This window comes from Alosa sapidissima, chromosome 5 (genome assembly GCF_018492685.1).
Source record: "Alosa sapidissima isolate fAloSap1 chromosome 5, fAloSap1.pri, whole genome shotgun sequence".
Taxonomy (NCBI): domain Eukaryota; kingdom Metazoa; phylum Chordata; class Actinopteri; order Clupeiformes; family Clupeidae; genus Alosa; species Alosa sapidissima.
In genome coordinates, this window is record NC_055961.1 from 18,032,521 (window position 1) to 18,093,216 (window position 60,696).

The window sequence follows — 60,696 nt, forward strand, 5'->3', positions numbered from 1 at the left end:
TTCTTAACCAGTCCAAACATGAATAGATAAACACTTTGTTTTATGTCCTTTCACACGGCCCTGAAAAAAAAAACATACTAAGAATGGAATGAATGGAAAGATCATAAATATGTACTTGTATGTTTTTACATGTGAAGCAAAATTTAAGTTGTTAAAAAGTAGTAATTAAATATGAAATAAATAGGAAAGCTGACAGATATAAGTAAGCAATGTTATATAAAAAAAAAAACAGATATGTCAAATATTACTGTTATTAAAAACAGATCAAAACTACACTGCATGACAAAAAATATCACAGCATTACTTGTCAGCTAAATTTAGTAGCTCAAAAAATGCAAACAGATCCCTGTGTCCGCGGTGAACCACTTTCTACACAGTTTGTTCCAGCAGCAGTGTGTATGCATGCTTTTGTGCATGTGTTATGCTCCGCATCAGATAGATTGGAAGTCAGAATTCAGCAGCATTTAGTCGCAATTTATAAAAATGTAATTAATAAGATAAAACCAAAGTTTGTTATTATTATTATTATTTTAGTTGTTATTACTTGCTTATACTTATACTTACTATACTTATTATTATTGTCAATGTCGTTGTTGTTGTTGTTGTTGTTGTTGTTATTTTCCTCCTCTCCCACTCAACAGGCAGACTACTTGGTCTATAGTGTGCAACCAGGGTTCTCTGAGCACACAAACCTATAGCACCTCACAAAGGCCATGATAAGAACTGCATCTGTTGACACTTGTATAGTCCCAAAGTGCAAAGAGCATAAATCTTAGCCATTCTTTCAGTTACAGTGCCGTACAGAAAGAAACTATAATGTTACATTTTTATTGGTCTTTATTTATTTGTTGGATTTAATGCAATAAGGGTCAGCCGAGCAATACGAAAGAAGAAAGAAGAAAGCAATGGAACCGCTGGTGAAAAATCTCAAAAGACAAAGGAAAACAAAACAAATAAACATAAACTCCTATCATATGTCTGTGATTTGCCTTTGGCTGTGAAAAAAAAGGTCTGAAATGAGTCACTGGTGAAATGTGTGTGCGTGTGTGTGTGTGTGTGTGTGTGTGTGTGTGTGTGTGTGTGTGTGTGTGCTGGAGAGAGAGCAAGCGAGTATCTGTGTGTGTGTGTATGTGTGTGGAAGAGAGAGAGTTAGAGAGAGAGTATCTGTGTGTGTGTGTGTGTGTGTGTGTGTGTGTGTGTGTGTGTGTGCGCGTGTGTGCGTGTGTGCATGCATGTGTGTGTGTAGTGTGTTTGGCTCCCATCTAGCAGAAGAAGGGGAGAGAATGAAACCCAGCTCTTTGGCTCCGGGGCTCTGTCCTGTGCATGTGATTTCAGTAAGCATCAGCCATCACATTTATCTGCTAGCCACCAGGCCTGCCCTGCCTGTCGCACGCAACGTACACAGGCTCACCAGGACCCAGACAGGTTAGAGGACCAGGGCGAGAGGTCAGCACAACACCCATTTGCAATCATGTCATAATACATCACAGATTATTCTCAAATACATTTGGTGCTTTAGACCAGGCAAGGAGAACATGGAACATTACTAGCATTATTATTCTAAAAGAATGGAAAGCTTACAGAAAATATAATGTTTAATATAAATATAACATGATTAACTATTCTTAGTTGGAAAAGGTACACAAACATGTTTGTGTCAGTGTGTAATAGTGTTCATTTAAATACATAGATGTGTTCAAGTTTTCGGCGAGATCCACATTCCCATGTTTAGATACTATATAAAAAAAACTACTTTAGCTTTCTATAACTCACCTTAAGTATGACAAATAAAACAACTTTAGGATACTCTGTGTTTATGCAAATGCCATTTGATTCAAACCATTTGGCAACTTCTGGGTTTGTAAGAGCTTCAGACTTGTCAATTGGGGGGACATTTGAAACTTAAACCACCTCTTTTGTGTTGGAACCTCTGAACAGACACTCACGCAAAGACTCACATTCTGGCAAGTGATTTGTGGGAAGTGTCAGGTTTTATTTTGGAAAGTAATGAATAAATAAACACGAACACATCGTGTTTGAATTATCCAGCCATTACATCCTCTCCGAGAGGATGGTGTGTGTGGTTTCTCTTCTCATTCCGTCCCAAAACGAGACCATATATCTATACATGTGCTACTTATAAAATGTAGCTGAAATGCTATTTTTATACTTATAAGTAGAAGCACTGGCCTCGTGAATTGTGTGAGAAAATAGGAAATGTGTGTGGTGACTGTTCTCTCTTAAGGCATAACCCATGCTATACTGTTTCCCCTTTAAAGGATTTGTAAATGAAACATTTAAGTTTGCGAGTAATACTGTCAATTTGCATTACAACCACATAGACAGATATCATCACATGTCCCCCAAAATGCCCCAAACCCAATTTTTCATCTCACTTGTTAACAGTGCAGCTGCAAGAAGAGACTAACTAACATTAAAAAAGAAGGGTTTGGGTAATGTGAACTGAGTATCAAACTGCTGTTATACAATGATGATTTTGATGGGAAAGTTATCATCTAGTATTTAAGGTCTCCTCTGCACTGTAGCTTGACAGTTATTCTCTTTCTGTAAGTTGCTTTGGACAAAAGCGTCTGCTAAATTAATACATGTAAGATTGCTTTCTCAAAGGGTAAATGCTGCAGAGAGATTTACTATTCAAATGCTATATGTTCTATTGCTGTGATCTCTTTTGTGGATAATGAAGACATGTGTGTGTGTGTGTGTGTGTGTGTATGTGTGTGTATGTGTGTGTGTGTGTGTGTGTGTGTGTGTGTGTGTGTGTGTGTGTGTGTGTGTACTGATTTCTCATTCTCAATGGACATTATTACTTTTCAATTACTTCTTTAAACATGCATGCCAATGCCAGAGTGAATGACAAGAGGAGAACGCAAGCGTTAACTGATACCCCACCATTGTCTAACTATAACAGATTAATATTATTCCCTCGTTATTTTCACATAAAACACACAAAAGGGTCAGCCTGGGGGCTTTGACGTTTAGGTTCTCAGTGGCACTGACAGGCCAGTATTTTGGCTCACTCTACCTGTCAGAGTGAGCCAAAGACAGCACATCTCAACACTCCGTGCCAAGGCGCTCTTGAGACAGTGCTGCTTCTTCTCCGGCCGCTAAAGCACCCGAGATAAAAATCAGCCCAGAAATGTCAGCCATGCAGCTCAGACAAAGGGGAGACACAGGGGGAGGCGGTCAGGGAGGGGGGCCTGGTGGGTGTAGTGGGGGGGGGGGGGGGTCATTATTGTCCCAATTTCAGACGATGCACCGTAAAAAGGCATGCACGTCTTAGTCTCCTGGGACTGTCTTTCCTGCACTGATCACTTTGGTGTGTCACGCTGCCCCAGACCTGCTGGCCTCGCACCGGTCAGACGCTCCCAGGCGTCATGAGTAGCGGCACTGTTCGTCCACGTTCCAGACTGGGGACTTGAAGAAATAATTGGCCGGCCAATGACAGCTAATGGCTCTGCCTCCGACCCTTGACTGTCACATTCCACCCTGACTGTTACTCGGTTTTCTGAGGCACTTGCACACGTCTTTGATTAAAGTGAAAGGTATGCGCGAGGGGCTCTTATAAAGAGGACGCCAACAAAGACCTCATACACACTTATCCAGCAAGTCCGGCGAGGTCTGAGAATGAATGCCATTAGTGACTCAGTACTTTTAGAACAGTGAAGCATGCACACAAACACATACACACACACACACACACACACACACACACACACACACACACACACATACACACTCACTCACAGATACACACAAGCACATAATATGTGTATGTTTGTGCTTGTGTGTATCTGTATCATATTATGCACACATTCTATCTATCTCTCTGTCACACACAATATTCACACAACACAGACCTGCAAAAACATGCACATACAATCTTTCTCTTTCCCTCTGTCACTGTCACACACACACACACACACACACACACACACAAACACACAGAAATACCAACTGCCCACCCACCTCCTCAAAAGTCAGACATGCAACATCTCCAAAGTAAACAAGCGCGGCGTGTAGCCAGCAGGCTCTGCTTACCTGTATAAGGGGTCAGTGCCTGCGGCCTCAAACAAGAGGCAGAACAAGCAGAGTCAGGCTGCCGGCGGAGATAAGGCCGCTTGCTCGGCCTCGCTATCAGCTCGGCAGCTTGCAGCAGCACAGATAACCCTGCTTCCCTCTCGCCCTCCCCTGCCGCTACAGGTCACCTCTCCCACTGTTTGCCGAGCAACATCAAAGGCTGCTGCACTACCAGCTTGTGAAAGAAAGATGGAGAGCAAATGAGAGAGAGAGAGAGAAAGAGAGAGAGAGATGAGGAAAAAACAACTTTCCAGCATTCTTGTGACTGAAAAATGACACAGATCCCATCAAGCAACTAGTCCATAGCTGTTGCCTCGATAGGTGGCCTGTGTGGGCTTGTAACAAGTCCAGCTCGCCTCGCATCGTGCCTGTAGGTGTTTTACGGAGTAATTACTCCTGGCTAACGACAGGGCAACACTTGGGTGAGGTTGTAAACAGCAGGGGGGTCGTAAAGGACATGTGTCCACTGGAAGTGTGAGCTTAGTGGTGCGGCTTGGCAGCACTGCCACCCACAAGGCCAGCCATCTCTCTCTCTCTCTCTCTCTTTCCATCTCTCTTTCTCTCTCTGTGTTTCCCTTTTTCTGTGCTGCTGTCTCTCTACCTCTCTCAAACATCCTCATATATACACACATGCACACATATACCACCCAAACACATTCACTCCTGCCATATCTGTCTTTCACTCACACACACACGTGCGCATACAGACAAACACACACACACAGGACTGGTGCCGACAGGCTGTAGTCTCTCTCATGTGAACCTCTGGCACAGATGCAGGTCAAGTGAAGTTACATGTCGGGGGTACATGATTTTGTGGTGTAAAATGAAGTGACTTCTGTAAAAAACATCCTCTAGCTTTAAAATGCTAAATGTGTTGATGCATGTGTACTTATGGATGTGTGTGTGTGTGTGTGTGTGTGTGTGCATCAGTGTTCGTCAGAATGTGTGTTTGTCAGAATTTGTGTGTGCGTGTGTGTGTGCGTGTGTGTGCATGTGTGTGTGCGCACGCACGAGTGTGTTTGTGTGTGAATGTAGTGGGAGTACATATGCAGTCATAGGGTGGAAAGTAACATCGACAAGACCCCAGTCAGTCACGTCTACTTCACCTTCAATATAAATATTTGGATGAGGCTTGAACAGTCTAAATCTCATGAATACTTTATTCCTTGTATCTTCATGCTGTGGCACCTTCAAATGAACACAGAGACTCCCCTTCTGAGTGTCAATTGTTCCTCGCACAATGACAACGGCCATCTGTTATTGTAGAAGCTTCCTAGAGAGAAATGGTCACCTATTTACTTTGAGCATAAATATTTCTACAGTGGTGAATGCCGCAGAGATAAAAATAGATAAATATCACAATCTGCAGAGTAATGTGTTTATTTTGGAATCGGGACAAGGATATAATATCCTTCCTGGCTCTCCAGACTCTTCAAGCCCTTGAATGAAATGCATCACGCTTTTGCATGCAAACATTGCTGAACCTAAAACAGATGATTGTTGTAACGTTTTGCATTTTTTTCCCTGTTTGAAGTTCTTCTGACAGTACATACCATTTAACATCATGCCTCATCAATCTCCATTTGAAGCTGACTAACTGTTAATCACAACCCAAAAAGATTCCCAAGCGCATGTGTGACTGCACTGTGTATGTAAGACTGTGTACGCTGGTGTCAAGCTGTTTATCCGTGTGGCCCGTCATGTGTTTGTACTCTTGTATGTGTTCCTGGGAGCAGTCTAGACCCAGGACCCAGAGTGGCATACCAGTCCCTGACTCAGACACTTAGCAGACCTTAGCGTGGACAGCACTGCCCCCATGCCCTAGTCCCAGCTACTGTTCGATCTCATCAAAACTAAGGTTATAATGGTGGTGAGAGCAAATCTCCAGTTTACCGGATGTTACGGAAGGCTTTATAAACAAAAAAAATGTATGTGAAATAAAGGAAATAAGATGGGCCGATGTGGTAGACTGATGATTCTATTACAATGAGCCTATTGCAGAACACATTGAAACTGCACTGTACAGATTGAATTGGTACTTAGTTAGCAATATGCTATAAATTGCATTCACCAGTTAGCAGGGTTAAACACAATTTTATATTAGAATTTCTGACATTATATGATTTAATGAAGTGGAGGAGAAATTTCTTTTATTATTTTTTCTTCTGTTTTGGCTCTGCCCCACCAGCCTTTTCAACTGTCCTAGAGAAGCTACTGTCTTTCCAACGAGAGAGTCAATTTAACGTGTTTTCAGCACAAACCTCATAGCTTATTCAGTTAAAAGTAAAACCACGACCCCATAATTTGTTATCACATTTTCATCTGTCCACTGCAGTATAGAGGGATCCTTTAGTCTTTATGAAAAGAGTCATTTGACCATTCATTTCCTCCTCACTTTGATCACACAACTCCCATCTTTAGAAACATGAATGGAAAATAATTTGCAACTGTACAGCTGTAGATACTTTACCCCCAACAGCCTTCCGGGAAAAGTGTCCGGTTTCTAATTCATGACTCAGTCTCTCACAAATCAATTAAACTTAGAAAAATAAATGTGGGAAGAAGGAAATCCCCAGAATGACTTCTCTCCCATGTTCAAGTTGCTCACCCAATGTGAAATATGTAGAACACCATTGAAACTCAGTCCAATAAGTGACTAAAAATCTCCTCATGAAAACCCAGGGATCTTCCATTGTGTGTTGGGCCAGTCACTTTTCTTGACAGTGTTTACAATACACAGAGGGAGACAGAGAGTGTGTGGATGAAAGGCCTTTTTGGAGAATGATGATTTTCAGTTATCGTTTAGCAGTCACAGTAAACAACGGAGTGCCGGGTGGCCCCACAAAACCAAAACAAGACCAGAAGACTTGCATTTGCTCAAGACCTGTTATGAAACATGGATGCCACCAAGAGGAAAATTCAGCGGTGTGTTACAGAAATCATAATTAATACAAAGATCTTCTGGAAATGTTGTGATCTTTCCAGTTTATGCAATTCGGCTCTTTCCTTTGAAGTTGTCTGATGTTATGTTGCTGTAGTATATAAATTGCATTTATAATCTGAAACCCGGAATGTTCCTAGCCTGCTTGTGAACACTATATTGCTACAGATCAGACACACAAGGCTTTCAATCACAAATAAGTTATGCCATATTTGCAGATGCAGTACACTGGGCTAAAACTGTTTAGGATAGGTAATTTCTGATGGTGAACTGGATTTACTGATCATGAGTATGTTACGTCTGTGAAAGTTACCTATTTTGACCTTGCGAAAAATACATGAATTATAAATGTATGATATCAAAGTGTTATACAGGTGTTATAACAGACTTTTAGAGCACTGATATATTCAGCAGATGTGGCACATGTTGATGTGAAAAGAGTCTTATGTGCAGCACCTCACCTGCATATGTAAACAGTCTTTTGTTTTTTAAAACAGTTTTAAAGTGCCTGAGAGTTGGTGTAATTCTTCATTTGGCCTCATTTGGACCAACCACACACAAGCTCAGTGACTCACACAGAAACTCCAGACGGATGACTCAGCCTGCAAAAATAATTATCTGTCCTGTCTGAGCGGTTCCTGTGAGTAACCCAAGCAGCTCTCCCCCACAAACACATGCCAACTAGCGGTGGGTAGACTCAGGGTGGCACTAACAGGCACCCGGAGCCAGCTGGAAACCCTGTGCAGCATTTTGCGGCAGTCAATGGTGTGTGAAGTGGAATACTACTTTCAAAGCATTGTCACTCACTGTTTTTAGGAGTACACCACATCCTGATATGGTTCAACTCAAAACAGATCGGATTGAATTGAATTGATGTGCACATAGTGTAGTTTCACTGGGAGGAGTGGTAGCTAAAGCGGAAAGTGGCTGTTGTCTAAAACTGGTGCACATGCACGTACGTCCATTATTTTCATGTAGTATATTCTAGATTTGGAGTGACAGAGTTTGAAAGGAGCAGGACAAAGGAAAAACCGCAAAGTCATTTGAAATCAAATCTTACCCTATTTGTTTCTGTTTTCGGAAAAAGTGCCCCGTCATAACCACAGCTGAATAAGTCTCAGCTGTGACACGATGTGAGCTTTTGGCCCAGTGCTATACTCACCTCTCAACACTCTTTTTTTACCAAAGTTGTGGCTCTGATGGGGAGGATATCTGTAGGGTCTTTGTACGTTGCAATTTGTTTATTTGTATGAAAATGTTTTCAGTACATCCAATAAACAGGGCCTGGCCAGGGGAGTAGACGCCAAACGTGTTGAATCAACAGATCGGAGTCCTGGTGCCACCCTGAGGAAACGCTGTTGTCAAAGATGAAACCCTAGACAAAATACTCCCGCTCCTCCCACACAAACAACTCCAGCACAAGTCGTGCTATTGCTTACTCCGGGGAAAAATCTCTCCCTGTCACATAAGGTCAGTAACAATGGAGCTTCCAGCTTTGTGAGGTTTTCCTGAAGAACTGAGTTTCACTAACGTTCACTAACGGAAAGAGATGAGACAAAGTCCATTAAAAGCAGCTAAAAGTCTGTGGGGTTCCTGACAATGCTTAATCAATAATAAGGAGTTAAGGGCTTAAGTTGAACTGAAACTATTTCACTTGCTATCCCTGCAGCCAGAGCTCCTCAGTAAACCCCTGGGAGCCACGTAAGAGAAATTCCTGAGTTTTTATCAGATAAAAGCTGGTGAGGAATGATGATGTCAAAGCCATATGGCGTTGAAAGGTAGCCCACTGCAAACAACACATCCTCAATACACAACTTCACATAGAGGTATGGATTTGTAAAATTTGCTTAGAGTATAACATTGATAAGAGGCATGGACAGTAAGCAGATGAACGGAAATTACAACAGATACTTCTAATAGTATAATTAAACTATTAACAAATACATATAACTGATATAATTGATATTCAAATGATTACAACTCCATATGTATAAGGTATGTAAAAATGAGACCAACAATTTAAGAAATTATCAGCCTGAGATTTTATCCTGATGTACAATGTACATTCATTGGTTGTTGCTATGTAATCAATATCATATAAACATATTTGAGGCATTATATTATATTATATTATATTATATTATATTATATTATATTATATTATATTATATTAAGGATAACCTACTGTTATCCCTGCCACTTTTAAGCCTCCATTTTTTTCTCCTTACATAGAGGGTAAACCTTAATGCACATGGTAGGTGTGCCACCAACCACTTTACTGAAGAATGTCAAAGAGATTTGCATCTTGGCCCATTAAATCATCCAGAGCAGGTAATGCCGCCGTCTGGTTTCTCCTCATCTCCTTTTGTTCCTCTGGTGCCAAACAATTTCATAACTCACAACAATTATCATGGAGGCTTTTAGAATTACGTTGAAACAAATGAGGTGATAACAGCGCTTGTCTCATTATTTCTGATGGGATCTGACGCAGAGAGGGGGGCTCGGAGCGTTTGAAGTGGCCCGCGCCCCAGTCGTTATCTGAAACTAGCCGCACTTGCAGACTGCTCACCATGGGGCAGCGGGGGATGGCGGCAGCAGGCTCAGTCCAGGCTTCTGAAGACCATTCCCAGAGATTAACAGAGTTATGATCCAGCAAAGCAAAACAAAACAATGAGCACATGTGTCTCGTTGAAAGTGGAGTTAGAAATTAGTATTTTGTGAAATAAGTATGATTGCAGAAAATAAACATTTCTATTTACTATTTTTACTGAAAACTTTGTATTTTCAATGTCTATTGGATTGTAGGAACTTATTTTCGTTGTCATAATGGATGCACAAATTCAAGCTATTTGGAGGAAGAACTGTACAAAGTAACTAAACTAAAGTGAGTTTGAGAATACTGGATTTGTGAAACACAAGGCTATACTGCCCCCCAGAGACTCTTGTTGAGTTGTAGCCTCTCGATTCGTCCACTCACTGCTGTTCAAGATATTTACTCTCTGTGTCCTCATCAAAATGATCACCCCATTATATTTAAACATTTAGTAAACATTTTCCATCAGGCAGTAAACATTTTCCATCAGGCAGAATAATATTATGATACTGTGAGATTTGTTATTTTTTTTGCCACCGGCTACTCAGATGTGTATTTTATGCGAAACTGTAAAATTCCGAGCATAAACTATTTATAATATTTATCTGTGGGAAAAATAATGGATATGTATATATGCACAGTATGCTGCTCTTATGTCTGTGTGTAGGGGCAGGAGAAGAATAGAAAGAGAGTGAGAGAGAGAGAGAGAGAGAGGGAGAGAGGGAACTGAAAGAGAGAGGGAGACTGAAATACAAGGAAGTGATTGACACAAGTACATTCTTGAATATCTAATGATGAACCAATTTGTATTTCAAAAGTGCTCGCACAATTTGACTGCATTCGAGGATTCGGAAGGATGTCCTCCTCACGGAGCAGACGCACTCTGATGGTTTCCCCCCTCGACCACTCCAGCAAGCAAACCAGCTCGATGAATACAATGCTACTTTGTCCTGCGCGAGCAATGTGTCAAAACACACAGAGAGAGCAAAGAGACACACACACGGAGACTGTGTGTATATCAAAGCAGTCACTAGGAAGATGGAGCCTGAGGTCAGACAGTTGCTACAGAGGGGCCATTGCTTGGGAGGAACAAACAACACAAAGTGCATTCACGGCCCTGATAGCCCTTTGTGAAAGATGAGCTGAGAGAACAACAGTGCTCTGCTGTTGTGTGTAAACAAGTATCCCATAAAGAACCCTCCGAACCACACGCAGTTCAGGGGTTCCACATTTGTTGGAGAGCTACCACAAGTGAGGATATATGCCAAAATGCAGCATGTGGTTCGGGTGTTGGTAAAGAGTTGGTTCTTATGGGTGATCCAGTTTTAAAGTAGCGTGGAGGCTGGCCAAAGAAGAGTGTCGAGATAGTGGTGAATTATACGGCCAGATAGTGGAGAGCACGGGGGTAAAGCGAGGCTGAAAACATGGTTCATCATGAGCCATGACATCAGTGGTCCTGCAGAGTCTGGTTCTTAAGAGATACCATCATTCTGGAAACACGTCATAAATCCAGAGAGGTTTGGACATGCAGACGTGAAGCTCTTTTAAGACCGTTCAGACTGGCATTACTGCAAGAGTTACTCTGGGAAACAGTTATTTGGCTAACTTGGATTTCAAATGCAATTTATAATTTTGACTCCCTCATTGTCAATACTAGTGCACAAACAGGTGTTTTAAACATAACATTTGCACTGAACAACCTGTTGTATAAGGAAGTTGATGCAAGGGGAAATGGACAGGGATGGATTCATTGTTGATATTTTATGGCTCCAGTGGAGAACTACATAAACAAACATGTGCGTTCCAAAGGCATTTCCGGTGGCATATAAAACAACGTTGAGCTAATGGTAACTTGGGGGCAAAAAAGTTTTAAAGTCGAGCATTATGCTCAAGTCTGATTCATTTTCATTTAAAGTATCTGTGTTGGTTTTGAATGTTTCAATCAAAAACCCCTTTAGAAACAGATTGAAAGGGTCTACATAAATGAGAGTTTCTTTCTCAGTACCATGGAATCAAGATTATGCAAAATAATCTGAACCCAAGTGGATTCTTACTTGGTACAGTTAGTCTCTCAGTCAATCAATCAGATCAATATCTTTTTTTTCTACAAAGACAATTTAGGGAAATGCAAAAGCACCAAAGTCATTAGACTAAAACCCTTTCCCCCACACAGATAGTGTGTGTGTGTGTGTGTGTGTGTGTGTGTGTGTGTGTAGGTCTCCGTTATACACACTCTGACATGTTGCACCTGCAGCATTGTCGCCTTCACTGCACCTCTTACTATCACAATACTCTCTCTCTCTCGTTCCTTTTTTCTGTCTCCTTATCCTTCTTTCCCTCTCTTGCTCTCTTGCTCTCTTGTTTTTTTGCATAATGGTCCCAGCTATCTAACCATAGCCCCTGATTCCCCTCACCTCCAGCCAAACCACCCCCCCCCCCCCCCCCCCCCCCCCCCCCCACACGCACAGACACACGCTACTTTGAGGATGACCCCACACATCACAGGGGTCATGTAGATAACCCCCCTGCTCTGCACACACACACACACACACACACACACACACACACACGCACAGACACACACACACGCCCTGGGATAGGTCTGGGCGTGGACAGAGGAGCCAGTGCTGTCTGTTCCTAATGGTTTCACGTCTGACCGCCACCCCCCTCGCATGGCATCTGCACACACTGTGGCCGTCGCCTCCTGCCTGTCCAGGAGGCGCAGCTGAGGGGAGTGAGAGGTGCACTCAGAGTTTAAGTGTGCCCAAGAGCACGCCGTCTGACAGGAAGTCCAACGAAAGAGGGGGAAAAGGAGATAGATAGATAGAGACAGACAGACAGACAGATAGACAGAAAGACAGACAGGCAGGCATAAAGACAGACACAGGCAGGCAGTTAGACAGACAGAAAGACAGACTGGCAGACAGGCAGGCATAAAGACAGACACAGGCAGGCAGTTAGACAGACAGAAAGACAGACTGGCAGACAGGCAGGCATAAAGACAGACACAGGCAGGCAGTTAGATAGACAGAAAGACAGACTGGCAGGCATAAAGACAGACACAGAACGCGGCGGATGATCCAGAACGCGGCGGCGCGCCTGGTCTACAACCAACCCAAAAGGGCACATGTTACCCCGCTGCTCATCCAGCTACACTGGCTACCTATGCCGGCCCGCATCAAATTCAAGTCTCTAACGCTTGCCTACAAAGTAGTCTCCGGTTCTGCTCCCACCTACTTGAATGCCCTCATACAGACTTACACTACCTCCAGACCGCTGCGCTCCTCTGACGAACGACGTCTAGCTCTACCACCGGTACGCTCAAGCCAATCCAAACTTTTCTCATCTGTTGTTCCTCGTTGGTGGAACACACTGCCAGTTCCTACAAGGGCAGGGACATCCTTTTCCACTTTCAAAAAACTCCTGAAGACCCAGCTCTTTAGAGAACATCTACTCTCATAGCAACACTTACAACAAGTCTTACTGATCCTAGCACTCACCAGCCGTTTTAAACTGACAAGTAACTGTTAAAAACAGCACTCACCGACGCACTTATTCTTACTGTACTCTAATGTTTTTTTTAAACTGTCCTAAAATTGTGAGAATTGTTCTAAAAACTTACTGTTTACCATGTTGTTAGTCGCTTTGGTTAAAAAGCGTCAGCCAAATGTAATGTAATGTAATGTAATGTAAATGTAAAAGACACAGGCAGGCAGGCAGACAGACAGAAAGACAGACAGGCAGACATATACAGAGAGTGAAACGGGTGTCAACATAGGCAAAGTGCTATGATTTATGTAAAATGTTGCAACAAAATATATACAGACAGCCAGATTATTACCCAATTATCCATTTGGTTTATTCACCCACAATGCCATGGTAAAGTGCTGTGAAGACTTTATGGGCAACTATATATAACTGATCCAAGCAGTGATGTCAACAGTAATAACAAAACTCTGTTTTTTAGAGTGAGGAAAATGTATCAAAGTTCAATTTTAGATTTCTATGATAATCCCTTTGCAAATAAAATCTACAGATGAAAGGCCAATATTAAATACTCAAGCCGAAGTCTTGATATGATGCATTATTGCTCCAAAACGTTTGCGAAATAAAATCCAGACCCCCACATGGACAAAACAATTACAGAAAATTGCTGCAATTTCTTAAGACAGGGACAGTTATATTAGTTACAAAAAAAGTAATTGAAACAAACCAGATCCTTTTATTACGGTTTGTCGAGACAATGTTGTCCTGTCGTGAATGCTGTCGTTCCCTTTGAAAAGGAATTAGTGTTGAACCACGTCTAAGGACTAATCCTATTACACTGGAGACTGGGGTCTTGCCATCCACAGGCAGGGGTCAAACTACCAATGCCTCCTTCCTCACTGTGACAATGAGGCAGGGAATAACCTAACCAGGCAGGCAGTGTCACATGTCATGCTCTCCAGGTCATTATTGTGGCTATGCCCTTCGCCCCCATTCCTACAGTGAGAGGGGATTCATGTTGAATTATTGTGTATGTTTGTCAGGGAGAGGGGTGTGGTTCTAGTGGTTTTAAGATAGCAGGATAATTCTAGTAACTAATGACTTGAATGAATGAGATTGGTAATGCTACTGCTGCCATTCTGTACTATTCTCTTCTCTGAGAGTTGAACTGCGAAGCAAATATCAGAAAACAAAATACAAGAGCTTAGATGATTGTAAGATTACAATATGTGGTTCTGTTGTCCTGTATAGACATTATTCAGAGTAGGGTGGATTTTAAGATGGAATTCAAATTATGGTAAATTATGTTGAGCAAGTCAATGTAAAAGTACAAAAAACACCATGCTCTCCCTCTTTTATGCAGTGGGTGCAATTTCTAAGTGTAATATCTCAAAATCAAAACTCCCTGTTGCTACTCAAGTAAATATTTAAAAAAGAAAAAAAAAAGTTTTGGAACAAAACCTTTTGGATTTTGAAATTATTTGGGAAATAATATAATAATAACAAGAAATATTCATATGGCTAAAATTTGAATATTTTGAATATTTTTGAAAATTCCAACCTCACAGACTGTGTAGAGGAGGACAGCTTTTGCATGGGAAAAGATCACAGCCCCACGGATCCCGAGTCAGACTCCTACGCCAGCTCAAGCTACAGTCCCGACTCCGGCTCCAGTCCTGACTCCGACTCCGGCTCCAGTCACGACACCGGCTCCGGTCGCAAGTTTGACTCCGGCTCCGGTCGCGAGTTCGACTCCGGCTCCAGCTCCGGATCTGGCTCCAGCTCCCGCTCCGGATCTGGCTCCTGCTCCGGATCTGGCTCGGGCTCCTGATTCAGCTCCGACTCGGGCTCCTGATCCAGCTCCGACTCAGGCTTCTCCTCTGACCGGTTGTCCATCGGGCCGTCCGCCTGACCCGCCGTCTCTGACCGGCCGTCCACCTGACCGGCCGTCCACCTGACCCTCCGTCTCTGATCAGCCGTCCACCCGGCCGCCCACCTGACCCTCCAGCCTTTTGGCCCCTCCGCCCTCTCCCTGTTTGGACCTTTTTTTTATTTGGGCCGTCTGGAATCCGGCCCTTTGAGGGGGGGGGGGTAATGTAAGGGTCCAGTGCCATGTGCTCCTTTTGTTTGTTTTGCCATGTGTTTAGTTTTGCCTGTTCCCCATGTGCTTTGTGTTTACCTGCCTGTCACCTGTCTTTGTCTCCGCCCCATCTCCTTGGTCTGTGCTTCCTGTCTTGTTAGTTTTCCCACCGTTTCTGTTTCCACACCTGTTCCCCGTTATTGTCTTGTTGGTCTCGTCCAGTCCTCTGTCTTTCTGTTAATTAGTCTGTTAGTTTAATTATGATTTCCACCTGTCTCTTGTTTTACCTTGATCATTGTCCACCTATGCCCTGTGTATGTAAACCCTCTGTCTCCTCTCAGTCTTTGTCAGTTATTAGTCTATGTGGGTTGTGTTACACACAGTTTGTTGAGTTTAGAATAAAGATTCTTGCATTCCCTTGCCTTGCTGTACTTTGCCCTGTGTTTGGGTCAAGCTCTCCACGTGCAACTGTGACACTAAACTAATCCATCCATCAAAAAATGCTGAAACATGAAATTAAATTTAAAGGTATTGTGACAGCCTTGTCTGGCTCCTCCTCCTGGTGTGCTGCGTCTGTCTCCTACAGGTGAGCTGGGTGCAGGTGTATGGAGTCGCTGGGTTGACCACCACTGCCGCTCCATCTCTCCCACAACGTTTTGGATTTTGTTTTGCTTATTTACTGCACCACATTATACTGATTGCTTACGTTTTTATTTTCCAAATCCAACTGCACTAGTGACTTTACTTAACCCATTCTTTATTCATTTAATAGATCTAATACATATATTGCTACTCCGCGTGTGGCCTTTCCCTACTCGGTTACTTTGCTCTGAGCCAGGCTTGTAACCGTATCCAATGCAGTTTCGGGTTGTAGGACTCCCCCCTAGTCGCGGAGTATTTACGTTTTACCTTGCCGTTGTATATACTTCTGACGGCTTGGGCCCTTCTCCCCTGGACACCAGCACCTATGCATTTTATTCGGAGCCAAAGGAATAGCAACAGGTGAAGACAGTCTCTAAAGAGCCATGTCTGCTGACCAGGTAATGTTTCACGATTGCTGCGAGATGTCACCAGGACACCGAGAGCCAAAATGCAAGGCTGGCTCTCCGCCTACAGAGCACTGCCAGCTACATAGTGCCAACTCTCACGCATTGGCCGTGAGACACACACATTTGATTAGTTTCACACACTCACACGCCACACCCCCGATTTCTCACGCTGTTGTGTCAACCCGGTCGGTCAGATGCCTGAAAAATGAGTTTAGCCTATATATAGATCTACCTGTTGAGCCACGCTTATGCTTTCAGAGACGGCGAGAGGGTTCAAGAGCACCCCCTGTCTGTGGAATTTTCTAAATGTTCTCTCATTTACGATGCTACTTCAGAAGCCTTCCCAGGCGCATTCCCCCCGCATTTCCCCGGCTTCAGGTATGCTTTGAGTATTATTGAGTATTTTTCACGCTGAAGTGTCAACCTGGTAGGTCAAATACCTGGCAGATGAGGTTCAACTAAACTAAACCTATACATATGATATCACACATCAGGTGAACGTGCGGAATCTAAGCTTTCCAATGATATTAGCGCCAAGTTGCTGTGATGAATGGTTCGAAAATTAACATTGAACCGACGTGCAATTTAGGCTAATCATATTTGCATTTTGCACACAGTGCACACCCATTACTCTCGGTTTAATATTTCACTAACCCTTCACACAACACGTGGCAAACCCAATACCACAATAAACAGCAAACCGTACCGAATACGAGGATATAAAGCATGCCTCTGTGCAATAAGTGGTTCCTGAGTAATCCGGTTTTGAAATTGCAACACATTTCTACATAGCCTCATTGGGGCGAAATTATAATGTATTCTAATGTAAACTATTTGTCAGTAGGCCTACATACATTTTTGTAAATTGCTCAGCCATAGATTATCCCACTATTATGGTTCTTATATTGTCAGGTTCCAGCCAATCCCATTACAGATAAATGAATATATTTATATTGGCATGCTTCCTAGTGACATTAATGCAAAATATGAAGAAAATCAAATAACGAGACACAAATATTGATATAAAGCCTGACATAAGCCATATGCAAACATTCACATCATGCAGATATGGGTACATCCTGAAAAAGGAATAGCATGTAGGCTATAGGCTATGGCCATTACAATGACCAATATATTATCTTAAATAAAGTAGCACAATAACACAGGTGACCACTTCATAATTTCATGGAGTGCTGAAATGTACACACATTTTTGAACATTTCTGAACTGTGAAATGTAGCATATGTTTTTGTGGTTGTGAACTTATTGCAATATCACCATAACTATTCCACCTGTGTGTGCATGGTTATAATTCTGAAGTGCAAAATAGCTTAGGCTACAGCACAAATATTTCCATAAAAATAAGCAAGTCTGACCTCTGAATTTATTTTGAAAGTGCACCTGATTGATGCATTTAAAAGTTAAAATATACAAACATTTCTTAAATTCTTACAAAACACCCACCCACTTTTTAAAATTGTTAGTTTGGACCCCCCCACTTTTGCCGTGCGAAATACCAGTGCGGTTTTCAGCATCTGTTTAGTGCTTCATTGTCATTTTCATTGGATTCTCCCATTTGCGCGTAAATCGCTCATAAACTTTTTTTTTTTTTTGTTACACGCATTCTCCCATTCCTCTTCTGTCACACACACAGTGACAAGCGCCAAATTCCCCGCAGTGTTGAAGAGATCAGTCATCCCACTCACTTTTGATAAGGTAAAAAGCCTTATAGGTATGCCAAATAAATAATAACCTATAGGTTTACGCTAGGCTATGTAAAACTCCCCATTAACAGCATCACGTCACTAACCACAGCTAAGACTGCACAATCTCTATTCACTCTGTTGGATATCTGAAGCCAGTTTGTCTACTTAGATACTGTAAATCCTCAAATTATGGCCGGGGTCTTAAGACAAAGTACAGGCCTTTAGGGGCAGGATTGTATTCGAGACAGCCCTTTATTTCTTTTATTTTGAGACATGCGTTTCTTAGAGCGGCTTACTAGTAGGCCTTCAAAAGCATGACATTTTCGGTTTAGTTTGATATTTAATTTACTTTTGGACTGTTTGATTATATTGTTAAATGTTGGGACTGATGGCCACTGAAATCTGGGGAGGTATTTGATGATCACTATTACGTTTCATGTAGTTGAAAAAGTGTCGGGATTTCAAACAAACCATCCGCTTTCATGCGTTCATTGAACGTCTGCAGTGCTGTAATGGAAACCTTATTGCGTAGCCAAGTAGCCTATTGAGTTATTTTTAAATTATGCATGATTTACTTTTTATTAATTTCGTAGGCTGGCTTTATTTTGTTATATAGAAGTATCTAAATAACCTGTTAAAATGTACCAGAATTCAGGAAATTGCATCTAGTCCAAAAAAATATTTTCTGGGGGAGGACCCCCATACCCCCCCCTCTGAAATGTCCCACCCACTTTCACAATGCCTCCGACGCCCATGTTCCTAGTAGTAGGCTAGATCCCTTTGATACCAATGTTCATTTAACTCTGGGACCCTGGTCCCAGGGATGGATTACTGCACGGGCCTTCCGGGCCCAGACCCAGGGGCCCAAGGTGTCAGGGGGCCCTGAAGCCCAAGCCTTTGCATGGAATCATTGCCTCAATATCAACACATCAGGATGTAGGCTATATGAATCTGATTGAATTTAGTATTGGCCATCCCCAAAATGCACCAGAATACAGGAAATCACATCAAACAAATTAAAAATGTTCTGGGGGAGGACCCCCAAACCCCCCCTCCCACATATACAACAATAAGTGGGGGTCCCTTAATATATTAATACTTAAGACCCAGGGGCCCTTAATACATTAATACTTAAGACCCAGGGGCCCTTAATACATTGATACTTAAGACCCAGGGGCCCGATAGTTCATAATCCGTCCATGGGGCCCCTGCAACTGTGTTCTGTGCCTTTCTCTTTCTGTTTTCTGCAGCGTTAGGGCCTCCTCTCCGATGAGATTGCTATCCGCGGATCAGCGAAGTTACAGGCTATGCCCATGCTTCTGTCACACGTCTGATCATTTGCGGCACAAATGAATGGTAGACTATTATAGAACCGCTGGCCGAAAAAAAACGTAGCATTTTCCAGATTAGGAAATATTTCTTAATTGTGTGTGATCAAATAAAGAGGCATAGCCTACAATTGGGGGTAGAAATGTGAGCGCTCATTCAATGTCTATGTGCGTCTGCGCAAGTGAAACTGAACCTAATCATAAAGACACCTTCCTCAGCAACTTTTCTGTTCAATCAGCAGAATTGACATTACGATCCACCCGACGTTTCCCTTGTCTACCCCGTTAAACTTCAGGCTCTCGTGTTTTGCTGAATGATATTATACTCAGCAGATCACCCTAGAAGATGACCAGAATTACAGTCTCTAGAATTGTAGGTCAGAATGTAAACTGGGCCACAGATGGTAAGCACAATTGCAGTAGCTTAAAAGCCTATCTAGTCGAGTATAACCTAAAACTAGCTTCATTAAAATGCCACAGCCCATACTAATTTTTCTTTTAGAATATAGATATTAAGAGAATAAATCATTATGCAAATACTTTTACTTTTAATACTTAAAGTACATTTAAAAGCAGGTACTTTTTACTTTTACTTAAGTAGGGTTGTCATTGTGGTACTTTTACTTTTACTAAAGTAAATATTTCTCTGTGTATTTGTACTTTTACTGAAGTACTGAGATTCAGTACTTCCTCCACCACTGCTCATCTCCACCCAGGTAGGCACTGGCACTTAACTGTCCTCAGTCCGCTATAGAGATGGCCTCCATCACACTCCTCCCATGGCTTCCTGCTCCTGTGTTGTATTGATACAGAGATCGGATAGCAGGTCCCCAGGTTGAGGGCCTGCCTGAGCCACAACAGGTTACAGCGCCCATACCATATTAGGTTCCACGTTACCACAGGGCCCCATGGACGGATTATGAACTTTCGGGCCCCTGGGTCTTAAGTATTAATGTATTAAGGGACCCCCAATTATTGTTGTATATGTGGGAGGGGGGGTTTGGGGGTCCTCCCCCAGAAAATTGTTAATTTGTTTGATGTGATTTCCTGTATTCTGGTGCATTTTGGGGATGGCCAATACTAAATTCAATCAGATTCATATAGCCTACATCCTGATTTGTTGATATTGAGGCAATGATTCCATGCAAAGGCTTGGGCTTCAGGGCCCCCTGACCCCTTGGGCCCCTGGGCCTGGGCCCGGTAGGCCCGTGCAGTAATCCATCCCTGCAGGGACCGGGGTTTGTGTGCGGCCTGGGTCATTTCCCAGTCCCGCCCTGTCTCTCTCTTCCACTTGCTCCCTGCCACTCTCTCCACTGTCCTGTCAGATTAAAGGCAGAAAAAGCCAGGTAACCAAGAGAGGCGTGGCACATACCCAACTGCAGTGATGAGTTCCGAGACACAGCCTTCATCGGCAGACATACCCTTACATGCCATTAATCTTGTCGCACACACACACTATAGACCCTTTCAATCTGTTCCTAGAGGACTTTCAGTTTAGATTAGATTAGATTAGATTCAACTTTATTGTCGTTGTGCAGTAGCCTAGAAATCTAGACGCGCCCCTAGCGGCAGCAAATTACATTTGCTGCCAGGGCTGGTCTAGCAACTCTCCGTTGGCTTGTGAGCTCCAGAAATCGAAACTTAATCAGGCCTTTGAAATCGTGTATAGAGTCGTTTGGTGGGCTTAACATAATGATTGATGGCAGAGTTGCAATGGTTTGGCTTGAATTCCCTGCTACTTGAAAACAAATATCCTATTGCGTCCTATTGCGTGCAGAGGGAATTTGAAAGACAACTGATTATCCCGCCCCTCGGACTGAGCACTGCGAACGGTGAGTGCCCAGACCCTACATTTTAATGTGGGTCTGGCTCGCCAGGCTAGTTGTGCAGAGTACAAGTTCAAAGACAACGAAATGCTGTTTGAGTCTAACCAGAACAAACGTTCAAAATCAACACAAGAACATTCAAAATCAACACAAATAAGTTGTAATGGAAATATATCAAAATTCCATTCCATTCCTCCCATTTTTGTTTATCCGCTAGTTACCATCAGATCAATATAGTTTCCAGTGCCACTGGCAATGCCTTAGGAGAGCATGTTTGTTTATGTAGTTGAAACGATCTATACCACAACAATATAGCACAGCACGTACTTTACACGCATACACAGCACTTCACGCTTCATAAAATGCTGTACACCTGGCACGCTCCCAGAGGCCTCAGTAGAACCATCAGGGTTGGGTAGTAACGGATTTCATGTAATCTGGATTACGTAATCAGATTACAACAACTATAATCAGCCCAGATTATAATAAAAAAAATTGTGTAATCAGATTACAGTTACATTTTTGGGGATTACCTGATTACATTTTATCATGCAAACAATGCAACTTTTTTATGATAGTCTAGCTATCTTTTAATTTGACAAGCTTCGGGTTTGCCGGTTCGATCCCCGACCAGTAGAAAAAATGTGGGCGGGGGAAGTGGTTGAGCACTGCTCTCCCATGCCCACATCCACGGCTTGAGTAAGGCACCTAACCCCTCACTGATCCCCGAGCGCCGCTGTAGCAGACAGCTTACTGCTCGGGGTTGGTGTGTGCTTCACCTCACTGTGTGCTCTGTTTACTTCACTAATTCACAGATTGGGAGACCAAATTTCCCTCACGGGATCAAAAGAGTATCTATACTTACTTACTAACTTATTTACTATTGGGGCAGGTCTCTCGGCACACTGCCTGATCTTTTCCTCCTAATCTTAATGTAGCCTTTTGTTTTAGTGTTACCGTTTACTTTGAGAAAGTCACCAGGTCCCCCTGGTTGAAAAACATCTCAAAGGAATAATTTTCTCAGCCCCACAATTGAAATGGACATGGTGTCATTCAATCTCAGGCCATATCCCTGGGTCAAAAAAATCCAGCGAAAGCTAAATTCATTGTCCAGGTGTGCCCTTATAAAGGTTAAGCTGAGTTGTTTGGAGAATAGTGATCCATGATCACATCCATGATGACTAAGTGATCAATTTTGGGATGGGGTGAAAATTTCAACCACCAAAACACCACCCCCAAAGTGGAGAATAGCTATAGAAATGTATTAGTTTTGGGTGTTTTTCAGACAATGGGACCTGGTGACCTGAAAGTAAATGGTAACACTAAAACAAGGGGCTACATTAAGATCAGTTAATTCACACAGGAATCCTTTACTCAGAGCAAAGAGATTTCTTAGATGTAATGAAATAATCAGAATTCTTTAATCAATTCAGTGGTAGTGTCTTTTACTTAAGGGACATATTTATTGAAGTAATCTAAAAGTAATCCTAAAGTAATCAGATTACGTTACATGTTTTTGGTAATCCAACTGATTACGTTACTGATTACAAAAATTGCCATGTAATTTGTAGTCAGTAATGGATTACATTTCAAAGTAATCTGACCCAACCCTGAGAACCATCCTACAGCTGGCACCACAGCAAAAGGTTATTATCTTTTGGAAGCCATCTTAGGCCTCTGGTTTCTTTGGGAAGGCTAGAGGTCATGGGGGTATGGGCAGCATAATCTAAACCCTCCTATCCCACGTAAACGGTCTCAGATATTAAATATTCATCATTGCAGGCAGGGGAAAGATGTTTGGATTGCACTTAGTTGATAGAGGATAGAGGTAGAAAGGGCACAACATTAATACATGTCAAAATAATGACATCTAAAGACATCTTTGGGTAGTTGCAAAATAAATCAGATTTGCACTTGAAAAGGCTATAACAAAGGACTCAAGTCAAGTGTATTCTATCAAGTAGCCCTATCCTTAGCAGGTCATTGATTTGGTCTGTTGTGATTGACAAACTAAACCCTTAACTCCGGTGATTAGAAAGCACATTTGCACTGATCAATCGCGAGGCAAGTGCTTTGTTAAATAATTGATGATGAGCAATTTACACACACTTTGTTCGGTAGTTCAGCGGCGCCTGGGCCCGGGTTGATGAATGCAGGCGCCAAGCGGTATCGACAGGGGGGCGGGAGACTTAGCCTGATTGAGTTCAGCGGTCCCCATAGACAGCCACAGAGGTGCTCACTATATTAACTCTCAATGAGGCCTCTTGTTTCAGCTGTTACAAGGCCTTAAGGGGAACAGAATGAGTTCAGAATATGGAAAGTCGAGCATGTGATCATACACATCTCACTACAAAGTCCGATGACAATTGTTTTATTTTATGAATGAATGGCTCAAAAAATTGAATGCTATATTATTACCATCTAAGTATAGTTCTAAGTACTGTTCCAAGGTTACTGTAACCTATAGACACTAAACATCATAGCAATGCACAATGCTCCTTAGCTTCATTTTGTTTGAATGAATGTTGGCTACTATACCTTAAAGTCTCTCAAGGCTTTCGAGAGGCTTTCACCTCTGGAAGATTAACTAGATTAACTGTCCAACAAACATAGGAAAGTTGTGCTCTCTCTCTCTATCTCTCTCGATCCCCCCGTCTCATGGCTCCGCTGGTCTGGTGATAGAGCTGTGTAGTGCAGGGGGATGGCTGGCTGGCGCGTCACTGCAGCAGGCTCAGGGGCATTGTTATAAATCAGGGCGCTGGCTGCCGCTGAGCAGACAGGCAGTCTGAGCAGCCCTAACCTCGTTTTCTCCAGGGCCCTCTCGACTCGGCATGGGCTCCTTTGATGTACGCCACCATTAAGGCTAATGGCCCTTGTCTCGTGCAGGCCCCTGGAGATTCATTATGAGGTGATCAGGTGGCAGGAGTAAGGCATGGACACTTTCAATAAATTAATGACAATAACGGACATACTTAGAGCCGATGCGGAAACCACGCGGGGTGTAAGCGATACTGCTGGACAACATGCCTGGGAAGCAGTGGTGATATTTGACTTAACTAAAAGACCCGTTTTGCCAGGTGCACTTCCTCCCTATGGTTGAATTCATTTCCATCAACAAGGATCTTACTGTGGATGGTGCTTCTGATGTTTTGGCACAAAGTACCATTTAACACTGATGTGTGTTGTGTGACATTACTCATTTCTGATCTCCTGGAAATTGGAACCAAACACTTGGTAACAGGGATGAGAATTCACCACAGGTACACAGACAGAAAGTCAAGTTGGCGAGCGTAAGAGAGCGGGAGCTCGCAGTCAAGACCAATAAAAGCTAGTTCTGGGGGTGAAAGGGCAGGGCTGAAATCCCCACCTTCAATTAGTCCATCTAAGCCATTTGTTTGTATTAAGTGAAGACTGTTAGCTAGCGGCAGAAGGACGCCCCCTGCATAGATTAACTGGCAGACACATTAACCTACTGGGCTAAAAGCTCTGTCTAAGGGCCTGTCCAGAAATCCCTTCACAACAAGGCAGCAACAGTTCCCATTATGTGCAATGTCCTATAAAACAAAACAATAGTGACTAGGGACATATCACACACTGATCTTGGCTGGGCTTAGTTAACTAACAAAGTCTGGTATTACCTAAACGGCAACAACAAAAACAAAAATTTTTTTTTTAAAAGAACAATGTTTATTGCATCCATATCAGTTTTGAGATTTTCAGTGTCAATACATTATGAATAGAAGCACTAACTTAATAGTTTGTTAAGACTGAATGTGCATGAATTTGTGTGTCGACCACATCAACATCTTAACCAAAGATGCAAACTGCAAAACTCAAGTAGGCAAGTTTCGCTCAGAGCTTTATTATAGGCTACTTAAACCCCATTAATATCATACATATCAATCCAAGATAGCTAAGCAATGCTAGCTAGGTTAAGCAATTTACCAATGGCCAGTGCTGAACCATAGTACACTATAGTCCAAAACACTAAGGCATATAGGAAGCCCATAATCCCATCCGGTGCACTGTGCAATGTCTCCTCACTGATCGCATTACAATTAATGCAACAACCATGATGAATGTGATTGCCCTTTGACAGGACTTCAAAGCAGCCATCCACAGCAGAGAGATCATTTGATTAAGATGAGGGTGGCGGCAGCAGGAATTAGACAGGCAGAACAATTTGCTTTTTGGGGGCCTGTAAGGGTCACCAGCCTGTGCTCTGCATCTATATGGGCGCACTAATAGAAGCATTTATTATTCAGCATGTGCAGCCGTCTTGGTTTGTCATTATAAAATACTACTGTACATGTATTTGTTGGGAAACTAATCAGATGTGTTAGCCCTGTGCAGATGCACTTTTGTGCATCAGCTCACACAAAATGCATATGCACAGAACTGCCATGTAGAAAATTATAACCAGTAACTGTGAGATATACTGCCACAGAAGTCCTGTTGCATTGTTAGCAATGACTTTAGGAGGTAATGGTCTATGCACTGTGAGTTACCAGGCAACCAAACTGTTTGATAAATAGATAGATAAAAACAAACTTTTCTTCCATAATCTGCCAATGTGAATCTGACTCTAATTCTCCCAGTGTACAATGTCCTATGTGCAGGGTTGTTTTCAGGCTGAGATTTAGTGTAGCATCAGGACACTGCATCACTGTTGTGACTGGAATTTTGTTTTTAACTTAATATACAAGCTGTTATTACATGCACACATCCTGGAGATCGCATCCAGCAACAGCTGAAATCTATTTGGTGTGTCAGGATGGCATCCTTTTGGTGGTAAACATCAAGCTGTATGCGACCTCAGAATTTCCCAAGTACAGTAGGTTTATGAAGTGTGATACAATAAGACAAGATAATATGTTTTTGGGCCCAGGGTGTTATTTTCAGAGCCCTGACTTGGTGTGGTGTGGTTTATTGTAGCATGAGTACAGAGATGGGTTTTCGCCTTCATTTGCCCTGCAGTACAAAACAGATGGTGTTTTGGTGGAAACCGAAGAAAAAAATATGCACTCCATGTTGTGTGCTGCCACTTAGTCTTACTCATACCATTAAGAATAAAAGGGTTGCTGTCTGCTTTGATGTGTGTGTGTGTGTGTGTGTGTGTGTGTGTGTGTGTGCTGTCATCAACTGGTAGAGCGTCAATACCCAAACAGTAATCAAATAAGAATACCCACACATACAACACCATTTTAAGGAGATAATTGAAAATGTTGTAAATCATGTATATAGAACACTGTACAATGACCACTATAATTCTATGGAAATTGTAGTATACAGGTCCAAAGTTATTTTAAATTTACATTGCACTATTTTGAATTTCCTCTAGAATTTATTTTCAGTATGATGGTCTGTAGCATTTAATAAAGCCTCATTAGTTATCCAGAGGGGTATTTCACAAAGGCAGAATTAATACATCCAAGATAAGTGATAAAGCGAGGTTTGACATAGCATTGTCTGGTCATCCTAGCTCAACTCGTTTCACTAATGCCAATCCAGGATGAGTAGGAGCGACTACGTCAAGCCAGGTGTAAGTAATTCAGGATGTGTGCGCGTTCTCGTTTCTGTTCCAAAGTGCCCACGGTTGGAATAAAAAAAGACGCGGAAAATAGCGTCATTCACACAAAGTGAACAACCGCTTTTGATATAGACTAACAATGAAGTAAAGTTATCCTTTTTGGAATGGGGAATCATGGCTATTTCTGTAAAACACCAGAAGTAGGCGTGGTAGACCAACTGAATGCAAATTTACGTATGCACCCACGTGTGAGGGCTTCCTTGTCTCGGCAAGCAACATCATTAAGAAAGCGCTTGCCACTGCAACTCAACTACAGTAGACTATTAATCAAACGTCTATCACTAAAGTAAGCAAACAATGAGTACCTAGGCCTATGTTAATAATTATAAGGCTATCACAATTAAAATAATAACCACATGTTAGTAGGCAGACAATCTGTTTTGTTTTGCGAGCAAATAGTTTATAAATGGAATAAAGCTCCTTAAAAATTAGCACGGAGGTCTGATGTGAATGACAGCTAGCTGAACCAATAAGACAACATAATTACCATTAGAATGAACGTAGCTTGGCTGCAGAGAATAAATCCCCATGGTAACTTATGTGCCATCTCTTTTGTGAAACCAAGTCAAGGCTAAATTCATCCAGGATAACCTAAAAATCCCAGCTTAATCCCTTATCTAGGTTTTGTGAAATACCCCTCAGTTTGTATTCTTCGCTTGGGACAATTTGCAAACAAATTGATAACAGGGCTAGTCTGTATAGCTATTTTGTTGGTGGCAAGTAGGCTTGCTCCCTCTGGATATCCCTGTCTGCGTGTATTAGAGAATAAGGAGGTACAGTTTCGATAGGCCATCAGCTTAATTTGTTTTTTTCCTTTATAATTTTTTATTTACAAAATCACTGTGGGTGCCATAAACCTCACACAGAAAATGGGGGAAGCTATTGTCTTGTTGGGTCCATGTATTCCAATGCATTTAGGAGCCAGAGAAGAAGTAGCTTTCCAGTCAGACACCTCTTGAGAGAGTTGGACCGTGTCTCTCACTCTCACACCACCTCATTGCAGGACATTCTTGACCACGGCTGCCGGCCGAGCCTTTATCTCCCCATCAGCCCCCAGACCTCTCAGCGAGGCCGGTCATCTTGTACTGTGGTCGGAGATGTGAATGTAGACACTCAAACAGGAGCAAGACACTCTTAGGAGACATAGAAACAGGGTTAGGGAGTGTGTGGGTGGGTGGATGGGGGGGGGGGGGCTGTCAATGTAACGCCATTACGGAAGGTGTTGGCTTAGCGGTTGTCAGGAACACTTCATATTCACTCATGTCCAGAGTATGCAGCTCTCAACACGCACATGCTGTTAAATACACAAAAAGGCCTCGAAGGGCAAAACTGCTGCTGCTGATGCATTCGACTTTCCAGCCTGGAAGAGAGCTGTTGTGGCAGTGTGAGTTTTTTTGTGAAACCAAACACAAAAGTTGCTTGTAATGTCTGGACAATCTGTTCTAAAGCACAAACACTGCATATTGAGTTCACAACAGGGAACATTACTCAATGGTTGAACTTTCTAGGGAGGTCTAAGTGGTCTAGTCACAATGCCACCGCATTGTGAAATTGCTGGCTAGAACAGTACTGCCACCTAGTGAAAAGGAATAGTTTTTCCCCCTTATTACTTAGGCACTACGAAACTAGTCAGTAAAATCAAAGCTACAGGCATAAATAAATAAAATCTAATCAACAATTACACACTTAATTACACAGTACATGTGCCTTTGCCTTGTATGCAGGGCATAGCAGTTTTCAATAAAGTTTAGTCAAATATGGTTATGGAATTTAGCAGACACTTGTCCAAAGTGACATACAAAATAAAGCAATACAATATCCAAACATCTATAGTAAACAATTTTAAAAACGTTGTAAGACTACATTAAGGAAAATAGCAATAATAAAAATGTCAATGCAACATTCAATAATGAAATATGTAGTACTGTAAACACACTTAATACAAATAGAGTCCCTAAGAATGTTCCAACACAACATGGCCAATCACGGTCACTCTGATTTCATCAAAACCTGTTGTGCTAAAACTATAGAACGTTTGCGTAGAATTCTAGGAGCCAGCAAAAGAATTCACTCCTCAACAAGTTAACAGTATCGGGATTCTGACTCCCATTCTGCCTGTCCACATATCCTCTTCTCCTCCCCGACCTCCTCCTCTTTCATCTTTACCTCCTCCACCCCTGTATGATACTTTGTTCAACATTGGCCTCTATTGCAATCCAAACCAAATGTTTACCAGTAGTCCATTCATAGAGCTCAAGCTATGATTTGAAAGTGAACTCATCATTAAATCTCAATACTTTGAGTTTTGCTAGAGTTGTTAAGTTGTTTTATCATTATTCTTTTTTTTTTTTTTAAATCTAGTAATACGTCTAAATAACCCTAAATGAATTTCAAGGACTACTTATTTCTGGGGGAGAAAATCAAGGTAGCAAATGTCTTCAGTTTAGTTTCAGCAAGCGCAACATATTTTTTTGTCGTTACAGTACATATTGCAGTTACACAATCCAGACAAGCAGATCTTACTGAAAACATGTTTATTCTATACACTGATGTCCAGTCACATTCAAAGTGAAGCTGTTCAACATCAAGACTGTGCACACATGTAAATGACCACAGTAAACATGTAGCCAGACTGACATCAGATCACAATTGTGCCTATTGTTCAGGCCACCACTTTGACATCAAAATACATGTCCAGATAAAAACAAAAATAATAATAAAAAATATACCCTTAACAAATAATGTTCGACATGCAGAATCCTGATATAGCTATAAAGTAAATCTGCTTACTGTACTGACAGCCGGGAGATGCATCATTAGCCATACAAGGAAGGTGGTTTCCCCGGAAAGGATCACTGCTGTATTTAAATAAAATCCCTTTCAACCAATTATCACGGAAATATAAAATCAAAGTTAAAAATTAAAAAAAAAAAAAAAGATCTAGTCGTCCAGAATCTGTTACAGCTCCAAACATCATGTCCAACAGTCAATAATACATATTTAGAAAAAAGCTGTATTTACAGCACAAGTGATGTTAATATTGCCCATGAGAAGAAAAAAAAAAAAAACAGTGCAATTTGACCGGCACCACACAATATAGATGCATGAAGCCTGAAAGGCTCTCTCATACACACACGCAGACACACCCTGGTGTGAAAATGTACCCAATTGCAAGGTCAAACTAAGTCCAACTTTCTTTTTACATTGCATTTTTGACGACATAACACACAGTTAAATTATTTTCATGAACATTTCAAGAAATGAATATGCTTGAAATCATAGCACCCAAAACGCATCAAAAGGACCAGCCTACAAAATTAATGTAATACTTAATGGAGAGTATATCTGATAAACTTGATTATTGGGTTAGCTGCACAGACCATTCCTTGACCAAAGGCAGTGGTCCAACTATATTCTACAAAACAGCCAAAGAACACTTACAGGGGATCTATTGGAAGAGCAAATATTTTTTTCCACAGAATCTTTCAACAACCTCAGAATGGACAAGCATGTCCCTCTGGTACTGAGCAAAAACCTGACATCAGTCAAGTTTATTTCTGATGTTTTTGTCGATGATGACTACCGTATTAAAGATCAGGAGACATGCCTATTGAAACATCAAGAGGTGCAGACATACAAATATGACGAAACTTTGGATGTTATTTACTATGCCATAAGCTGCGAGAAGTTTAATGTGAGAACATTTCCACCATGGAGATCAGGTAAATGATGTCTCTTTTGACTTTTATATATCACATATAAAAATATATCGTACAACTCAGTTTATAATTGGTAATTCTATTCAAAATATTCATAAATCCTTTAGAACTTTTAGATTTACAACTGGCTTGAACAAATTTTTGCGGGTAGTGTTTTTCATTACCAGGAGTTATGTCAATATATAAAGAAAGAAAGAAAGAAAGAAAGAAAAAGCTTATATGCTGACATGAAATCATACATTCTTAATTCTTCCTTCCACACACACACACACTCAAAAAACAAAAAACATCTCACAATAACCTCCAAAATGTTGTAGTCTGCCTTATATGATACTGTGACACATGAACACTGCTGGACAGAATGGATTATTTCCCATGAGTTATCAAAATGAGGAGCATTACTCTTAGGTTTTAGTGCATGAATACTTGTTACATGGTCCTACATATGGTCATTTATGCCCTGAGCAGGAGCACACAAAATGACTCACGTATACAGGCTATTTTTAGAATACTCTTACAGTACTTCCATTGAGAGCTGAAGTTGTGTTTGTCTGTTTATCAATCACCATTAAATACCTACATAACATTTCCTCATATTTACATCACTGCAGTTAGAATTTGTTGTGTGTCTGTATCCATAAATGGGTTTTTAAAAACTACATATGAAGTAAAACTGGGCATAAAAATGAGGGTTTTGTTTATTTCCAATTAGATGTTAAAAGCATGTGCTATGTGAATGCATTTTCATACTCATTCAACAAAAATCCACCGAGAATATCAGCAAAAAATTGCAAGCAAAATATAAAAACACAAGTTAACAAATACATTTAAAAAAAACATAGGCATCATGACACAGGCACTCATGATAATTCACGTTAATTTAGCTGGGGGCTGTGCTTTTTAAAGTATATTTAAAATGTTTGGCTGTCATAGTTATCAGTTCAAATGAATCACCAGCAAGGGACAGCCAATTATGAACAAGAGCACAGAGGTCATGTAAAAGTATTCTGAAAGTAGCAACATTTTAAAAGGTAACCACAATGTAATGTCCATAAAATGTTTACAACAACATTGCTTGTTCAACCTTACCTGTGATCATAACATTTTCTCAAGAATGGATATAGAGAGGCAAGTCTCTGAATTGCGTATATGTACATGTCTGTGTGTGTGAGCAAAACAGACAGAAAGAGAGAGAGAGAGAGAGAGAGCGCAAGAGAGAGAAAAGAGAGAAGGGAAGATCCACTTGCTGGCGCTCAGCACACACACAGAGCTGCTTTCCGATGCTGCTGCTGCAGGATGGGTGAGACGTTGGGTGCTCGTTTCTGGGCCCTGCCACCGCCGCCACCACGCTTCAGAGGTGTCCGCTCGCCGTTGCGGCGGTGGTAAGGGTGGTGTAGGGAGCGCTGGATGCCCCTGCGGGCCCGCTTGACCACAGGGCCTGAAAGGGACGGAGCAGCAGCAACAGGGGGCCCCGGGGTCCGTTCCTGTTCCCCTTCGTCTAACCAGCCGGTCAGGGCCGTGCTCGAGAGGCCAGAGTCCTCAGGGTCTGATCCGGCCAGGGAGTCTGACAGGTCACAGAGGCTAACCCCTGTTAGGCCATTCGCTCGCTCTAAGGGGGGCGGCGAGTCGCCTGATGGGAACACGATGACCGGATCAGGTGTCTGCTAAGGAAAGAGCGAGAGGAGACGGAATGAAGGTTTTAGCTAATTACACTGTTAAACAGAGGTAGCGTGATGTTAGTAATCTGATGGTCAGCTGTTCAGCTAACCAGCTGACAACACCATCCTTGGTTGGACACAGTTTTCACAGTCACTGTTATACACTGACAGTTCATTAACATATCTGATATCATTTTAAAATTAAGCGTATTATACTTGATGTGAAACTAATGTCATAATACTTTATTGAAAAAAAAAAAAAAAACACTTGCAACTAATTTCTGAATATAGGCTCACATGACAAAATTGTTTTCCAAGATACAGGTGGTGGGGCAATTGACCCACTGGCTCATTTCACACCTAATCCATTCTTTACAAACGTATATGGACATTTTTGATGTGGTTAGAATTGGGTTTAAGACTGCTATCTGAAACGTTAAAGCTTTGCAATTCACACATCACCCCCACACAGGGTCTCAGCCTTTACAACATACTCATATAACTGAGATCTTTGTGTCTGATGCAAGATAAAACTACTTGAATAGATAAATATACATAACACTGCAATGGCGGGGAGTCCTTCGTACTTCCATTTCCAATGAGTGCTCCACCACTTTACTGAGGTAGACAGGGTGGCAAACAGGGCTTGGCAAATGTTACACTTTCCATAAATGGCATTATGGCTTAAAGGGCCATAAATCCTTAGCCAGCAGGTGCCATGGGCTAACAAGAAAGTCTATACAACTAACTGAAACATGTTTATAGGTGACATTATTTACATGTCTGAAGCATTAACAATGAGATTTACTGTAGACAAAACCAACAAATCACAACAGAGTCCAATCACATCATATCTACATATCTTGCGTACAGAAGAATAGGACATCATTTCTAAATAAGAAGTGTTATGTCTACTGCACTTAACACTAGTTGTCATCTTCAAAATAGCCACAGTGCCAGAGGTAAACTAGGGCAAGATCAAAGTGCCTTTTTCACAAAAGCCAAAACACATTTCACATGAAAGGATTAAGCACAAACACACACACACACACTTGGCCCACTATCTTCCAAGCCAACCAGGGATATCTCCAGGAAGAGTAAACAAACAAGATGTGCAGCTTCAACCAAAGACTAAAGACAGAGGGAATGAGTCACCCACTATGTCTGGCAAAGGAGTGAGGGAGGGAAGGAGGGAGTGAGGGAGGGAAGGAGGGAGGGAGAGAGACTGTGATTGGTCTAGCAAGAGAACAAGTATACATGTTCATATGACTTAATTGTCAGACAATCAGTTATTATATGGTCAGTCACCAGTTTATGCAAATATTTTAATCCTAGGTTAATTTAAATAACCATCCAACCATTCACAACCCTAGTTATTAACATTATTAATAGCTAGATTTACAGTTATGCACCACCTTATGTGCCTCCAATGTGGCCATGCCTCAACTGAACTTAGTAACCCATAAACACTGCACACAGCACAATGTTAAACATTGTAAAACAATCATGAGTGCAAACCAGGCAGGGGTTTAGCCGCATCATCCGCAAGCCTACTGGAGCACAGCAGCTTAAGTCTGGCCATGCCTCTGATCCCAAACACACAAATCAGCGCTTAAATTCTCTTTCAGCAGGGTTAGGAACAGCGACCCATACCTACTCTGAGTTGATCAGTCAGACAAAAGCAGCCATTTTTTTTCTAATCACCTCAACATTTCTCCTGTGTGTGAGAAACCACAAAGCAAAGCAAAGTTCACTGTACAGCAGACTCCGGCCATAGGGAAACCCAACCTGAGCGTTGTGGCGTGGGGTTACAAACCTTGATCAGTGGCGTGTCGGCGCGAGAGTCGGCCGGTGGGTCGTGCTGGGGACCCTCGGCCAGGTTGAGGATGACCTCGTCGCGATGCATGGGCAGCTGCGGCTTGCCCGGCTCGGGCAGGGCGATGACGATGACACTGGTGTTGTCGGCGCGGAGCATGCGCTGGCGCCACCGCAGGAGAGCGTGGCAGCCTAACCTCCGGGCACAGGACATGCCAAAAGGAGCCTGTGAGGTGGAGGGGGTCAGAGGGAGTTGGAGTCAACACTTGTGGTGGAAAAATTGCACGTACCACATGCCCTAAATACAGACTTCTGGAAGTGTGAGAAGGCTGCAAGCATTCTTAATACACTTAAAAACTCCCCCTGTAGTTATGCCAGTTGCTGCTATATCAGTAACTAAAGTGTAATTACAGAGCATTTGAAGCAAAATCAGAAAGTCAATGTAGATCATGCATTAGTGAATGAATGAGCAAAAACCCATCAAGGCCCATTGAGCACTAGCTAAGCTTCAGCTGGAGTTCTTCAATCCTAACGTAGCAGCTAATCTACCATCCTGAATATCGCCCTTGGAGGAGCCCACGTCATGCGCTGCTGCCACTGGTACTCACCGCCGCCTCGTCGTGGCTCTGCAGCACTGTGACTGCTTCCTGAGGGGGCACCATGTTCCACAGGCCGTCGCTGCCCACGATGATGTAGCGGTGCCGCCTGAGGTCCAGCGTCACCACACTGGTGTCTGGCTCTGGACTCACCACAAACTCTCCGCTGTAGAAGTCGTAACTCCACAGATCACCTGCGCACATGTTGGTCCCAAGCAGATCAGTTATGTGTCATTCAAAAAAGAACACACAAAGAACTGACATCCATAGTGACAACAGCATACACATTGTTAAGTATACATTTCAGATAAAACTTCTTTCAAAAATGAGGACATTTATGAATGTGACTTCCTTAGCCTTATGCTGTCTTACGCGCGCAATTTTATTCATGCTGCTAGGCAGCCTGGATTCTATGGACTTCGTTTTCACCTCAACGAAGGAACCAAACACAGAACAGAGGGAGGGCAGCAAGACGATGACGACACACCGAAGCCGTTATACGTACAGACGCATTTGATAGACATTCGTAGCGCCCAATAAACGGCTCTGGGCATTCGTAAACCACGTTTCAAATACGAGAAAATGAATGTCTAGTTCCCAGACCCCATCTCAATGAGATGAGGTCTGACGTTAGCCAGGCTAAGGCTACGTTTATACGGTGACGATGAAAAGAGAAGACGCATAAGTGGCGTCTCGTCTTCATTTTTTTATTCGCGTTTAGACGAGCATTCTCAGGGGGAAATCTTTGTTTATATGAAGATGCAAGAGTATGTGATATTCGATTGGATATGCATTCCAGACCGCTGGGTGGTGGTGTGATAGAACCCCGGTACGTCACGCGCAGACATTCTAATTTGACAGTTTAGCCAGAGAGGTAATCCAGGATCTTTGGTTTAGCCGTTTAGACGGAGACGCAACCTGGGTCGTCTTCAAAACTCTACACTCTGGAAGGAGTCTTCAGATTTTTGCGTCTTCACGGGGTCGCCGTGTAAACGAAAGGCACTTATGATAAAATATTTTGTCGTCTTCCTTCGCAATCGTTCTCGTATAAACGGCCCCTAAATGTGACTACAAAATCCACAAAGTAATAATGTAGTTGTGAATAAATGTCAAAACATGCCAAGACAGGTCTTATGTCAAAACTTTTCTGCTGACTCATAAAGGCCAACGCCCACTGGTAACAACATCCGCGTCTATTTTTGCCGTTGATGCGCAGCAGGTTTTGCTCCGTCAAAAGAAATCGAGTTCTAAACTGAGGCGTCACCTGACACAGTGGGCCTTGGCCTTAAGAGCATCCCAGGTTGCTGCACAGAACAGTTTTCCAGACTGACACTTTAACTCACCAAGTGCTCGAGCAACAGCAAGGAACGGGATCTGGTCTATGACAGTGCTCCTTCTCACGGGTCCATTGTGAGTCAGCCTGGGCCTCTTCCACACCACACGGTTCACCCCCGACTTCTTCACCACACTACAGAAGGAAATCCAATGCAGATGTTAGCATCCTACAGACATACTACTAGGCTATTCTAAGTAACCCAACAGTGTAGACAGAAAATCACATGCAAAGGCAAAGGACATGGGTGAGGTATTTCTGTAAGCATACAACATTGGAACAGGTCGCCTCATTGCTTTAGGCTATAGCTCATGTCACCATTCAGTCGATTCAAAGTTGAGCTGCATGAAAACAACTAGTAATTACAGCTAATTGCATCTGATAACATTCCCAACTTGTTAAATCTTGTAAAAGTCTCAACCAACCACAGTCCACAACACAATAAAACATTGGACCCTACTACTTGTTACTCTGATGTGTGGGTATATCCTTTCACTCTCACCTGCCACCAAGGCCTTCGATTCGTTGCCTCTCTTTGGGGAGCTCTGGCTTGTGGTCTTGTGTGACCTCCACAGCTTTGATGACCTTGTCTGTGGGATCTTCCCTGACCCCGAGCACAACAGATGAATCTCCCACATGCGCCACATACATGCGGTCTCCACGGATCACTACAACACTGGCCGTTGTGCCTGAGGTGCTTGGAAGACCAGTAATGGTCTTTGGCCATTCAGCTGCATAGGTGAGTGAGTATGTGAGGAGTGGGTAGAGGAAATAAAATGAAACACATGGAAACAGAGATGAGTGCCTAAGTTCTAGAAGCATTTTCATCCAATCAGTGTGAACTGTATCCTCATTCTCACACACACACACACACAAATTCACTTTTTAAACAAAATGTTTCACTTACATATGCATAGTTCATGAACATGTGTGAACAACGTGCTGGTATTCTATATCTCTGTAAGAATAATCCATTAAACATACACTACCAGTGGTTCCCACAGAATTAAATTATATTTGTGGTGGTAGGTTTGCAGAATTAACTTGAATGCAACAGTTTTTAACAAATTAGCACAGCGTGTATGATGCTAACCAGATTTAAGCACAATTTAGTACAACCTGGAAAATCATTGTGTGGTGATCAATGTTGATATTGTGGTTGGCCGCCACAAATAAGTCAATGTATGGGAAACACTGACTACCGTTCAAAAGTTTGGAGTCATTTAGAAATGTCCTTGTTTTCATCATTAATGTTATATATGACTGTTGTAGAAAGAAATGGCTGATCTTTAATGCAATATCTACATTTGTATACAGATGCCCATTATCAGCAACCATTCATCCAATGTTCCAAAGGCACATTCTGTTTACTAATCTGACATAATTTTAAAAGGTTGAGAAAACATTGGAGAACCCTTTTGCAGTTATGTAAGCACATAATGTAATCTGAAAACTGCTGCCCTGATTTAAAAAAAAAAAACAATGCAACTGATCTCAGCTGGTATTATGTCTATAATGGAGTGGAATGAAAGTGACCCCAAACTTTTGAACGGCAGTGTAGTAGCTGCTACACACACAGATAACTTGTTCACTAGTCAATCAGTTTCGTTTGAGCTGCCCGGGAAGTTTGAAAACCAACGAGAACATGTCGCAACCAAAAAAGGGGTAGTCAGAGGTGTGAACTGGACTGGTGAGCGTCAAATCTGGGCATTATTTACCATAACATAGTGACATAGATTAACCCGTAAAACACTCCACTTACGTATACGATGATAAAATGAGCTATAGCTAGCTACATTGCTATATTAAGCTAACGTCACTAGCATCACAGAGCTAGTATTATCTCTAGCTTATGAAATGCGCAGCACTTTGAGCATGCTCAGTCTCTGCTAAAACCGCTTGTTTTCCCTCCAACTCACAACCTCCAGAACATTAAAGGGGTGAGATTTTCGACAAAGATTACAGCACAATAACGTTCATCATCATGTAAGACTACCTAGCGATACAGTAATCATTCCACTTTATCATCTCAACAACGAATCGCCCAAAGTAACTAGGCTACTAGCTAGGTTAGCTAACTTAATACAATTGGTTTACAGTTACAAAACGGTAAGCAGCGGCATTAGCTTTCAATTAACATTAGCTTGATGCTAACAACATCCATCAGGTGAATACTCCTTAAATAGGCTTATTTTCTAAAGATTTAAAGAACATATGTATAGCTTTTTACTATGATATTGCTGCTAATAGTGGTACTTACGGAGCTTTTTCCACATTGCATGATGGCAGGCTATGAAACCCTTTCGAATAGCAACACATACATCCCTGTAGTCTTTGGACCAAAATCCCCGTTGCTTTTTTATAAAGTCCCATAGGTGATCCCGAGCGAAATGTGCTGCCTCCCGACCTCCATGACCGTCGAAAACGGCAAAAAATGCCACAGACCTCCGCGACTCCGATGCAGATTCTGCCTTTGGTTGCGATAACCGTATAGACGTTTCCTCTGCACAGTTAACGTTAATGTCTACACTGGCATTATCTACCTGTTCCTCTGTGGTTATTTTCTGAGTCCACACAACATTGACTGGTGAAGTTGCTGTTTCGGAGAGAGAATCTGATGCATGAGAGGAGGGCTGCTCAGCAAGCTGATCTTCAGGATGGTAGTCCGCCTTTGAGTCCCCATGTCCGACCGAGCCAAGCTCGTCCTCGCTCGGCTCGTACTCCAACACCACCTCGGTAACATCCTCCATGTATTTTCTTCCTCCTTGCTCGGAGAAAACACTTACTCGCAACGATAAGTCGCTATGCATGGCCATGGAATTAACGGATCCAATAAGTTAATGTCAGATTTATTAAATACAATGATCGTATCCGACTTGGCCGCAATTTCGGCAGCAAAAACATTGATATTTCAGAGCCCGTCTTTTGTTTATGTCTACTCTCGCAGTGGTAACATAGATATCTTCTAAATGAATATTCGGCACCGGAGTCTCAAGCCGGAAGTATACTGCCCCTAGTGGTTTGCATGGCTCTTCTTCTTCTTCTTCTTCTTCTTCTATAATGTTTAGTGGCAGTTTGCATACTTCGTGCACTACCGCCATCTTCCGGGCTGAGGTGTGATCCAACGGGATGCTATTTATATCCAGTTTTTAATTTAAATGAAAAAAAAAAACTAAATTCTATTTGCTAGTTGGGTCTCTTTTATGAAAGCTATAACAGCCTTAGCTGTGGACTGCGTGCTAGATATACTTAGTAGGTTTTCCATGGTTAGATCTTTTTTAACCACTCCCTTCATGTTTTCTCTTTCTCTGTTATAATATGTGCAGTCTATGAGTATGTGTTTAACACTTTCTATTGCGCCACAGTGTGCACATACCCCCGTTTGATGTTTGCCTATAATATGTAATCCACGGTTTAAACTTGTGTGTCCCATCCTCATTCTGGTAAGCCATGTCTCCTCCTGCCTTTTCAGTCCACTGATCTTACTAGATGTTACATCTTTGTGTATGTTGTATAAATGTCTGCCTTTTCCCTCCTTATCCCATCTCTCCTGACACATTCTGTTGATTTTGTCCTTTATAATACTCTTAATTTCTGACTTGCTTAAAGTGACTTCCAATTCAACCAGTTCTGATTTAATTGCGAGTCTGCCTTTTCGTTTCCCTCCACTCCCCTGTGTGCAGGAACCCATACCAATTCTACTCTTATTCTCTGTTGGGATATTTTAAAAATGCGATGAATCTCATCTATTAAGTCCTGTCTACATGTAGACTTGCCACTCTCAATGGATGTTAGTGATGACATTGAGTCTGAGCAAATTACCACTTTATTAGGTTTTGCTTCTTCCACCCACTGTAGAGCCAGAATTATTGCTAGTATTTCTGCAGTAAAAATGGGCAGTTGGTCTGGTGTCCTTTTTTTAATATTAACATTGTATCTCGGAATGTGGACTGCAGCCCCTGTTTTCCCTGCCTGATCTTTTGATGCATCTGTAAAAATTTGAACTGTGTCATCATACATTATATCCATATATTGCTGAACATTTTGGTATACCCCTGATTTAATTATATTCTTAGCCTCCAAATCTATCCTGGGAGAACAAAACACCCAGGGTGGAATTGTCGGTATGCTAACTGCTTTACTACATGCAATGCTGTCAATTCCCATTTCCTTTGCCTGTCTGTTCCCATGCCACCCAAAACTGCATGATGGGCGCCCATACTCCCAACACTCTAACAGCACCTGCTTTGTGGGATGTGTTACTTCATGACCCTTTTGATTTGTCCAGTAAGACATTGATAACTTTAACCGCCTGAGGTCTAAAGGCATTTCCCCTACTTCCACTTGTAGAGATGGGATTGGTGTTGTCCTAAATGCACCACAACATATTCGAAGTGCCTTGGCCTGTATCCTATCTAGTTCCTGCATTGAAGTTTTAGTTGTTGAGCTATATACTATGCTTCCGTAATCAAAAACAGAGTGAACCAGTGCAGTATAAATCCTTTTCAGGGACAGGCCTGACGCTCCCCAGCTAAATCCCGCTAAACACTTTAGTATATTTATTCCTTTTTTACACTTATCAATCACTTTCTGAATATGTATTTTAAAATTTAGCTTAACGTCAAACCATACCCCCAAATATCTTATATTATCAACTAGCTTAAGTAGTTGCCCATATAGTTTTAGATCTAGAGTAGGGTTCGCTCTTTTTTTGGAAAAACATATAAACTGTGTTTTTTCAATAGATAAATGAAAGCCCCACTCATGTGACCACTTCTCGACCTTAACAATATCTGATTACATTTTAACCTTCAAGTTGTCAGTATTCCTACCTCTCACCCATATTGCCCCATCATCAGCATATAATGCTCTACCCATCCTCTGGTCTATTCCATTAAAAATGTCATTAATCATTATATTAAAAAGCAATGGACTACATACACTTCCTTGTGGAGTACCATTTTCTATTGGATAAATGTTTGAGAATTCCATCCCTACTCTTACCTCTATTGTTCTGTTATTCAGAAAATCCTGAACCCAATTAAACATCCTGCCACCTATGCCCATCTTATTTAACTTGATTAAAACCCCTTCCTTCCACAACATGTCATATGCTTTTTCAATGTCAAACAGTACAGTCAACACAGATTCTTTACTTACTTGAGCTTTCCTGATTTCATTTTCTAAACAAATAATGGGGTCCATTGTAGTGCGCCCATTACGAAATCCACTCTGGTAAGGGGAAAGCAGTCCTCTCTTTTCAATTACGTATCTTAGTCTTGTAGTAATCATTTTCTCCATAACTTTACATAAATTGGATGTAAGAGCTATTGGTCTATAACTCTTAACCTCTGTTTTATCCTTGCCTGGCTTACCTATCGGGACTACTACAGAATGTTTCCACATTCTAGGCAACTTCCCTTGTTCCCATACCTTATTATACAATTTTAAAACAACACTCTTAGCCTCATCAGATAGCTGCTCAATCATTTTGTAGCACACATCATCTTTCCCTGGTGAAGTATTCTTAGCACCTATTAACCCTTAAAGGTGTAGGTTTTTGAACGTTCTAAGTTCCGCAACAATTGAAGGTTCTAAAATTCTATGTTGAATTCAATGAACCCAGATATTCTTTAGAACGTTCATTTCTCAACATTCCCTTAAGGGTTAAAGCTCTTTTCAGTTCAAATAATGAGACATTTGTATCAATTGCACAGTCACTTGTGCCTTTCCTCCCCAATATGTCTCTATTTTCCTCAATTGCCTTTGCTCTCCACACTACCTCTTCACCTGTTTCTGATTCTGATTCTGTGAGCTGTGTACCTTAGCAAAGGCCCTAGCCAGTACCTCCGCCTTTTCTGCATTAGTTACCGCCTCCATATCATTCCCCCTTATTACTATTTCTATTTTGATACATACATGTTCTATATTTCAGTCTTGCACTTTAATTTAATGTTTATTGTCTATGGCTATGTCTATAGTATGTCTATGTCTGTATTTAAAGTATGTCTATGTCTGCATGGGAAAGTAAGAAACGAAATTTCAATTCTTTGTATGACCAGTGCATGTAAAGAAATTGACAATAAAAGCCGACTTGACTTGACTTGACTTGACTGGTAATGAGAAGTCCCTTCTAATGCCTCCCATTTTCTTTATCATTCCCCATACCTCACTAACCTTGGTTTCTGACCCAATATTGCTGCAAAAATCTCTCCAGTATTTCCTTTTGGCCTCACGAATCACTCTCTTGGCTTGGGCCTGTGCCTTTTTATATTCAATTAAATTATTGAAAGTGTGATTTGATTTAATGACTTTAAATGCCTTATTCCTTGCCTTGACAGCTTCTTTGCACCTCTCTGACCACCATGGAACCATTTTATTTTTCCTCATCCCAGTAGACTTACCTATAGTCTCCTCTGCTGATTCATACAATATGCCAGTGATTGTAGAATTGAACTCTTCAACATCATCACTTGGATGTGACATGATTCCCAATAACTTCCCACTCGCTACCATACTATAAAGTCCCCAGTTGGCCTCTTTCAATTTCCATCTAGGGAACCAATTACCTTCTAAATGTACACTTTGGTCTCTCATCTTTATCCAAATAGGATAATGATCACTTCCCAAACTATTATCACTAAAAACCTCCCATTGGCTTCTCCCTGCTATTTGTTCTGACACTATAGTCAGATCAATAGCTGACTCCGTTCCTCTACCTACATCAAATCTTGTACCCCTCCCATCATTCAAACATACTAGATGGTGCTCATCCATATACTCCTCAATGATACTCCCATTTTCGTCTGTTCTCGTACTGCCCCAAAGTGAGCTGTGCGCATTGAAGTCTCCACATATTATTACTTTACCATTTCCCCTTTCCCATATACCTTCTAGCATAACCTTTGTTAGCTTTTGACAGGGGTTGTAAAGATTAACTACTTTAATTTTAGTTCTATTAACCCACACTTCAATGATGACCACTTCAGTCTATATATCAGTATTTATAGCCCTAAAATTAATACCCTGTTGGATGAATGCCACTCCACCCCCTGTTACTTGACTTCTGTCTTTGCGCACAGCCGTGTACCCATGGATTATAAAATCAAGAGTAGGTTTTAACCAAGTTTCCTGAACACAGATAATGTTTGGTTTGATGGATTGTTCTTCAATAAAATATTTTAACTCTTGTCCATTAGCAATTAAACTCCTGGCGTTCCATTGCAAAATTGACATTCCCATCAGTACCCACCACCACCACATGATGACTGACTTTCTGCTACCTCTGTTCTAAGTACTTCATTGATAGACTCAGGTGTTAATCCCTCTTCACCTAGGTATTTCTCTGCTGCTTTTAAGATTATCTTAATTCTCGCTGTTCTGCTGTCTGTTTGTGCTGCGCAGTTAATGACTTCTACCATAAATGCAACAAATGTCTTCTTTTCCACAATCATTGTGTTATCACTTATTCTACAACATTTATGAACAACGTTTTGGGCCGATGTTTGGTTTACAGATATGCCTACTATGCCTGCCCTTGGGGCTACAACGTTCCTAGTTTTAACATCAACTTTTTTGATTGCTTCAGCATATGTGATCTTCTCTTTCATTCTCACATTTTGAACTTGAACCGCTTTTTTATGTGCTTCACATCACTTATACGCTGCACTGTGCCCTCCCCCACAATTACAACATTGAATTTTGGTCCCTTCAGTACATTTACCATATTCATGGTCCCCCCCCACACTTAGCACATCAGGCCTTAGCCCTACACGCTACAGCAATATGCCCAAAACGTTGACATTTAAAACATCTTGTCGGTGGGGGAATGTATGGTCTCACTGCATAGCTAACATACCCAATTCTAACCCGCTCAGGTAGTTTGTCCTCATCCAGGGCCAACATGACAGACATACTCGGTTCTTTAACTCCTCCTCTGGTGTATGGCAATCGTTTAACCTTATTAACCCGGACTCCTCTTATGTTTACTCTAATTTCCTCTTCGGTCACATCAGTCGATACTCCAGATATAACACCCATGACTCTCCCTCTCTCTTCCCATATTTGCGGCTTCACAGCCTTCCCCAGCAATGTTTTACACATCATTAAACCTTGCTGTTGATCTCTATCTTTGCAAATTAGCAAGTTTCCATCTCTTAGTTTTAACTGTACATACCTCACCTACTAGCCTGTACACAGCTTCGCTAACCTTTTAAAGGATTCAATGCACACAGGGTTTGAAATCGAACTATAACTTTAATGTCACCTTTTTTACTCTCGTCTCCTCTGTTTTCAATGGTTTTACTTTTCTTGCTCCCTTGTCTCACCTCCTGCCATTCTCCATCATTTGAATTCGTACCATTAGAAATGTTTGGCTCTTCAACACCTTCCAACTCCTCTAGATCATTCTCACATTCACTCCCTGTGTTCACCTCACTTCCTATCCATCCCGGATCACCCCTCAGCCCTCCTGGCCACGGTTCCGTCTCTCGCACCGGATCCGGCGCGTGCTTCTCCATCGCCATTTCCAAATTCGTTTGCATGGCTCTCCACTACCCTAGTAGACTTATCCTCCAAGTCTACTGGTCATCAGTTTCTGTCGACTGTCGATTAGCAAATCATGTAAACTCTATATTTAATTTAGAATAGTGCAAAGACATAATATTGTTTAAACAGAAAAAATGATAGGCCTATTTGTTTTTGGAAAATATTACCAGTATGTTAATTTTTCAGTTGATTCCCATCTTCACATAGTTTACTTAATGCAGTTTTGTAACTATAAGTTTCCCACAATTATTGGCACCCCTGGTAAAGTTGACTAACAGAAGGTATTAACAATGATCTTTTGGTGATTTATCGTAATCTCAGAATGTAAACAATGAGGGAAAATCCAACCTTGAAGGGAAGCACATTTATATTATCTAAACCCATGTGCTTAAAAACTGCCACCATCAGACAACGAAATGTGTCTAACCAGAAGTAAAAAAAAGTCTGAAAAGTGCAATGTGATATACACAGTATAGACAGGTGGTACATAAACAGTATAACTTATGTGCATTGTAGACAATAATGTAATGTAAAACAGGTTTTTAGGCCGAGTACTTGCATATACAAGGAATTTGGTCTCTGCATTTATCCCATCCATGAATTAGAGAACACACAGTGAGGTGAAGCACACACTAACCCGGAGCAGTGAGCTGCCTTGCTACAGCAGCACTCAGAGATGGGAGAGCAGTGCTCAACCACTTCCCCCACCCACATTTTTCCTACGGGTCGGGGATCGAACCGGCACACCTTCGGTTACAAGCCCGAAGCCCTGACCAGTAGGCCACGGCTGTATACAATTAAGAAGGTGGAATAGTTTGCAGTAATATAAATGAAATATAAATATGTGCACCGTATTAGCAGTAACCTTGTAAGAGCAGAATAGATATGGATATGCAGTATGAATAATGTATGAACAACATGTACAGATATGTGCAGTGTAGTAGCAGTACATACTCGCCCCTCTGGATGATGTGGTTGCAGGGCGCGACTCCAAGGATGTCATTCAGTGGTCTGATGAGCCGTGCCTTCAACTATGCTCAGAAGGCCTTATCCTTGAATCATGCAGTGGCGGTCCTAGCTTGTGTGATGCCCTGGGCAACCACCCCCCTCAGCAAAATATGTTGAAGCACTTTGGACCTAACATAATTCTTCTCAGAAGTCTTCTCATATGAGCTTTTTCTGGTTTGGCTGAAAATTGTGAAAAAATGGAAGAATAATCCCATGAATGCTCTGTATGTTCATATAAAACAGCATCTTCTGAACAATATCACCATAGTTTTTGATATATATATATATTTTTATAATTTACCTATCTTTGACACATTGGACCAAAAAAAGGCCATGTCATGTCAACCACCCACATGCTGATTCGGCATGTAGCTATCCTGCCATCTGATTTGGCAAGCCACAATGCACCAGAATGTGACAGCCCTGTGCCAGACTGCTGTTGACACTGTTGTGTGTCCAGTTACTGCCAATGACATCATGTATGGTTCCCAGAAGCTGCCTTTTACTAACAGGTCGGCATGGCTGGCTATTCCTTTAGGTTTCTTCCTTAGTAAGGGAGTTTTTCCTTGCCCCTGTTGCTCTTGGGTGCTCCTTGTTGGTGCCCCCCCCAGTAACTATATGCATGTGACAATAAACTTCCTTGTATCCTTGTATTCAGTAACGTTGAGTGCTCTGATTTCAGACGGACCTGTGCTCATCTCCATCAGGGCACAGGGTCTTCCAAAAAACTGACCAATGTTTGCGATGTGAAACACTACTTGCACGTCACCACCCTGTCTAAAGACGGCCTGTTGGTTGTCCGTCGACACACCCCTCTTGCTACCTCAACTGACTGCATCGCGGTACCCAGGTCCAGAGGCGTATCAAGCTTTTTAAAAGTGTGGGGGTTGTGGGATAGGGAAGTGGAAACAACCTGGCTAAATTCCCTGCAGAGATGTTATAGTTCTCAGATCTAGAACTCAAATGTGTCTTGATGCCGCCGTTTGTAAGATCAAAATAAGATGTTCTAAATGGAATGCGATCGTATTTAAGATATTAAGATCTCCAGTAGATGTAGAACTAAGACACACATTGAATAGAATGCTAGTAGAAAGTTTTCTGGAGTCTGATCCGAGACCAACTCCAAATGTACTGCCCGTGTAACAGCACAGGTAAATAAAGCAATGTATGTCTTTCTCAGTTGACCATTAGACTTGACATACAATCCAGAGTTTTGAATATATTGTAGTCTTAGTGGGGAGAGCAAGGACTAGCAGTGGAAGTTGAGACTGTGGCTGCGAATAATCAGGCCAAGAGGGAGGATGTATATGAGAAAGAGGAGGGGCCCAAGTACAGAACCCTGCGGGATAATCTGCTTAACAAGCTGCCTTCCCCTTAGAATCCAATACCTCTCCCTCAACTGCACTAGAGTATCCCTCACCCCAGCATGCATTGCCTCCTCATGACAATGTTGAACCAGCAACTCAGGGTATCGGTGCGCCTTGGGTAGCACCCAAACTGAACTCAGACCCAAACTCCCTGTAAGACAAAACAGCAACGCCTGCGAAGTCCGGCCCTCCAGGCCACCAGGCTACATGCACCCGCTCCAGATACGGTGGTGGTGAGGTCACAGATCCGCACTGAGCTGGCAGGAAATAGAAATACCCTCAACAGGAGCGGTGGAGGAGGAAAACTGCAGTTACGAGGCACGCTAGACAGGGAGCCATCTCAACGAGGGGGGAGCAAGAATTAAAAGCACAGTCGCCCTCACTGGTACTTCCAGATCTTTGTTTGGGCAGCGGCTGCTAATCAGGGGGATTGGCAAGTAATTAGGCTGATAGTGACGTGACAGGCACGGAAAGTTCAGTGTGAGCGATCCAACCCCACTACATGAACAAAGTGAGAAACAAAGTGAAACCTTTGACGATGGCAATCCAGTATGAAAAATAATTATTTTGTCATATTTAAATCGAATAGGCCTAATGTTTCTGGTTTTTCACTGAGAAGCACCTACAGCTGTGTTTCAAGAGTCTTCGCTCTGTCTATTGATAGCAATTATTTTAGGGTTTCAAAACTACTTTTAGTTAGCCATGTGACCCCTCTTGGCATTAAACAAAGGCACCCTCCCCTCCCCCAATGAAATGCTAATGTAGAAGAACTAAAACTAGAAGATGGAGAACTGAAGGAGAGAGAGAGAGGTTGATCCAGCAGAGGCCATGGCCTCTGTGACATGGCCTACATAGACCATAGACCATTTTTTTACCCTCTCTGCTTGTAACAGAATAAACCTGATTCCTGAGTGTTCCTAAAGTTAATATTAAGTAATTATTCACCACAATTAAACTATCAATTCAGCATTTTCCCTCTTTAATTCTCTTTTTCTGTCATATAGATCAGTTCCAACAGATATGTCAGGGTGAGATTGTAACTGATATTCTTCTTGTAGGCCTACATCCATGATCTCCTGAGTCTGGGCAGCGGACTCTCTTCTAACAGACCTCTGGTATCTCACTAATCTGTCTACATGTGACTGTGGCTGCTTCTGAAATTTCAGAGGTGGGTTTCAGGGGTAAACTGTGTTTACTTGCATTTAGCCTCCACTACATTCCTGATTGGAGCATAATCAGGACTCAGATAAATGAATTAATGCCGTAGTAGTGTTTTTAAGACCATCTATATCAAACTTCTCTAACTGCCTAATAAGCGACTGTTTATTGAAACACATCTATTAATAACTCTATAACAACGTTTATGAACACTAACGTCATGAAAATCTACCGTTTTTTGAAAGCTAAATGTTGGCAAGTATGGCCTACCGTCATGTGTTTAGTGAAACTGACAGCGTTTTTCATTTGATTACAAATATGAGGACTGACTGGCTTTTCTGTGTAGCCTGTGCAGTAACCCATCCCTGCTGACAAGTAATACGCATGAAAATTCCATAAAAGGGTCTTATAAGCCACTTTCCCACCAAGTAGTTACAAGAACGTAGTTATAGGAACAGTCCACTTCTAAACAGTTCTATCTACTCTCCGCCAAAACCGGTTTTCCATTTGCATTCGCACTGGCCAAGTGGCCATGGGAACTGGTTGCCCATTCAATTTCAAATTGCCCATTCAACTTGGGTTGACAGTGGGCGTGACCAAAGATTCTAGAACAGAGCTTGTGAATCTCTAGAATCTTTGGGCGTGACTTATAAGTTGGACCAATCAATGTAGACCTAGGTCACTAATATAAGGGTCTTTGACCCGTTTGTCTTTGTGGGCATCACAAACGAGTCAGGAAGAACATGGACACCACCAGGGCAGCAGCTGTCATAGTGCTGGATACTTGCCTAGAACACAAGTGCAAGTTTGTAGCTCATCTAAATAAGCTACGGGATGAGGACACGGAAGAAAATAGAAAATGCAAACGGTATGCCCACATTTCGATGTTTACCGTTGTGATGCCTAAGTGTTGCTCTGCACTTCTATACTCTTCTATGTAACGCATTTCTTGTAAGAACTTTAAAAGAAATGCATTTTAGAAGCTTAAGGTAACGTTTAGTGAATGTAACCTGTTTAAGGCATCTACATGCGAATGCAATGGACACACATCTTATTTTTTTTTTGGTTTATGGGGAATTCCAGTTAAGGATAGATCCGTTGCCTTGTGATGTAAAGCAATAGAAACACAAAACTGATGGTTGCTTATATGAATGAAGTGTTGTTATCTATATTAATACACAGTTTTCCTCTCATTTTCCTTCTCCCTCACATAGGATTCTGGATGTGGCTGTGGCTGTGCTGCGGTCCAGACATCAGATCATCCTCAAATTACCCTTGGCCAAGCTTTTGTCTTTTGGCCTACAGGCTATGAGAAGAGGATGTCTGCCACCAGCTTCCAACTCACATGTGGCCTTGAGGGGGTCATTGGAGCGATTGATGGCTGCCACATCAGGATTAAGCAGCCACCGGCCAGAGGAGGGGCCTACAGTACATGAACAGGAAGTCCTACTACTCTGTCCTCCTCCAGGGGATTGTTGATGCTGAAGGCCGCTTCATCAGCGTATTCACTGGAATGCCTGGCACAGTGCATGATGCCAGAATGCTGCGGTCCTCTTCATTTTTCCAAGAATGGCAGAAGATGGGGGAGTACCGTCTCCTGGGGGATAGTGCTTACATTGGTCAGGATTTCCCCTTCATCATCAGCCCCCGGCAAGTCATACAGTAGACTAGGCTAAATCAAAGACTCTACCAAGTTAAATGAAAGATGTTTCTACATACTTTCCTTTTTCTGACTTATATTACGTATATGACATATATTGCTGACACCTGTGTTTTGCAATAAAAGTGTGTAACCTTAACATTAATGTTTCTTTAAACCAGTTTATTTAATGGGAGAAATGGAAAGGATTGGCTAGTACAGTAATCACATTGTAGAACCAGATACATTAAGTGAATGTGTGTCTGAAAATGTCACATTCCAGACTCAAAATGGGCCATTCCAAACATTTGCACTTGTAATTGCTTAGAGGCATATGCACTTAAGTCCGTGTGTGCATATGAAAATGTCACATTCCAGACTCAATGGGCCATTCCAAACATTTGCACTTGTAATTGCTTAGAGGCATATGCACTTAAGTCCGTGTGTGCATATGAAAAGGTCACATTCCAGACTCAATGGGCCAAATACAGTTATTCACATTTGCATTCATATTCCAGCTTCATCACACTTACCATACAGTGTTTTCAGAGGTGGGGGAGGACAGCCTAGTAACACTATACCACTTATAAAACTTGGGTGATATTCAAACACACTCAGGCTTGGATGAGTTAAAATATATATGTTTATTTTTGAAGCAGAATTTAGCAAGAAATAAGACAGTCTTCTTTAAAGGTTAATTAGCTTATATAGTAAATAGGCCTAGTCAAATAGGTTAAATAGTCAAACAGAAAGGAGACAAAGTTTACAGAATTTACCAATATAACACACCATAAAAATGTGTACAAGACAAAAAGTTATTAAGATAATAAAACTAGGAAGTGCAAATTGTGTGTCTTCTGTTGTATAAAAGCTTTTAGAGTGCAAATAAAAGAGTGCAAAACAAAAGGTTCATTTAACTTACAAAAATAGACAGTTGAAATAGTAAATAGTCAAATAGAAAGAAAGTTTTGTTTTCCAACAAAAGTAGGCTACGCCGCAAATCATTTGCACTGCCCGAGTTGGAAAGTGTGAAATCACCCAGCTGTCTCGCGACATTTCACCAAGACACGCCCCCTTTTGGTCGTATATAAACCGTCCCACTCGGAGCTCCTGAAAGTACACCGAGGAGAACGAGCAGAACCATAGGACTCCAGAAACAAAGATGGCTGTGCCCGTAATTGATGGTCAGTTGAGACGCATTTTCTTTGTACTTGTCCTACGTTGGTCGTTTTAATGTCGATTTTAAATGCTCTTACAAACCTGATTACATTGCTGCTTAAATCTGGTCAACAATTTATGTATTGCACGGTCTTGCTGTGCGTGCAATACAATGTAAAGTTTTGTTTTCGAAACTGGTTTGCTAAAGAGGCTAATGTAGCTAACAATAACAATGACATGCCTGCTACTGCCCCTCCTGGCTCGATAAAAATGTGAGAGCACTTGTTGAAATTGAAATCGGCGAAAATAGCAAAATATTATTGAAATGTAAGGCTTGCAATAACGGAGTTACTTGAAATGTTAGTGTTTCTGTAAAAAAACAACATATTTGTTTTATTATTCACATTGACCTGACACAGTACCTGGGAGGAGCATGCAGGAGGTGTTTTTCTCTGCAGTGGGGGGTGGTTTTTAGCTGCTGATGTCTTGAAGGCCTCTCCACAGTGCTGCCGAGTGGTTGATTTTCTCTCCAAAATGGCAGCCTCGGTACAATCTTCTTATTTGTTGTTTTTGTTTATTTTTCTAGAAACTAGCCATGCAAACCGGATTATTTTCAGCAGAGAGGAACTGTTTTCTATCAAGCAACAAAAGCCAGAAACAATTTCACCTAAGTTCATCAATCCAGAAAGTTTCCTGGAACTTTGTGGGATAAGGAAACGCAGACGGGGGAAACGTGCTGGTGCGCTTGTGAGACTTCGCCAGCGAGGATTTGGGCGAGATGCCTCTTCCAGCAATGCACTTGGCAAACGTTCAGTCCCTACCCAACAAAATAGATGAGCTGCTTCTTCTGAACAAGAAGAACAGGGACTTTGCTCGCTCTGCTGCCCTCTGCTTCACCGAAACCTGGCTCAGTGAACTCATTCCTGACAATAGACTACATCTACCCGGGTTCGGTTTACATCGTGCAGATCGGCATAAAGACTTATCCCGGAAGACGAAAGGAGGTGGAATCTGCTTCTACATAAACAAAGATTGGTGTACAGATGTCACAGTTCTCAGTAAACACTGCAGCCCAAACTTGGAATCACTTTTTCTGGACTGTAGGCCGTTCCGTTCATCGCCGGAGTTCTCTTCATTCATTCTGGTCGGTATATACATTCCACCCCAAGCCGACGTGAGTGATGCATGACAAACTCTCACCGATCAGGTGAACTTTTCAAAACACAAATATCCAGAGTCATTGCTCATTATTATGGGAGATTTTAACGGACTACCACAAACTACCGAAGTTCACACAGCACATTAACTGTCCCACCAGAGACAGTAACACATCTGATCATTGCTACACAGTTCTTAAAGGGGCATACCACTCTGTTCCCCGCAAGGCTCTTGGTGGCTCTGATCATTGGTTGATTCATCTCATCCCCACTTACAAACAAAAATTTAAACCTGAAAGCCTGCAATCAGAACAGTGAAGAAATGAACAAATGAAGCAAAAAAGGAGCTGCAAGACTGTTTTACCTGTACAGACTGGAGTGTTTTTGAAGAAGCCACAGGTGACCTGGACAAACTTACTGACACTGTCACATCCTACATTAGTTTTTGTGAAGGAGTGTGTGTGCTAACAAAGACTTGGCCAAGGAGGAGGCCCACAGCAATGGAGTCAGGGATCTGTACAAAACACACTGACCAAGGATATCAGAGTAGCTAAAAGGAGCTACTCTGAAAAGTAGACTCTGAAAACTCAATTTTTCCAAGAATGGCAGAAGATGGGGGAATACCGTCTCCTGGGGGATAGTGCTTACATTGGTCAGGCTTTCCCCTTCATCATCAGCCCCCGGCATGACAGTGGGGCTCTCACAGATGCAGACCTTCACTACAACACCGACATCAGTCGGGGTGGAGTCATCGTAGAGCAGGCATTTGGGAGGATGAAGTGCAAGTGGAGGCGTATGAGAGACTTACAGAACACATGCTCCGTCACTGTGGTGAAAATCATCTTGGCTGCATGTTACCTTCACAACTTTGCCCAAGTTGCCTCGATAGGATGTGATGAGCACCCAGATGGATGTCCAAGAGAGGAAGATGCCAACGAGTAGGAAGTGGTGTTCCAGCAAATTTTTGGCAAAACCAAAGATGCTTATACCTACTTCCCATTTTCTGACTTATATTACGTACATGAGAATTTATATTGCTGACACTATTCCTGTGTTTTGTAATAAAATGTTTAACCTTAAAATTAATGTTTCTTTATTTATAAACCAGTTTATTTAATGGGAGGGGGTGTGGAAATGATTGGGTTGTACAGTAATTGTAGATCCAGAGAACCAGATACAAATATTTAAGTGAATGTGTGTCTGAATGTCACATTCCAGACTCAAAATGGGCTATTCCAAACCTTTGCACTTGTAAATGCTTAGATGCAATTGGGGCAGTCGTGGCCTACTGGTTAGGGCTTTAGACTTGTTGCCGGTTCGAACCCCGACCAGTAGGAATGGCTGAAGTGCCCCTATATATATATGTATATGTATAGTTTTTGTCCGATAAACATGAGTAACACCACTAGAAACCTTGGATCTTCTAGTTTTCAAATATATATGTTTTAAAATAAAAATGTATCGATTGCGCTTTGTAAAGAGAATGAATAAAACGTTTACGTTTTTCAGTAGTTTAGCCAACAACAGGCTGATACTGACACACCCCTCAGCTATTCAGATGGTAAGTGCCCAGGCAATCAATGCCGTCATTGGGCCATTGTCTGGGAGCATGAGGTGAAAACACTCCCCATGTCACCAGTATACTGTAAACAAAGACACATGCACAGGAATGTTTACATTAGAATTCACTGATAGCCTGAGGAAGTATGGCCAGCGAACGGAGGAAGATTACGCCCGCTGAAGCCTCTCTGCGGATCCAAGAAGAACTGGCCTTAGAGAGTGAGTCAGAAGACGCAAGGTCAGATGTTTCCAGCGATGACGATGGTGATGAATTACACTTTGAGCTTCGTGTATATCCCGTGGAGGACATTTCTAATGAATAAGTAGCATAATACCTCTTTTACCATTTGTTGTGTAAGGCATTCTATCATCCCCGCAGGAACCTTTCAGTGAACGAACGCATGGTGGCTTCCAGATGTCATACTATGAGACAGTACATGAAGGACAAATCAACTATGTGGGGGTTCAAGTTGTTTGTGCTTGCAGACTCCAGCAATGGGTACACCTCTGACTTTTCTGTATACCAGGCCAAAGTTTGGTGCATGTGGAACATACAGGGAATCCTGGAGGGATTGCCCACGGAGTAACCTCAATGCACTGACAAAGCATTCACCCAGAGGAACAATCCGATGGATAAGAGATGGACCTGTAGTCTATGTAAAGTGGATGGATGCACCATAGGTGTCTGTCTGCTCCACTATCCATGCTGCCTACACTGGGGATGTAGTGCAGCGAAGAGTGAAAAGCAGACAGTCTGTTCCATGCCCCAAACCTGTGGTTGAGTACAACAAGTTCATGGGTGGTTTGGATTTGTCTGACCAGTTGATCCAGTACTTCACAGCACAGCACAAAACTGTGAAGTGGTATAAGAAGCTCTTTCTTCATTTCCTGGACATTGCTACAACAAATGCCTTTATCCTCCACAAAGAACTCATGCAAACCATGCAGAAGGAAAGCCTTAGCCAGAAGCAATTCATGGAGGAGCTCACTGCACAACTGTGTGGGGTACCACTGACTTTTCAGCCCCCAAAGGCTTCTGTGCAGACAGCTGGACAGAATCACTGGCCAGTTTGTGGGACTGAGCTCAGCACAGATGGGAAGAGGGCTGGTGATGGTCGCAGAGCCTGTGTGTACTGCAGGCGTCATGGAAAGAAAACAAAAACTCTGTGGAAGTGCGATGCATGTAACGTCTTTGTTTGCCTTCAGCAAGATAGAAACTGTTTTGTTGCTTGGCATCAAGATGAGAACTGCTCATTTCAGTAGCGGATTTACAGTATAAGGTCTACATTTCTGGAACACTGAATATTCTGGAAAGACTGATAGACTGTACATGGGAGCAGAGAGCCACAGTCACACTTTCTTTGTAGCAGCCTGCAAAGCTTTGGGGGAAGGTAACTGTAGTGCCCTGGTAGAGCACCTGACAGGACAAAGACAGCAATTGACAGGGGGGTGGGGGCAGTTACAGGTGTGATACACCCATCTCATCAGTATTCATTTGAAAGAGCCACTGGTTTCATTTAGTCTGACTTTTTTAAAATTTGTGTTGAAACTACATAACATTTCTGAATGCTCTTCTTACTTTCATGTAGCCAACTCTTATGTTTATAAGGTTTAAAAGTACAAAGTCTTGGCTAGGTACATCTATTGTGTATTTTTTTACATGGTTTGAAGACCTTTGAAAATAGGTTTTTGTGTAGTTGTGTTTACACTTAATTTTAATAAAAACTCATTTCATTACATTTACTTTAGTTTAATTTTATTATTATGACCGCCGCGCAGCGAAGCGGTCATGATAATAGGTTTAGTCAGATTTTTTTTTTCCGCATTGCCAACCATTGTTTTTCGTTTTGATCTGTAGCCCCCCTGCTGGACTGGATCCCTGAAAGGAGGGTAGGGCGGACACAGTTTTCTGTGAATATCTCGAGAACCTTAGGGCCTAGGAGGACCATTTTTTTTGTATGTTGGTCTTAAGGGGCCATGTCAACCCATCCCATTACCACTCAATTAATGTATAGCGCCACCTAGTTAAAAATTAAAAAGCAAACAATATCTCTGGCTGACATGGTCAAAACTGCACGAAATTGAAAGTGTAGGATCATTATGACACCTTCTGAATGCATGCCAAGTTTCGTCGACTTTCGTTCATGGGGGGCCGTACAATAAATTCATTTATGTGTACATTTAGTGACCATACACCATCAGAGTTTTCTTGAGAACCGTAGGGCCTAGGATGACCAATTGTTTGCGTATGTTTGCCTCCAGGGGTCATGTTAACCCATTCCATATGCACACATGTGCATAAATAGATATTCACACACACACACACACACACACACACACACACACACACACACACATACATACATTCACAGTAATCATACGTATGACACATACACACACAGTAGAGATATGTACGCATGCAGGCACATGCACACACACAGGCACACCCACAAGCACATGCACGCACACACACACACACGTACACGCACACATGCACACAATTCAAAAATAACTCAGAATTATGAACAGGCAAGATGGGGGTGGGGTTCTATAAAATGTATTTTACATGTGAAATATATGAACTAATCATGTTTTGGTACTTGTTGTCTAGCAGATATCAGTGAGAATTGAGTGTGCATAATGCAATTCAGTGAGACAGTTATCATATATGCCTTTCACCTTTTGTTTTTAGCCAGCAGCCAGACCAGCAGATACCCTGACTTTGCTGAATTACTGAAGCTAAGCAGGCTTAGTTAGTACTTGGATAAGAAACCTCCTTGGAAGAGTAGGTTCCTGCTGGAAGTGGTGTTGGTGGCTGGCCAGTAGGTGGCACTCTTCCCTGTGGCCAAAAGCCACCAAACAAATCAATCCCAATGTCCTATTGCAGTGACAGGGACACTGTACTGCAGGAGATGTTTTCCTTTGCATGAATGAAATTGAGGTCCTGACTCACCATGTATGTTAAAGATCCCATGGCACTTATCGCAAAGAGTAGGTGGTTCCCTGATTTGACACGTAAACACACACACACACACTACACATGCACACACACATACATGCACACACACGACACGCACAAACACGCACACAAACACTTAAACACACATACAGTACACACACACACATGCACCCATACAAACACACCTACACACACACACACACACACACACACCCACACACACATATACACATATACACAAAAACAACCACACACTCAATTACAAACACACAAAAAATGAACAAAGTAGGAAATGAACACAATTTGACAAGCGTGACTTATGAAACTTTTGTGGAAAAAATGTGCTGGACTGGGCGGCGGTCATATTTTGTACCACTCTGGAGTACATCTAGTTGTAGATGTTTTCTAGAATATAAAAATATGTGCCACTTTTGCATAGATGGTTTTAGTTAGATGAAAAACTTAAAAATGTTAAGGTGTAGCAGACTCAAACTGTCTGAAAGGCCCGGGACCTGTTAAATAGCTTATATAGTAAATAGGTTAAATAGTCAAATATAAATAGGCAAATAGGTTAAATGGTCAAATAGAAAGGAGACAAAGTCTACTACAAAGTCTAGCTTAAATAGTCAAATAGGTTTGTGTCCATTGTCGTCGTGCCCGTCTCACATCTTGTACACCATCCTACTGAACAACTGGAGGAGCACACTCCAATCTTCCCTCAGTGCCTTTATCTCGGCCAGGGTCTCATCGTGCCGCCGCTGGGAAGCAGCCATGGCAGCAGCATCAGACCTCTCAAGGTAGGCCAAAATGTTATCCTCCTGCCTCTGCCGCTTCCGCGACCTCGGGGTTTCAGAGGTTCTGGTGGGGACTCGATCTAAAGTTGGACTGGCTGTGGAAAAAGCAGGAGCGAGGGAAGAGGAGCTGGTGGGCTGCGTTGGGGAGGGAGCTCTGGTGGGCGGCGCTGACAACTCTGTGTTGCATGGAGGTGATGAGGGAGCTGTCCCTGGTGCTGACACTGGTGAGGGAGAACTGTTGGACTGCCTCAGTGCACTGGGTCGGCGGATCACCATACCAGCACAATCGCTCCCCACAACAGGTGGGTTCATGTCATGGTTTCCCCCAAGCAGCTTGTCCATCTCTGTGTAGAAATGGAAGTGGACAGGCCCCCTTCCTGTCAACTCGTTATTGTCTTTAACCTTTTTATATCCCTCCACTAGCGTCAACCACTTGCATGCCACCTTGTCATGCTGGAAGTGCTTCCCGAACTGTCTGGCAAGCTTCCCAGCCATCTCCTTCCACAGCAGCTTCTTTTGTCTTCTTTCCCAACTTCAGCCGCCGGTTGAGGTCATTGAGAAACTTTCCAGGTCCCTCGCCCTCTACCTCAAGGTGGCTCCCCATTAGGTGGGTGAGGAAGAGGGTCTTCGGGGGTCTCGCAGACCCTCCCCTGGAGTTCTTAGTCGAGCCTGCCACTTATCAGCCAATCAAAAATAGCAAAAGGCCTACACAATAGCCAATCCGAAAATAGCACTATTGTATCAGGGTAAGATTTAATGCAACAACCAATGAAAAAAGGCGTATCCTGCATTGTTCATGTGAATCTGAAATTCATCCAAAAGTTTCGTTCATCTTCAGAGGAAACCACTGGAGCTTCGAGCATCAGTTTGAGCACAGAGTAAGTCATCTTTTAATGTTACAACAAATCCACAACTTGTTTGACACAAACAATGACGTGCATCAGTTGTTCATGAGTCTGTAACTTAGCCGACAATTTTACAGCCTGTTCACCTACACTTGCTCAGAACATCTCTCTCTCTCTCCAAATAGGCTATCATTGTATTAGCACTAAAGCGTTAAAATGTATTGCATATTGTTTGGTCACTTTTAAAATCATGTCATATTGTATAATTATATACTGGCCATGGATGCAGTAATCATTGCATCTGTCTTTTAAAGATGTCAGGTAAAAAGCAATTAAGCATCCTCTCATTCGCCCTGCGAGGAAAGCCCCCTAAAAAGGCCAGGTTAGTGGATGCTGGCTCAGAGGTGCCTAGGCCCATTATTGAATTGTCAGTCCCATGTGTCAAATCTTTTATTCTGCAAGTCTGGGCAATTCTAAATTATACTTATGCCCCATTTTGAGTTTTTTGCACATCATCTACTTAGGAGGGCATTGCTCCTACATAATTTGGCCAATAATCAAATGCCTGACCACTTTGGAAAGCTGAGACACTGTAGTTTGTTTGGAAAAGAATTAGAATAACTGCGTTATGTACTGACAGAGTTACAGAGACTAGAATATTGTTTTCTTTTTTTATCGGATAACAAGCATCTCTGAACTGACCACATTTCAGCCCTCTAGGTCTTGACTTGATATGACTTATCTCTCCATAGGACTTTTGGTTATCCAAAATGCATACTGACAATCAAATGCTTACTGCATATGAACCCCTTAGAAGCATAATCTTGGTCTCAAATGAAAGGTAACACTCTGAAGTCTCATGCTTCCATTTGGATTGTACTTCAGGGTTTCTGATATGCAATGACCAGACCTACACTGAATATGGAATAATTACAAATAATTACAAAAAACTAACTATCTTTACAATTTCTATTTCAATTCAATTGGTGTGTATTAGATGGACTATATACTGTATCTACACAACTAATATTGGATCAACTGGTAACCGACCAATGGCTGGAAACATTTGAAGGCATAAATAACAGCAACAAAAACACTAATAATAGTATTATTAATGAAAGTGTGAAACACCCCCAAATGAAACACCCCCATTACCCCAAACCCGTCCGACCCGCCACCCCTTTGACCCCCGGACGGACAGATTGACTGACGGATGGACAGGAGCGGGTTGGGGGGGGGGGGGTGTTACTCTTGCCAGTCCTCAAAACTTGAGAGCCCTGGGTCTGCTCTTTGGTAAAACCTTCATTCACTTTACAAAATTGTGTGCTCGTTTTACTAAATTGTGCTCTTATTTTAATTTTTGTAAACTGAAACCACAATTTAGTATAACAAGAGCACTATGTAATAAAGTGAAGACACAATATACTAAATTGTGCACACAATAGTAAAATGAGACCACAACTTATTAAAATGAGCGCACAATTTACTAAAATGACTGCACATTCTCTCGATATACAAAAATACATGGCAATGACACCTCCTGGGATCCATATAAGATAAACTCCAGATTGCAAACATTTCTATAAGCATTGATAAGAATGCAAATAGCTCAACAGCAATGTAATATCTTTCACAATCTCCAGCCTAGGCTATAGGACAGTGATCCTCACTATTTTTTACACAAGAGCCACATTGGCAGTGCAAAATCAAAAAGAGAGCCACTTTTACGACAACATACTAACTCACCTTTGCAAATGTGCATGTCTACATATAATATATAATATACATTCTAATATAAATACATATAAATAAATATCCCACAAAAAAAGAAATAACACAGCCAATATAGCTAAATATATACAGCCAAGGCTTAATAACTTCCTTTCACCTTCATTATTTGGGTGAAGAGAGAAGTATAATTCAGATGTTTGCGTTTTTGTAGTGCAGTATTGTATGTTTATGAAGCACATTTGAAAAAAATATATTGGCTGTGTTACCACATAGCCTACAATGGGTCCCATTTAGAAACGGCCACATAGCACATTCGCGCTTTCCGTGATACACGCAGATGCATGAAATGTATTACAACTTATTGCCACAAGGTGGCAGTTTAAGTCCGCTGTAACATTGCCGGTAAACAGGGCAGCGGACTGCATTCAAAGGCGTTGCAAGTGGCAGTGAGATACTGTAAGCAGAACGAAACTAAAGATCACCTCGTTGAAGTCACACATGCAGTAGACTAGGCTAAATCAGAGCCTACTTTTGTTTTTATCAAGATGATGGCCTTTGGCGAACAGTTTAGCAGGGGTGTAGTGGGCGTTGGATGCGGGGGAACGCCGTCCCCCACTTCTTGGAGCATTGTTTTTGTTTTGAGCATTTTAATATGCATTTATTAATATAACAAGTGTTGTTACCAGTGATAACAACGCATCACGCAAACGTCTCCAATTAGGCCTCTTTGTCATAAAATCCGTTACAAGAATGACCGTCATGCTGTAGCACCATGCGTAAAGACATTAAAAACTACGCTCGTCATTCCGCGTTACCCGAAAGTAGCTAGAAAGTGGCTAGAAAACCATAGATTATACAACTGCCTGTATCCGAGTCTAGCAAGCATCTTCATGGCCCACTGTTGCAATTCCTTCGTTTGTGTTTTGCAGAAAGCAGGCAGGCTAATCCAGTG

At 42.0% G+C, this 60,696-nt stretch overlaps 1 protein-coding gene and 1 long non-coding RNA gene across 3 annotated transcripts; one reads left to right on the forward strand and one right to left on the reverse strand.

Annotated features, from left to right (window-relative positions):
• Nucleotides 1–29,219: 29,219 nt before the first annotated feature.
• On the reverse strand, nt 29,220–38,809 carry ppm1db (protein phosphatase, Mg2+/Mn2+ dependent, 1Db). Of its 2 annotated transcripts, none has more exons than XM_042093150.1 (6): nt 38,082–38,809; nt 36,324–36,552; nt 35,832–35,956; nt 34,501–34,682; nt 33,894–34,118; nt 29,220–32,080 (listed from the first exon to the last, which is right to left on the reverse strand). In XM_042093150.1, exons 1-6 carry the CDS (start codon nt 38,635–38,637, stop codon nt 31,673–31,675), a joined length of 1,725 nt encoding a protein of 574 aa, XP_041949084.1. In that variant the 5' UTR covers nt 38,638–38,809; the 3' UTR covers nt 29,220–31,672. The 2 variants fall into 2 exon arrangements, with proteins under 2 accessions (XP_041949084.1, XP_041949083.1); XM_042093149.1 differs by having other exon boundaries at nt 29,220–32,083; nt 38,082–38,808.
• On the forward strand, nt 37,420–49,647 carry LOC121709621. Its single transcript, XR_006031995.1, has 3 exons — nt 37,420–37,511; nt 47,802–47,911; nt 49,116–49,647. It is a non-coding gene; the product is annotated as an uncharacterized LOC121709621 (long non-coding RNA).
• Nucleotides 49,648–60,696: the final 11,049 nt, after the last annotated feature.

Coding starts and splice junctions, on each gene's coding strand:
- ppm1db (XM_042093149.1), bottom strand. CDS start 38,637: ATGGCCATGCATAGCGACTTATCGTTGCGAGTAAGTGTTTTCTCCGAG. Junction 35,957..36,323: donor ATCGAAGGCCTTGGTGGCAG/GTGAGAGTGAAA, acceptor TTCCTTCTGTAG/TGTGGTGAAGAAGTCGGGGG. Junction 32,084..33,893: donor CCGACACGCCACTGATCAAG/GTTTGTAACCCC, acceptor CTCTTTCCTTAG/CAGACACCTGATCCGGTCAT.